Source organism: Sipha flava, unplaced genomic scaffold, assembly GCF_003268045.1.
Source record: "Sipha flava isolate LNK unplaced genomic scaffold, YSA_version1 174_pilon_pilon, whole genome shotgun sequence".
Lineage (NCBI taxonomy): Eukaryota > Metazoa > Arthropoda > Insecta > Hemiptera > Aphididae > Sipha > Sipha flava.
In genome coordinates, this window is record NW_020272000.1 from 680,645 (window position 1) to 752,733 (window position 72,089).

Below are 72,089 nucleotides of genomic sequence, written 5' to 3' on the forward strand. Positions count from 1 at the left end.
TAATATTTTTAGTTTGCAATTTTTTCACTGATTTTGTTTTATTGAGAAACCCAGTATACAAACTTCTTGTTTATTCCATTGTTGGTCATTATTTTTATTATACAATTTGGAAGAATTATCATGTCTTAAGTACATTTTGAAGTATTTTAATGTCTCAAACATCAATCTGTTTACACTTACAATCTCTTCAGTTACTCATGTTTTTTCCATGCACTGTTCATAATAATATAATTTATATAATTATATACATACTTACATGGTATTATAAAATTATACTTTTTAATACATATAAAAGAGGAAAATGGTTTCTATGATTATGAATAAAAAGTAAAAATCTTGTTAAAATATTTAATTAAAAAGTGTTTATTGTCGTAAAAAATTAAATATATATACAAACAATTAGTACATGATTTTTATACTTATATAATTTTTTATTAAATAATTGAAGCAAATATATCTTGATTATTAATATTTTTGCTTTGACATTCTGAATTCAGCGGTTTATTTATTATTTTCCTATCTAAACACAACCAGTTTTGTTTATCAACCTGTTTCCAAAGTGTTACAAAATAATTATCCATTGAAACAGCCAATATGTTTCCAAAACATGACCAACTTATTTTCTGTTTTTGTTTTTCAGTAGCATCAATCTCAGTTTGTGTCCAATCGCAACAATCATCACTTCCCCATATTACTACTCTACCGTCAGATGTACAGCTGGCAATTATATATTTTTGCAACCCAGGAGTTGGACACCAACTTACATCTTTAATAGTGGCCAACTGATTGTCTGTTTTATGTAGAACATTCCACGTACACTTTTGATACTGCCATATTTTAATCTTGCAATCATTTCCTCCACTGACTAATGACAAATGATTATTTATTAATTGAGATGACCAACTGATACTATTAACACCATTTATATGTGCGTTAGGAATTTTTGATACAGACCAATCTTCATTATTTTGAGTATGTATTGAAATAGTACCATCAGCACTAGAACAGGCAATTATAGCACCAGATTTATGGGGCGCCCAATCTATAGACGTAGTAGATGATTTATGTCCATCATATTTATAAACAATTTCCCATTCGTTAATTTTGTTAGTTTTATGTAGGATTAATTTACTATCAGATCCACATGAAGCTAAAAATCCATACTTCGGGTGGGAAAACTTAACTTGCCATACAGGGCCAACATGTTCTCGCAATTCTTTCGAAGAGCTTTGATTTGATTTAACAGTATCAATGATTTGAATAACTCCATCAGCAGAACTAGTACATACATATCTATCATAGTAATCAATGTCAGATGAAAGAATTTGTCGCTTATGCACACTCTCAAACGTAGTTTTTATGGATAACATGATATTGACACTGAATTAATTCTTTGATCGTATAATTATTCAAATTAATCAAAAAGCAATATTACACATCGACTTTAACGGTAAAATATTACATATTACAATTTCAGTACTTTTTATCTCTGTTATTAAGAAACTACGAATCGCACGATAATAAATTCTTAGGTTATACCATAGAGTAATAAAATAATGGATTTGTTAAAATATTGTCATATTCTGTGGTATAACCATCGAGGTATATAAACTATAGTTTATATACCTCAATGGGTATAACTAGGACCCTGTAAAAATAACCTCTACAGTGCTCATCGAACTCTATATGATAACTGCAATGCTCACCAGCAGTGTTGCCCGAGAGAGAATGTTAGAACACATACTAATGGAGTTACTTTGTCTTGCACATGGCGCTAATATATTTTACCCCGATATTATTTTAGTTTTGTTCTTAAAACTTTTAAGTTAAAAGTTAGGGTTTTAATTCATAACTCAAGCATATGAATTAACAACTTCATTTATAGTAAAATAATATTTATTAAAATAAAAACAAAGTGTTTATAATATTATTCATAATTAAAATAAAAGTGTACTGACGCAACTTACCTGAAGCGATTTCTACAACTTACCTTAGATTGTACTTACTATTTTCCTAACTTAAGTTTATATTTTAGATTTATAATTTAAAAAATATTAATACTCTAAACAAAACAACAGTAAAAAAAATGTTCAATAAATTTTTGTTATACTTGATCGCCAAAATGTCCTAAAATAAATATTTTTTTTAAAGATACTATGAGACATTGTAGATGCTGTAACTATATTCATAACCTTGGAGTTATATGATCTGTTATTTTAACTAATGTAACTTATGTTGGGTTGACTTCAGTCAGATATTTTTCCTTTAATAACAATAAATTTTTTTTATTATTTTTATTTTTTAAGAGATAATATACAATCTATACAAATATGCACAATAAGTATATGTGAAAAGAGAAGTTATACATGAATAGACTTGATTTAGAAATCACCCTATGGTAACCCTATAAACTTGAAAAGATTGGAGGGTGGGAGTAAGAAGGCAGGAAATTTATTAAGCGGTAGATAAGGTGCACATTTTTTTTTTTTAATTTAAGAGGTCTCTGCACCATCTTCTTTTTAGTCTCCTACGAGGATTTTCCGGGAGCGTTAAGGAATTTAGGCTTTGAATCAGTGGATTTTCGTGATTGTTTAGGCGTGAGAAGAATCGTTTGTAAAAGATTACAGATTCTTCTTCTATAGATTTCATACGAAGATCGTTATGAAGGGTAAGATTAGATATGTAGGGTTGGGCGTTTGTGATTTTTCTTAGTGTTATATTTTGATAGGCTTGAATTTTGTTTAGGTTCGTTTTTTTGGCTGTACCCCAAAACTGTAGTCCGTATGAGCAAATTGGATTTATCAGTGATTTGTATATTAATAATTCAGTTTTTAAACTTGAACATTTATTATTTGTAATTAAATTTTTAAGTGAACGGGAGCGAGAGTTTAAAATTAATAAATAATAATAAAAATAATTAATTAAATAAAGTAAATCTAAAAATTAAAAAAAAAATTAAGAAGCTCAATTAAGATTTAAAGATAATTTTTAAACAAATATCAAAAATCGATTTCCACATTAACCTAGAAAAAAGGTTGATCCACTCAAATCTTTTTACAGAATTTAATTATGATGATTTTAAGTATGCGTAATGTTGTCAGGCTTTTAGGTCTACAATGTGAAATAAATACGCTGCTTCCAACCGCCTTAATAATGTTATTTATATTATCTCATCTTTAGTGAAGTATACGGAGCATATACGGAGAAACTATTACTGATTACGAGTGATTAGGTATATTGAATAACGCACGAATGTAAAAAAAAAATAAAGTTAACCTTTAAAATAAATGTACTTAACATAAAAAAAAACTGCGTAAATATGCTATAAATAACAATTAAACTGCCAACATTTGTCAAATATGCATTTTGCACAGAAAACGGAAAAATATACGAAAATATGCAATTAAAATGTTTGTATTTCAATTTGTTATGACTTAAACCCATCGAGATGAAGAATACACTGGATCGCGTACTTGTAAACAGAAATTTTGCGGCGCTGATAATAATCATCTCCACCACCGTACGGCAAAAACTTTAATTTTATACATTTTGTAGTAACGTTTTATTGACTTTTTTTCGGTTTAATTAGTGATTTTTAATGTTATACGACCATATTTAAAATAGCGAATCAACTGTTTATTTCATTAGACTTGTTGATCATTTATTTGATATACTTAACTCCCGAATTCCTTTTTCCAAAGGGTTTAAAAGTCCAATAAGTTCTGGAAACATCAACACAATCAAAGTTATATTCGACGAAACGTCAAGTTATTTTAAAAGTTTAAAAATACAAGATGTTCCAATTATTTTAGGTGGTAGAAAAATGTATGTACTTGGTTTTATTATTACTATGGAAAGTACTTTAAATGTAGTATATAATTTACTAAATAAATATCAAAGCCCATTAAAATTTGTATTGATTTATAAAATGTCCCAAAATCATTTAGAACTTTTTTTTAGTTGCATATGTGCAAGAGGTGGCTCAAATAACAATCCAAATTTCAGTAAAATTCAAAAATAATCTTAGGCAGTTATTATTCACAAACAATATAACTGTTGAATCTGGAAATTTTTCAAACTTCAATTACTCTGAAGGTGTTTATTTCAATATCTTGTCATGTACTTTGTAGTTTTTTACTTGATCTTAATAAATAAATATAAAAATATGATTTATTTTATTGTTATTTCAATTTCCATTAAATAAGTACAAAAAAAATCATCTTTAAAACAATAAAAAAAGTGAAATATTTGTACATTTCCCGTGTACGGCATACGCACCAATATGTTTCTTGCCGTACGGTGGTGGGGATAGACGGACCGACCCGATCAACAAATTACGTTGAAGACGAGTCACGCGTCTGGCGCATGACAATATTTTACCCATGGAAGTCGAATTTTGAAAAATCGATATAAAATTAGATTATGAAACCTTTGTTTTTATATGATTATGAAACCTTTGTTTTTATATAAAAACTAATCGATACTAAATATCGTAACAATTATTTACGCAAAAAAAAAAAAAAAATTGCTCCACGTGGAGCTCCATGGATGATGAATTTTGTAGTTCCTATTGGCTGTAATTAATAGACAGATTATTATCTCTAACAATAACTATTTTAGATTTTATCATAGTTTATTTGTTATTTTCTTGGATATATGTATATAATATATTTATTTATAGATCAATGCTTTGAAAAATATCACACTATAAATAACTATTGGTTATAAATTATATATCACAATAGTTACTTTAGTATTATTTAAAATTGTAATAAATAAATTAATTTGTAAACTTTATTATTTATTTTTAATAAAGAAAATAAATATGAAGGTAAGATAATATTAAGTTTTAATTTTTACGTAAAAAATAGTGATCGGCTTTGTTTTTTGGTATTTTTGGTCATGTTTTGACGAGTGAAAAAAGTATCAAAAATAAAATAACGAAAATATTTTTTTTTTTTAAACAAAATTTAAGATTTAAAATATTTTATTTTCAAAAAATTATAAAAGTTTACTTGAACGTGGAAATGTAATAATTTAGTGAAAAGTGGTAAAAACTGCTCGTCCTTAGGGAAAAAATTGACCGTACATATTCCGTCTGCGTTGTATAAAGATACATCACGCGTCTCACGCGTGATTCGTCTCGATGTGTTAAATCGACGCCGCCCAACGGCTTGTTTTATTTATGTGTGTGAATATTAGGAGTACGTGCTCCAGTATATTCTTTATCTCGATGCTTAAAAAAAATATATATTTTTAATCTTATCTTTTTATTCTGCAACCATTATTAAGCAATACGCAAATGCAACATCCCAAACGTCCCAAACCCTAATTATAACACATAATATAACTTTTTAAACAAAGGTTACAAATAACTACAAAAATTCACCATAGTCTCACCATAAGTTTTAACTCTACAGTGCACACTATTTTAATTTTTTTTAGAACTTTGAAAACATATAACAAAACATTAATGGAAGCATGTTAATAAATTTTGTATACATATACATGTACATTATTTAGGTTATATTTGTATGTTATCAAATTTAAATATAATAATTAATATATTGAATTATATTATTTAGCATGTATTTAATATTCAAAGCAATATTATTAATATAAATAGTATTTATACTTAGGAAATTTGAATCGTATTAATTGAATAGTGTTACTGATAGTAATTCTGCATTTAACGGTAAAAAGCAACTTGAGACATTCTATAGAAACTTTGGAATTTATCCTCATTGATGGTTAATTAAAAACTGGTACAAGCCCGAGTGTGAAGGTTAGGTTAGGTTTACACGTTACCAGTCAGCGTACAAGTCAAAATCACCAGTAATTGAGTGCCAGAGACTGGCAACGTCTAAACATAATCTGCCAGCAACTGGAAAAAGCCAGTTGGCACTAACGTGCCAGCAAAACAAATATTTCTGTTTTGCTGGCGTGAAAGCTTCTCCCTCCACTACATCGCCACAACGAAAGCAGTTAACTGGCATAGTGTAAACACAACAGTCACGCGCCGACTACTGGATTATAACAGTAATATAATATTTTATTTATCAATGATAACAGTACATCGTACACGTATGTACGTGAAACTACTGAAACTGTGAAAAGTGAACTTCATAACTATATTAAAATATTATAAAACAATGTTTATAATTTATACAAGACGTGATAAGGTGTACACTACACCTCGGTACTCGAATTGATAAAACACTACAACCACTGGTTAGCACGGGCGTAACACGTTTCCACCAAAAGTAGATCTTTTCCTTTTCTACCAATACACGTTTGCACCAAAAGTGTATCTTTATCTTTTCCACCAATATCCGTTTCCACAAAATATTATAAAATACCTATACTTTTCATGAGTTTTACGGATTGATGTAAAATATATATATATAAATATGCACACAATATAATCAATGCATATTTTACATTTATTGTATTTAATTATATATTAAACCGTTGTCGTACTTTGCATGTACTTTTATGTCCATTAACCATTATAATATCTAAATAAATGAAAATACTTTTACAAATGTTTTGACTAATTCAACTTTATCTGAATTAAGACACGAAAATGAAAGTAATGTTTTGACTAATAATCTTGAAAGTAATGAGAATATTTTTGAAGAGCTTCATAAATGGAGTATTGAATATAAAATTAATCATAATGCTCTGAAAAGTCTATTAACTACTCTCAAAAAAACTGATACATTTAAAAATCTACCCAAAGATCCTAGAACATTTTTAATGACACCCAAAATTACATTAATGCGCACTGTAATTCCAGGGCTATATCATCATTTTGGGATATTAAATAGTTTAAACAATGTATTTAAAAATCAAGTCTCTATTCCTTTGGTAATTAAGGTGGCGATTAATATTGATGGACTTTCTTTAAGTAAATCTTCTAGCAGTCAACTTTATCCAATCTTGGCCACTGTTAAAAATTGTAAGGAATTAAATAATATTGTTTTCCCAATTGGTATTTACCATGGCAATGAAAAGCCATCTTGTTTTTACAATTTCTTAGAGGATTTTGTATCTGAAGCTATTGACTTATATGGAAAAGACATTAATGTATGTGGTAAAACAACCCGTTTTGAAATTCAAATGCTATTATTTGATGCAGTGGCTAAAGCTAATGTATTACAGATAAAAGGTCATTCTGGTTATTACTCATGTTTTAAGTGCAAAGCTGAAAGTGAATATTTAAATGGTAAAATGTGTTTCCCGGATGTTAATTTTACTGAAAGGACTGATGATGATTTTATAAATCAAACTGATGAAAACCACCATATTGATATTGGTCAATCTGTTCTTACTAGAATCCCTGGCTTAAATTTAGTATCAGTTGTTCCTCTAGATTATATGCATCTTATTCTATTTGGTGTAATGAAAAAATTGTTGGTGGGGACCTGAATTTTTGGAAAACCCCTCATAAATTACCTTCTAGATATATTAATGAAATGTCTATACAATTAATATCGTTTAGATAATATATACCATGTGAGTTTTCTAGAAAGCCTCGATCATTAAAGGATGCAAAACGCTTTAAAACAACTGAATTTCGAATAATCATTTTATATTTAGGACCAATAGTTCTTAAAGGTGCACTAGATACAGTTAAATATGATCACTTTATTACCCTTCACTATGCTATTTCTATTTTATTAAGTAATAAAGCATTTGATTGTCAATATGTTGATTATGCTGAACAATTGTTGAAACATTTTGTTGATAGTTGTCGTTTAATTTATAATGAAGAATTTATGATACACAATATCCATAATCTTTTACATATTAGTAATGATGTTAGAAAATTTGGGCCATTAGACATGTTTAGTAATTTTCCATTTGAAAATTTCATTGGTCAATTGAACAAACTTTTTAGAAAGTCTTCAGATGTACTACCACAAATAGTACGTAGACTTTCTGATACATAAAGTGTATCTTATGATTGTTTAAATAAGAATAACATACAATTTTTAACTACATCAGACTTTCAATTATCCAAAATAAAACAAAAAGATGAAATTTTGACTCAATGCTGTTATGGTTCTCAATATGAAGAGTTGATATTTCCTACATACAAATAAGGACTAAAAATAAATAATCGATGTTGCAAATTGAAGTGTAATACAATCATAGAAATATTTAATTTTAGTTACCATTCTCAATCTAAACTACTTATTGTCATTGGAAAAAAAGTACCTAAATGTCACGGATTTTTATGAAAAGCCTAATTTTTCATCTTTAATTGGAGTACATTTTGTGTCTGAATTAAACCAAGAGAATGAATTCTGGCCTATTACTGATATTTTAACTAAACTAGTTAGATTACCATTTAATAAAAATGGAAATGTAGTATTTCCTTTGCTACACATTTAAGTTATAATTATCTGTCATACCTATTGTAAATATTTTCTATTATATTCTTGTTTCATAGATTGTATATAATTTGTTGTGGATACTCTTGGTTGGTATGTTGTTAAATTTTTGGAAGAAAACAGTGTAGAAGCAGTTCCATGTAATTGATTCAAAGATAATAATAATTGTTTTTGGCCTTCATACAGCAAAGCAAGAACAGCTGAAGTTATTAAACAAAGAGAAACTCCATCAAAATTGTGGAAATTATATAAATTAAAAATTCTATCAAAAAAAAAAGAAAATTGGTGATTATTTTGTAGCTATGAATAAAGCTAATCATGCTCAATATGAATCTGACCTTTCATCAGGAACTGAAAACATTTCAAAAAATACTTCATTGCCTTTTAAACGAATCAGAAAACCAAATGTTAAGTTTGATGATGAAGTTAGTTCCAATGATAGCTCAGAAGAATGTGAAAATAAAAAAATTAGATTATCATCATTTCCAACATTTTCTCAATTTGGTATTTCAAATTATATTTTTTTTAAAACCAAGTAATAATAATTTACTAATAATTATATTTACTATTTTAGGTAATTTCTCAAATAATAATAACTGCATACTTGACAAAGACTTAGATAATTTATCTGTATTAAGCGAACAAAATGTAGTAGATGTAAATATATTTAGTAAAATTTTTGATGTTAGTTTGTCAGATGATAATTTAAATGTTGGTAATCAAAGAATAATTGATACAATGGAAGAACTTCAAAAGTACATTGATTCAAGTAATAAAATTATTATTAAAACATAATGATTTAAACATTATATGATATATATATATAATTTTTATTATTTAATTCAGTAAATTTATCATCAATACATTTTAGTTTTATTTTATTTAAAAAAAATTATTAATTTTACAATATTATTATAAGGAACAGCTTATCTGGTATTGCAGTTTATAATTGATTCAATTATATTGTTAACACTCATGTGTCTTTAGTGTTTCCAATTAAAAATACCTCTTAAATCGTATTTTTCTGATTTTTAAATGGATTTTTTTAAAAATATTTAAATTATAAATACTTTTATTTCTTATTACTTAATGTTTCTATAATTGGCTTTTACCATTTTAAAATCAAAATTTGATACCTTTTACTCTTAAAATAAGAAAGGGTTTATTTTGAAAAGTTAAGATACACTAATGTCTAATACTCATCTTAGAGTCCATAAAGTCAAAAATTATTATTAGACAGAAAAACTGCTCGATTTTAAACTTATTGAACACTAAATAATAAATTTATGATGACATTATGATCTACAATAAATTTCACTTTTTTCCAAAGTTAAAATAATTCTATACTAGCTATTATGCATTTATACATATTTTAGTAATTATAATTAATGTACTAATGTTTTACAGAATTTGAAAATTAAATAATTCTTTATTGAATCAGCAAAATTACATGCAACAATCGTTACTTCGAAGTATCATTTTTTTTTTGTATATTTTTAGTACACTTATGTTATGCAGGAATTCAACATTTGTAGTGTATAACAATTTTCTTAGGAAAGTATAGGACTGAGAATTAACACGGAAAAAACAAAGTACATGACAATGACTAGAAAAGTAGGAACTCTAAGAGACATAACTATAGATAATAGCCAAATAGAGCAGATAAAAGATTTTAAATATATAGGAGTGACATTAGACAAGCAAAATAACATGCATGGAGAAATAAACATAAGACTGGCCACGGCAAACAGATGCTACTTTGCACTAGCAAACCTATTTAGATCAAAATTAATATAAAAAAAAAAACAAAAGAAAAACTATATATCAGCTATGTGAGACCAGTCCTTTCGTATGCATGTGCCACTTGGGCAACAACGAAAGGTGATGAAGAGAAGCTGCTAAGATTCGAAAGAAAGATACTAAGGAAAATACATGGCCCAATATATAGTTAGGAAGAACAAAAATCGAAAATAAGATCAAACAATGAATTAAGGGCACTGTTTAAAAGAGAAAACGTAGTTCAGTTCGTTAAGAGCACGAGACTAGAATGGATGGGGCATGTTTGGCGAGCAGATGGGAGACTATTGAAGAGTCTTAAGCGAAGAAATGGAAGGAACGAGACCACGAGGGAGACCACGTCGAAGATGGATGGACAGTGTACGGGAGACAATGATGGAACTTATGCAATCGAGAGAAATAAACTGGGATATGGCAAAGGACAGAGGGAAATGGAAAGATTTAGTTTCAGCAGCAAAAAGCCTAAATGGCTTGTAAAGCTAAAAAAAAAAACATTTTTCTTTGAAATAAAACTAACTTTTCTGTTATAGTGGTTGTGAAATTTGCTTTTTTAGTTAAATATGACTTTAAATAATTTTACACATAATATGTCATATTATGATACAACTACAAGAGTCAAGAATAAACACTAATATGCACTTGCTAACTTAACCTTATCTTGTTTTAATATAAATTATTTGTTTTTTTTTATTAGTGCTTGAAAAATGGCTGACTGATACATCAAGATTACTTATAACAATGGGTCTGCACCAGAAAGTACAATTACAATATTTAGAAAATATTCAAAGTATGGTCAATAACATAAACACAGTACCAATTAATTCTTATGACAACACTAATAGATATAAAGAAGAAGATATTGCAATATACTATAGATTCCCAGCAACTTCTTTAGACATTTTAAATAAACTTGATGATGAAGTAAAAATTCTTAAATCAACTAAAATTTATGCATATAATGCGTTGGTAAGTTAAACATCCAAATTAAGTTTATTCATTATATATTTAAAAATTGAGTAACTAAATATGTGTATAGTGTGGTTAACCTAACTTAATTAATTTAAATACCTTTAAATATAAATTAAACTGTATAAGGCTTATTTAGGTTTTATTGAAGTACAATTAAATTTTGTATGCATTAATTATATATTATATTAGGTACTGAAATTCTAAATAAAGTGTTTAATCATATTGAAATGTACAAATTTCATATAAGCATAATAAAGTTTATTATTATAGGTTAAAACATATCACTTATTGGTGGATTGTCTCTGGGTGAACTTTTAAGGCGCATACTTAAAATAATTTTAACTGATGAAGTAGCGGAGCAATTTAGTTGGTTTGACAGACAAAAAAAATAAGTTTCGCAATTACAGGACTAGCTGATTTGATAGACAGTAATTTATTAACACTGTTGTAATAATTGATCTATTAAGTTCAAATTTATAAGTTCATAACACATTTTTCTGAGAATTTTAAATTAATGCTTTCCAAGTTATAAATTCAATTACTACAACGGCAAATTTTAGTTGAATTTACTAAATTTGTTAAGTTTTTGAGACGATTCTAGATTCTGAGATTAGCATAAATAGAAGTTTCATAATTTTTTTTTATCACTTTTGAGTAGAATTACTCGTCTTTATGTTTTGACTATAGAGACCTTATTTCATATTGTTATGAGATTGTATTTGAGTGTTGAAATATATACAATGGCCTTATTGGGCATTTGATAGTTTGCATTTTATTTTAAAATTGAATTATTTTTATTTAAGGTGCTGTTAAATTGAAATACAAAGATCAATCTGATAAAGACATTGAAATTATTGCTGGAACATGGATAGCAAAAGCTAAAGAACGTCAAAATAAACCTTCACAAACAGATCATCACGAATAATATATAATTCAAAATTTGTATGTAATGTAGTATACCTTCTTCAATGTAAAAGCAATTACATGTTTTTATACATTATTATTATACTATGTAAACTTATTGTTATTTTTACATATCTAAACTTGAGTTTATAAAAGTAATAACAAGCTTTTATATTTGTCTTTTTTTTATTATATGTGTATCTATTGTTATTTCTCACTTTAAAATGTAAAAGTTATTATAAATATATTTTTTTTTTTATATAATTATATTAATATGTGGGTAAGTATATACATATGTTTATACTTACTAGGATGATAATTTATGTGTTAAAAACAATGTTTCTTGAAAACTATAGATATTACATGAATAGTTTTCTATTTCCTATTGGATATTTAGTAAATTAATTTAATACATTCCATGAATATCTTGCGAACATTTCTTTAGATACCGTAAAATGGGGCAACTTTGATAATTTTTGTTTGTTTTTTTTTTTTTTTAAATTATTGTTAAAAGGGATAAACATTGCCTATCATAATCAATTCAGCTCAATTATAAGTTTTCCCACAATATACTAAAAAAGGAAAAAAAATTTGTTATTTTTATCACATACATTTTAAGTATTGAATGTACCTATCAATGTTCCACTTATTTTGGGGTAACATTGTTACCCATTATTTTTATACATTATATCAAATGGTTAGATGGTCAAACTATCAATGTTACCCGCAAAAAATTTTTCTGACTTATACTTTTTGAGTTATTCACAATTTACTTAGATTGGGTAACATTGATATAGGTTATTAAGCCATGCCTAGTAAATGAAAAGTAATATGGTTGATTTCATGATTCCAAGGGGGTGCTGGGCTAATATCAAGGTTACTGACCCCCCCCATGGACTGTGTTACTTATCTATTGAGCTAATGACTCAAGCAAAAAAATAATTTAACCAGGATATCCAAAATAAATAACCAATTATCTAGTACAAATAATTGTTTATTAACAAATAAATCATAACTTTTTAAATTACATTTCATAACACAAATTATATTATATTTTAATACTAATCAAGTCTTATCGTTCCTGTCAGACTTATTTATCATAATAGATTATTAACAAAAATATTTTATTAAAATAATATAACAATAACAAATTATAAAATTATTATAACAATAAAAAATAAAAAAAACTTATATTTGATAACTATTATTCAGTCTTGTTTTTTTTGTCAGACTAAATATTACCCACACAACATATATATATTTAATTAACTTTTATTTAACATTTTATATTAAACATTTAATATTTAATCAACATTGTTTTTTCATTCATAAATATTTAATAAACATTGAAAGTTGATTTTTTGAACCCATTTCTAATATTTATCTGATGTTGACAATAAACTTTCTTTTAAATTTAAATTCCAATATTTAATAAATATAAAAATTAAATATTTAAAAATATAATAGGATTTGTTTAACCACTATATAAAATACTTGAAATGTTATTAATACTAAAAGTAGGATTAGGTAAGTTTTAGAATTAAAATAACATATTAATAGAAACACCTTTATTTATTAGAATCTATTATAATAAATAAAAATTATATTGAATATACAGCTTAATAAACATACAAACTTGTATAATAAAAACAAATTTTAAACATAACAAATTATATTTTTAGAGCAGGATTTGATAAAAAAAAAAAATAATAATACTTTTTAATTTTTTTTTTTTTTGTCTGAAAAATGAATGTATGTGTTAATTTCAGAAAATTAAAAATAAAATAAATGGCAATAATTGACAATTTTAGTCTGCAGCTGCAGCATTTATGCCAAGTTTATCATTTTTTTTAATGTTAAATGGTGCTTGTGCTAAATGGTACTTGATTCTACTTTCCAATTCGTTTTGTGAAACATTCATAAATTTAGATTGACATTTTACAGCATCTGTAAAATAATAATAAATAAACTATAATACATGTATTTAAATGCGAAGATATAGCATTCAATTAATAATCTTACCAAAAATAACAGGACAAATAATAAGATCACAAAATTTATTTTTTCCTTTTTTCCCATTATAAGAAAATAGAGACAGTAAATTGTCAGTAAATAATTTCATCAGTATTCTTTTCATAGTACAATTAATATTATTACCGCCCAAATATGATAAATATTGAATCTATAAAAATGAAAGGAATACATGTTATAATATATATTAAATATTGTATAACTACTTTAAAAAATAGTTTAAAGTGAAAATAAGTTGATAACCACAATAATTTAATTAATTACTACAGTGAATTGATAATATTTCTTAAAATTTAAACCATATAATATATTATGTACCTAAAATGGGAGGGATATCAACAATAAGTTTCATGTTCTAGTATAAAGTTAAACCATTTGTAATTTAAATAATAATTTATAATTTTACAATAATATTTTAATTAAAAATAATGATATATTTTACCACTAAATACATACCAAACATTTTTTAAAATTAAAATTTGTTTTTATTCGATCTTCTATAATATTTAAATTATATAAGTCATCTATAGGAAAATTGCACTCTTCTAATTCATTAACATCATTTGTATCATCCTGTTTCTTAAAATTTCCATAATTTGATTCAATAGATTCCAATTTATTTAATATTTCATTTTGCTTTATTTCAATATGTTTTATATCAGTTTGTAAGTATATAATATTTCTCAATACGGCTTTTAGCATTTTTTGTGAACCTATAATAACAAATTAAAAGTTAGTTATTAGTTATTACTTATTATGTATAGTGATATAAACCAATTAAAACAATACAACATTTTTTTGTGACATTAGATGATGGTAGTTTATCATTATATAGAAATTAGAGGATTGCCCTTTTTGATCGTAAAATATTGATTTAATGTTTGTGTTTTACATGAAAAAAAAGTTGATGACAATTTAGATAAAAATTGAATCATAAAAACAATAACATTTAAATTTGATTAATGAATTAAGTTAAAATTGTCTAAACAAAATATTAAATTTAAATAATTTTTTTTCAAAAATGTGATTTGTCACATTTATCCAGTTCAATTTTATTTATTTTTATTCCAGTAATAAAATATATATTATATGAGTATTACACTTTTTAGAAATATACATACTTTTATCTTGACTCATATGAGTCACTGAAGAGTTAATAATTTCTGCTTTTGATGATGAAATAGGAGTATTTATTTTTGCCATATAACCATCTGCGCCATCTACAGTCATGTTCTCGTCTCCATCTGATAATAGTTTATCGAAAATTGTCAATTGTTTTACTGCCAAGTATAATAATAAAATTTACATTTATTGAATGGGTAATAAGTAAATATATATAATACATAAACCTATATATATATATATATATATATATGGGCTATATATCTAACCTGTTTTTTTAATAGATGTTGGCTTAGGACTTTTATCATAATAAGACAGTTTTCTTACTACTTCTGGAAAATGAAATTAAATGATAATATAAATACTTATATTTATAATATGTTTAATAAAATATCACCATATTATAATTTATGAATTTGAATTATTATTAAAATATATTGCCAATGTCATTTAATTTATTAAGGAAAACATTGTTTATAATACTATATTTTTTAAGATCACTGACATGAAAATATATATAGTTAAAATTTTTAAATATTTAATACATAATTTGTATTACTATTATAGTACATATAATTACTTGAAGCTGATGCTTTATGGGGAGATGGAGACCAACCATTAGGTTTGCTTTCAATAATTTGCTTACATTTTTTTGGAGAAGGTGACTGATATTGTGCATCAAGATTAATCATTTTAGTGTTTGGTTTGGTTAAGGTATTAATTGTTGTATTATTTTCAATAATTTCAGAACCTATAAATGTTTATAAATGTACAGATAATATACTGATACAAAAACCTTATCACAATATATTGAATAGGAAGGTATAAATAAATGAGTACATATATTACCTAAATAAATTGGACATGAACTTTCGATTAGCTTTATCATCATCATCAGAAAAGTCAGAAACAAACATTGCTTTTTTTGCTTTCTCTCTAGCTTTTATCAGGGATTCTAAATAATGAAGAATTATTCAAAATTACATTAAAATATGTTTACCAATTTACATTATTTATTATTAACATAAATTACCTATTCCTGAACACATCTCTCGAGCTTCTAGGAAATTATACTCCATTTCATTTGGTATACAGTGTTTTTCAACAAGTTTATGAAAATTTTTTGTATTTTTAGGCCATGCACATGTACTATTGTTTTTGCGAAACCAAAATTTAGGTACAGCCTCGACTGTGTTATCATCATAAAAATGCACAACTGAATATTTTGTTACATTCATTATTTATATTTATTAAAAGTATCTAAATCAAAACAAACCAAAATGTTAAATAGTATAGGTACCTACAAAATAACTTAACCTACTAATAATGTATCAAAAAATTAATGAACTTCTGACTAATATAATATACATCATAATATTAATATACATAGGTGTATACAAGGGTACATATTATATATTATATTGAAATTTGTAGGGAATTATTAATTTATACATACCAATATACTTATGTTTGGTAAATTAATTAATATTTAAAAATATTAATTAAGTAATAACATTTATCGGCAGGTAATTTCATTTTAATTTACAAAAATTACACCAAACTACTATCATTATTTTTTAATTAATAAAAACTTTTTCTTGGCAATCTTAATATTAGAACCTATACCTATCTACTTAGTAATCTCCTAACCTAACCTAACTTGTACAATGTACATAATATATATGATTAACTACTTAGAATATAAAGAAATAACAGCTAAAATTAATTAGTATCAGAATGCAGAATTGGAAAAGCAACTTTACCGGCCACCAGAGAATTATTTAAAATTAAATATTTTGAATACTCATTTTTCTCTATATCAATAGTAATAAGTGGTTCATAGAATTCATTCACAGTACCTATACCTAACTTTAAACTAATCACTTTTTTTTAAACAGACATTGACAATTTTAAAAATACTAAGACTACCATTAAAAGTAAATCCAATGTAACAATCTGATAGAGATTTAATATTTATTTTAATATTATTTTTAATAACAATTTTAAATTGAGGTCCAGTACATTCTTCAAGCAATGGGCCACTATTATGTTGCTTTAAATATTCAATAGAATTCACAGAAATATTAAGAATATTAGATTTACAGAAAGTCTGAAATTCATTATAACGATTCATAACCTGCTCCAGTGGTTTTTCATGTTTCCGTATCATTTTTTTTAAGGTTTTCATAAAATTTTCGAACGGAAAACATGAACAATTATCTAGAGGCCCATATTTGTAATAATCTTCAACAATATGTAGTAAACCATGTATATTAAGGGACACAATTCCCTACCATATAATTCTTCAAATTCATTAACAAAATATATAAGTAATTGTTCTACAAATTTAATAAGGTCTGGACTGCTATTTTGAGTTAAAAGAATCCGAAAACTAATATGTAAACAAACAAAATGTAAGTAACAATTATCATTAATAATACTTTTTAAAACTACTGGACCTGTATATAATAAAAACTGACGAAACTCTGTCGCCTTCCATCTAAGAACTTCATTGATACCCCTTGGAAGTCGAGAAAAATCACTGCATATTGAATGTTTTAAAAATAACATTTGTTTATTAATATCTATAACCTTTTTACTTTGAATTCTTACAGAAGTAGGAGCATTTTTTATGATACCAAGCCATAGTAAAATTAATTTTTTTTGTTACTCCCAAGCATACAAGATGCATGTAGTCAAGGCTAAAACTGTCAACGAGGTTTATTTCAGGTATTTCAGTAATAACGGGAATGTTATCTGTCATATGATATTCTTTATCTATTCTGTTAATAAAATCTAAGTGAGTTCTTTTGGTAAAATCAACACCAGGAAAACATACTCTATGTTCAGAATAAATGCCTTCAATTGTACATCGTGTGCACGAAAAAAAACCTGTATGACCTTTGGTCTTCAGAACAAAACTTTTAGCTGGTAAATCACAACAAAAAGTATCTACAATCACACGTTTTACATCATTTTTTGTTTGAAAACCATTTTTGTATAAATATTTCAGTTCATTAACCAAATCTAACAAGAAATCATTGCAGTTTAGAGGTTTATCTTTGCCCCGTATCTTTATCTTTTGCCGCGTATCGACTACGCCACGCAACAGAGGACGACCTTTGTCCGCGAGATAAACATGCGGAAATCGCCAAAGGTACAAACTAATAATACAAATAATAGTATTACTATCAGCAAAAACAAAACTAATATACAGGATGCTTGCCAAAACAGTCCTTCAAATAAGCCCGATTCAAACAGCATGAATAATGCTAGCCATTCAGCACAAACGAATAAACGTAATCTTTCCAGCTCCTCCAATTCAGCTTCCGAACCATCAACACCGAATCTAAATAAGAATATTATTTTAACAAAACATAAAAAAAAGATTTTTGTTACACGTAACAGATTCGAAGTATTTGCCCAAGACGATTCGTTTGAAACTAATACTAACGAAAATATACCTAACTCTCATCAAACTAATACTAATACTGATGCTGAAACTTTCACTAAACCTCCTCCACCTATATTTGTCAAAGGTGTCGAAGATTATCCCGAACTTTGTACGACCTTAATTGAACTAATTGGTGTAGACAATTTCATGTGCAAGTCTACAACTAACTCATTGAAAATTCAAACCACGGACCCTAGTGCGTACAGGGCATTAATACAATTCCTCAAAACAGAAAAAGCTGAATATCATACTTATCAATTGAATGAGGACAAACCACTACGGGTAGTTATTCGTAACCTTCACTCATCCACGCCTCTAACACTAATAAAAGAGGAGTTAGAAGTTCGGTGTTTTGAGGTAAGGCAAGTTACTAATGTTTTACACAAAGTCAATAAGAACCCCCTTCCACTATTCTTCATCGATCTTGAGCCAACACTGCAGTCTAAAGAAATTTTCCAACTTTCATCACTACTTCACTGTAAAATTAAAGTTGAAGAACCATATAAACCAAAACAAATCAGCCAATGTTTCAACTGCCAACAATACGGACACACCAGAGGATACTGTGGATACCATCCTCGTTGTGTTCGTTGTGGAGCGGATCACCAGTCATCTGCATGCCCGAATTCACGAGATGTCCCTCCGAAATGCGTCCACTGTTCCCAAAACCACCCAGCCAACTACAAAGGCTGCTCAATCTACAAAGAACTTCAACGTCGAAAGATACCCAGCGCACCAAGTAATCGAATAGATAATAATTATAAAACTAAGTCCACTAATGTACAAGGTAGCCACCCACCTATTCACGCTCACTCTAATCCACAAACGCAAACTTACGCTCAGGTTACGTCCAACATTCCTGCTAACGACACTTCACCTCCTATCAATGCAACTCATCCTCCTGATTTAAACAAATTAATGTCCAGTTTTCTAGATGAATTTAAAACATTAATTAATCCACTTATAGCTCTATTAACTAAAGTAATTTCCAAGCTCCTCGACAAATAATGGCCAATAATTATAATAATTCCGTCACTGACAACTCGCTCCTAATATTACAATTTAACGCTAATGGTCTCAAAAACCATGTCCATGAATTCGAATCTGTTCTTATCAACAAACGCATTGATATTGCCCTCATTTCCGAGACTCACTTCACAAAATACTCGTATATCCATATTCCTGGTTATACTTTAATTAAAACAAATCACCCGGATAACACGGCGCACGGTGGTGCTGCTATTTTTGTTAAATCCACTATAGAATTTTATCCCTTGCCTAGTTTTCCCCAAGATTTCCTCCAATCTTGTGCTATCAATTTAAAAATAAATAATACTCCAATCACTATTGCTGCTATATACTCACCCCCTAAACATATTGTTACGGACATAAAATTCTCTGACTACTTTAGCACATTCAATAACTACTTTATAATAGGCGGCGATTTTAATGCCAAACACCAGTCGTGGGGGTGCCGAGCGAATAACCCGCGAGGTGTCACCTTGTACAATTTTACCAATCTAAAAAAATTTAAAGTTCTAGCTCCTCCTGATCCAACGTATTGGCCTTCGTCTTCCCGGAAAAACCCTGACATTCTAGATATTTTTGTGACCAAAATTCCAAATAACTTATTTAGCACTACTAAAAATTTACTTGATTTAAATTCCGATCACTCATCAGTGCTCTTAACTCTCAATACTTCCCCTACTTATAAAGAATCTAATAAACTATTTAATAAATTCACAGACCATTCCAAGTTTACTGAACTAGTCGATAAAGAAATACATTTAAACATTAAACTAAAAACTCCCGACGATATAGATTTAGCGATCCACAACCTTACCAATGTTATACAAACTGCAGCCTGGTCAGCTACAAGTACTTTTCTAGCACCTCCCACATCAGATCCATTACCTGTGACAATACGTAACAAAATAGTTGAAAAACGGAGAGCTAGAGCTCTCTTCCAGCGCACTCGGCTCCCTTCCCATAAACTAAATTATAATAACCTGGCCAATTCCTTGAAAAAAATGCTAGCAAAAATTAAGGCAAATGTTTGGCAAAATCACTTAATGAAGCTTACTCCCAAAGATGGTAGTCTCTGGAGGGAAACCAAACAAATTCTTCGTTATAAATCACCAAATCTCCCTATTAAGAAATCAGATGGCAGCCTTGCCATTTCTGACTTCGAAAAAGCAGAACTCTTTAAGGAGCATTTTTCTCAAACTTTTCAACCTCACGCTGAGATAATTGACAATGAAAATATGAATACGGTAGAAACGTTTCTGAATGCTTCCCTTCCTCTAACTCTCCCTGTCAAGTCATTTACACCAAACGATGTTAAATATGCCATACTAAAATACTCACTAAACAAATCACCGGGCTATGATCGCATTACTGCGGAAGTAGCCAGATCCCTTCCAACTAGAGCTATCGTTCATATCACTCACATATTTAATGCTTCACTTAGACTTTCTTATTTTCCTCTACTTTGGAAATTCTCCACTATAATCTTGTTCCCTAAACCAAATAAACCGCAACATTCCATCGTCACATCGACCAATTAGCCTTCTCCCATTTTTCGCTAAAATACTTGAACGATTAATTCTGAAACGTATTATACCTATCATTACTCAAAAGAATATCCTTCCAAATACTCAATTCGGCTTTCGGGCGTCTCACTCAACCACACACCAAGTGCACAGAGTCGTAGATGCTATTTCGTATTCCCTGGAAAAAAAACTTTATTGCAACTGTGTGTTCCTAGACATCGCACAAGCCTTCGATAGGGTGTGGCACGATGGCCTTTTATATAAACTTAAGAAATTCCTTCCACCCACTTACTATTTACTTATCAAATCCTATCTAACGGATCGATTTTTTCAAGTTCGCCACGGTTCCGCTCTATCTGATCTAGCTTCTATAAATGCTGGTGTGCCTCAAGGTGGAATCCTATCTCCAATTCTCTATAACATCTTTGCATCTGATCAACCTATTACCCCCAACACATCTGTAGCTGACTTTGCTGATGACAAAGCACTAATATCCATTAACAAAAATCCAATCTTAGCGTCAATAAATCTTCAAACTCACCTTAATGCTATGGAAAAATGGTTTACAAAATGGCGGTTTAAAGTTAACCAGAATAAATCCGCCCACACAACCTTTACCCTAAGACATACTCCTTGTCCTGGTGTTGTCCTATATGGAATTCCAATTCCCTACTCTCCAAAAATCAAATACCTCGGCCTTACGTTAGATCAAAGATTAACGTGGGCTCATCATATCAGAACCAAAAGATTAGCATTGAATCATCGTCTTCGATTACTTAAACCATTATTATCCAATAATAATCACACCTCTCTTAGAACTAAACTGCTTATATATAAAACACTATTGAAACCACTTTGGACCTACGGCCTTCAGCTTTGGGGCAATGCGAAAAAGACAAATATTTTGAAAATCCAAACCTTTCAAAATATCGTGCTTAGAAAACTAACGAATGCTCCACCTTACGTGTCAAATCATACACTACACACCGACTTGAAACTTAATAAAATAAATGATGAAGCTAAAATCTTTTACAAAAGATTCTATTACCGTCTAAATAATCACCCTAATCAATTAATAAAAAACTTGGCCACTCCCACAATACCTGGAAATCCTCCGAGACGTCTGAAGCGTAAGTGGTGTAGAGATCTCTTAAATTAAATAAATTATATATTATATATTAAATTAAATTAAAAATAATTAAAAAAAAAAAAATAAATAAATAAATAAAAATAAATAATTATCAAGTTAGTAGATAGTGCTATCAATGGGTGGCTTCTTTCAATAAAACCTCATGATATGTTAACCTTTATCATATTTTCTTATTGTGTCTAGTATGGATACAGATTGTTAATTACTTTTGAATATATTAAAAAAAAATCTTTGCCCCAATACAACCCAATAAGAAAAACATATGGTTTATAACAAGGGTTACGAATATATCCGAGAATTGGCCAAAAACAGCTTGAGGAACTTTTACTTAAAGGGAGTCCATCCACCCCAATCACTATTTTAATGATATCATCAGAAAAGTATTCACTGTTAGAGTTATAAATTATATTTAAGCTATTTTGAATTTTGAAATAATGAAAAATTCCAGGAGATACAGTTTGTACCTGAAAATTATTTTTAAATGATTTATTTTTTAAAATAGTTCTTGCATCAATAGGGAAATAACTATGACAGTTATGAGTTTTTAAAATTTTTAATAAGGCACTCAAAGCAACATTGGTAACATTATATAATACAGCCCACTCACTTAATTTATTTAAAATTGATGAATTACTATTAAAAAAACTATATTCTTGGCTAAATTCACTGTTGTACAATTCCTCAATATCAGAATCAGATGTAAAACTAAAATTATCACTTTTATCACTACATGCATCATTGTTGTAATCAAAATCCTGTGACAAGTTAAGTCCTGGAGAAGTAATACTTAACTCACTATAAGTGTAATTATTACAACTAGTACTACTACAAGGAGTATTTTGAGGTAATATAGTTGTTTGAGGTTCAACTAATTGGTCTGTTTCAATATAGTCTAACATTTTTAATTCCTCTAAAAATCGCCTACGTTTAGTTGATTTACTTTTATGAAATGCCATTCTAATACCTAATTAAATGTTTATGAACTATTATAACAATACTACATATATATTATAGATATAAATCTTAAGTTTAAATAATAAAGAAAACCAATATACTAATGCTCTATTTTAGAAACAAAAACAAATAAATAAATAAAATGTACCCTGGATTTATCTATACACCTATATAATAATAATTTTAAAATATATATAACTAGTCATATTGTATCATATTATATTATATGGTCTCATGGTTATCGATGAAGATCTAGTGACTATAAAATACTTTACAACTGGTCACTAGCACAACACATTCCGCGCGCTTGTGGCAAAAGGAAGACGAACTCACTTGTACAAACAGCAATGACGTAAATCACAACTATAGTCAAGTAAATTCATGTGCCACGTGGTGACGCGGGTGGCGACGTATGCCTATAACGGCAAAAAAGGGAACACAACAGCAACCCGTACAATAAAAGTTAAAACCAAACTACACGTGTACGTTCTTAGTGGACAAAAAACCAAGGCACGCACACAACTTTAAATTTAAATGTATTAATACAATATAAGTGGACAACAACGATACTACGACGATATAGAAACATTCAAACATAATACATTAAGACAAGATTAAAGTTAACCTTATTACCTTAACAACCGATAAGTTCAAGATTTTCTTCGACAATCTTCGAACTTCGCAGAGCAATATGATCAATAACGAATAACGACACAAACGTATGGTAACAAATAATAATACCAGCAGGCAACAATAGTCGGCGTCTCGGCGAACCGCCCGGCAGTGTTGCCAGGTTAAAATATTAGAAAGTTCAGATAATTATCTCAAAATGTTTATTTTTGTTCGTATTGTAGAAAATGTTCGTACCTTAAGAGGACGCTATACCCAAAGCGAAACGGATAAAACGACCGATAGGAAGCGTTATTAGGTGTTTTTACACAGCGCAAGCACACGACGTACGCACACTGAGTCATAGTTGTTATCGCGCGATTAACAAAAGGGTCTAAAAATAATCAACATGCGGGCGAGTATTTTATTGTTTTATGAACTGTCTTAGAATGCGGATAATGAAAAAATAATATATTGGTGATTATAGTAATATTACCACAATAGTCAATATTCGTATGATTTTCGCGCCCGCTTATGAACTAATTGATTAAGATTACTATTTCTTATTATGTGTACACATATTATGTGTACATCAGTATCTTGTTATGTGGCTAAGTAATATACTGCAATGATAATTCTGTTTTTAGGATTGTGCACCCCCAGCTAAAATATTCTGCGCACGCCTATGGTAGTGAGTACTGAGTACTAAGTACCAACCATAGATAATACATGTGTATACTGTAGAATGTAGATTACCCTACCAATACAAGTACTCACTGGTTTTGTACTTTTGTCACGTATAATGAGTAATGACATGTAGACTGTAGTAGGTACGCCGCGCCGTTGTATTTTTGGATGGATTAAACCTCAGGCTTTGGGTTTTTTATCATATTTCTAATAATTTTCTTATCTTATTAGCTTATTGGTGTAATTGTATGTTTGAAAATATAAACCGAATCCGATTTCCGGGTGAGTAGAGACACAGAATAGATTAAATGGTAGAGACAAGTCAGTATAATATATAGACATAGTGCCTATAGATAGTGATTACCACTCATAGAGTATAAATAATAAATATTAGTATTACTCTATGGCACCACTAGCTGTATACCTGGCGTATATTAATGGCCTTACTCGGCATTCTGCAATGCCTATAGGCATTTATAGGTACTAGGTAGTACACTAGTACTACTTTAACGAGTTTAAGTGTTCAACGCTTAAATCATAATGCATACAGCATACCGCGTGATTACTGATTCGTGATATTTGATATTACATATTCATAATTTATTTATATATTTATAATTGAATCGTAATTAATGACTACGTCATGTATAAAATGGAGAACGATAGAATTGATTATTGTCTAATTACATATTATTATCACTGGATAATCATAATTATGTATTATAATTTACATGTTACTGCTGAATTATGTACTTATATATATATATATATATATATATGCTATTATATATAAATAAATAATAATATATATTATATATTATTAAAAATTTTAATTAAATAATTAATTATAAACAATTATTTAATATTTAATAAGTTATATTTAAAAATATTTAATCTGATAAATTTAATAAATATTTATTCATTTTTAAAAATATATATTATATATTATACATTTATTAAATATTTATATATTCTTAAAAATATATATGAATTATTATATATTTATTAAATGTATTAAAAATATTTTACTTTAAATATTGACAATTAAACGAAAAACAAATATTTATTCAATGAGTTATATTGAAAAATGTTGTGTGGGTACACTGTACACTGTCTATGCTTCTCTCACATCAACGGAATGTGGAAATTTGTACTTTATATTGTCTCCAATACCATCTATTATTGGAAATTTCAATACTGCTTGGATGTTATTTAGAGAAACATCAAACACATCACTTTTTACAAGTTTAAATGTTTGCTTTGTTTTCATGGATTTTAATCCTGTTACTTTAATAATGTTGTCACTAATATTATTTTGTAATGTTGTATGTTTTAATTTTTGTATGGCCAACTGCCCAACTTCCTTTTTGGATTGCGAGCCACTATAATAAAATAAAAAAAATTTAAAGTATCAAAGTTACCCCAAGTCAAACAAATACACGTATTTCATTAAATTCGAAGCAAAACATAATTTCTAACAACGTATTTTAATGTTCATGGTATCACCATTCTTAAGGAATATGTAAAATAATTGTTCTCTCAAATGTACTTACTTTGCGCAGGACTTAGTTCTTGAAAAGAATAATTTCGTTTTTGAAAGCATGTGAAACAACAAAAGATAACAAACAATTTCTGGATATTCCTGATAAATTTTAGATAGGTCTCTGTAGCATTGAATTTAATCAAATTAATTTTGGTTTTGCTATTTATATAAAAATAGTATTTATTTTATAACAAAAAAAAAAAATAAAGAAAGTGTACTATAAAATAAATGGTAACACCAATGTCCCATATATTAGGACTTTTTTTTTAAAAAAGTCGGGGGTGTCCAGACATGTAGAACACTCCCTCAAAAATACGTCATTGAGTGAAAAGATGGCACAGATTAAATAATGCATTACAATTGCGTGTGAATTGAAATAAAACGTAAATTTTAAAATTTATAATTCTATGATGGCTAAAGTTATCGAAAGTAAACGTGGAAATAAAACACTAGTACTAAACAACTTTAAATTTCTTATTGGATCAGTTAACAAATATCAACTAATTATATATATATAGTTATAATTTACATAACTAAGGTATCGTATATCATAATATATTATTTTTTCATCTTTTTATATTTGACCATTTTTTTTAAATAAAATTTAACATTTTCTAACATATATTGTACTCGCATATATTATATAATGCCTTTACATTTATTGAATTAATAGTATATGTTAAATAAAGTTATTTTTGTGCTATAGCTTTTAATTTAAGCGTAGTATACAATTGTTTTGGTAAAAAAGTGATCAATATCTCATTTGGTGGAAAAGGGAATGATACACTTTTGGTGGAAACGGGTATTGGTGGAAAAGAGAAAGGTCTACTATAGGTGCTAAAGGGCATCGCCCGTTAGCACCTATACTAGAAGCCAGTGGCATATTTTGGAGGGTATTGGGGGTTTCCCCCTTCTAAATATTTGAAAACGTCAAATTTTAAACATATTAGTAATATAATAATTTTAGTTTGTTTATTCAATTAAGTATTAAAGTATAATGAAAAAAAAATGTATATATAAAAAAAAATATTAATATCACACTAATAATTAAATTGCAATCGGATTAATAATAAAAATCGACCGCACTGCACTCACACACACTTAGTACATAAATAATCTGAAGTGGGGAAATTATCGGTCGATAAGAATATCAATATCTTAGTTCGTGACCAGAGGTGGATAGGCCCATAGGGAAAAAGGGATTTTTCCCTGCGGGCTCTCGCCCTATATTATGTCAGTGACCCCTCGATACCATAAATTTTTTCATGGAAATTTTTTTTTTTTTTATAGTTAAATTATTTAAATTAAATTAAGATGAGTAAATATAATACATTTTTTAAAAGCAAAATTTTTTTTTCATTTCAGTGGCCCCATTAAAATATTTCCCTGTAACAAAAAAACTACCTATCCACCACTATTCATGACTATCATGTCTTGTCAGTTGACAGTATATATTATGCATATATGCGCAACATAAAGTAATAAAAAATACGATTAATACAATCATATGTTTAATTTAGTTCGATTTCATTAATTTATTTTCATTTAATTGTTGAGTTGGTATTGAAAGAGTACTGAAATGGAACCAGTAAAACAAAAAAATTAAAAACATTGGATTCTTATTTTAAATCAATTGAAGTTAATAGTTTGATTTCAATGAGTTAATAAAAAACCTAACAGTAAGTTGATAAAAAACATTTTATACTAATTTATAAAATTATTTCACTATTAGGTATGACACCCTTCCCAAAATAAGTTTCTAAATACGCCACTGCTAGCGTTGTGTAAGATTAGCCTATCAACTGCCACATGCCAGTGACCTTTCAGCTAGCATGCCAGTACTAACTGGTAACGTGTAAATCAGCCTTAAAGCTCAATATCATACATATCAACTCAAATAAAGAAAGAGCGTTCAGAGTTGTTGTCAGGATCCTACATCACTCTTATTCTTCATAAAATTTGATTTTCAATAGCAAGAATATGCACAATAGTTATAAATTTATAAATAATTGACAAAATGCTTCATTTTTAGTGTGGTTTATTTGAAAATTATTAATTTTATACAATATAGCAGTTATCAATAATTATATAATATAAAAAATAATTACTATATTTTCAACGGAAATAAATATCGACTTTACTTTTCACTAAATGTATTTGAGGCAATATAAATTTTTTACATGGACACTTCATACCACTGACAAAATCAAAAGATCCAACTCTTAAATTGCAATTTGGGCAAATTAATTTACCTTTTTGCCAATCACCCTGAAACAAAAATTACAATTATTATAAAAATGTTTAATAGTTATAAAGAAAATGTACTTCCAAATAATTACTTTTTTGATTAAACATAGAAATTATAAACAGTTGTAAGTTTTTATTTTATAAAATAAATGTACAATTTTAAAACAAGTATAAAGTGGATAGTAAAAATATTTAATATTAAGTAGAAAGGTAAATAAAAATTATTATATTTCTAATAATTGAAATCAGTGACGTGGTGAACATCTTTCAAACCCTAAGCAAATTATTTATACAATGATACACCTACTATCTCCTCCCACACCATCACCACACCAAACTATATATAATTTTCTGTATGCTAATTTTGAATTTTTGTTATAAGAAGCCTTGCTTATATGTATATGTACTATTAGAAATTACATTTTATAATGCATTAATTATAATTAAAATTTAATACATAAAAAATAATATAGGTTTATAGTAATATCATTATTTATTTACAGTATCATATAAATATAAATTTATTTATTTATTTATTTTAATAAAAGAGTTCTTTCTAGCAGTTGAGAAGATTTATTCATTCTAGCTAATGCTTCTTCTAAATTAAGTAAAATATCTTTGCAAGATAAAAGCATTAATGATTTCAATCTGTTTTGACCGATGGTTGTTCTTAATCTATTCTTTATTATCTTTACCTGAGTAAATAAAAAAAAATGAGAGCCATTTATGAAGTTCTAAAAATGTATTTGGAGGAAGAAATGAGTCTTTTGAGTCATTTTTAATACGAGCATATGATAGTCAACTGAAATCTGTTAATATACCTCGACTGGATTGAAAATGACTGTCTAATGTACCAATTATTTTATCCAGAATATAGAAATATATATTTATCTTAAATTTGTTAATAACATTAGGGGGGCTTCATTAGGGGGGCAATTTTCATTAGGCAATTTTGTTTTCCTTCTCAATCGTTCTTCTTTTAAACTAGTTTCTTCTAACTTATGCAATGTAGAAAATAATTTGGCTTCATCCATTATATTATTAAACATCTTCAGTTCTTAATTTTTTCATTCAATCTTGTACACTATCAACTAAATGTAATGCTTCTACAAAGTCCAAGGTTGATGATTGTAGGTAATTTGAGAGTGGAGTGGTAATATCAATTATTTTTTTCATAAGGATCATTATAGCAATGTTTGGATAAAGACCCTTTGCTTGGCATACTGTGCTAGTATCAGGTGACTTAGTGAGATTTTCTTAAGTTTCTAAAACAACTAAGTATTTATGATAAACTACATTAACTGCATGATCGTGTAAGGTCCAACGAGTGGTGGACAAATTTTTCTTATACTTACTGTACTTACTGTACTTACTTATGTACTTCTTATATTTGAGTACAAAAATAGCTGAACTTCAACAGTCTTCTGCTCATTTCCTTGCCAACATGAATGTAATCAAAGCTTGGATATTAGAAATAACAATTTTAATATCAACGTTAGATTCACAAACATCGACTACAACTAGATTTAATATACACGCAAAACACCAAATATATATAGCCTGTGGATTTTGTGATTGAATGTGAGATCTTAAACCTTAGTATTCCCCTTGCATTGTACTTGCCCCATCATATGCTTGAGTGATGAGTTTTTTTTTCCATTCTAATTGGTATTTTGCACATATCTCAGAAAATAAATTAAATAAATCTTTGCCTGAAGCATCTCTAGCTACTTCTAATGCAACTAAATGCTCTTGAATAATTCCTTTATAAGTTACAAATCTAACAACAAATGCCAATTGCTCTAGCTTAGACAAACTAACTACAACTGTGGCACTATATAGTTATAGTACTCAATAGCAAGCCACCACTGCAGTCAACAGAGTAAGGACATAAATAAAGGTACAATTTCAAAGAGCCAAGGGGTACCTACTCACCTCCCCCAGAAAATTTCTAGGGCTAAGCAATTGCATTAGGTAAACGTCGTTCACCACGCCACTGGATGAAATGATGAACTTGGCAACAAAGTTGATGATAATCTTTTATTATTTACACACCAATGCACATGTTTCATGTCACTAAAGTTTTTTCTTAATTTTTAAATGAATAAATCAATATAATATTTATTTACTATTATAATAGTCATAAACGACAAATAATGTAGTAAAATATAGAATAATATTGTGAAAAACCAAAAGACATTTTAAACCAAGAAAATTAAGTACAATAATAATACCAAGTATCCAAAAATACAGTGAGAATTATAAACTAATGAATTATCTTTTTTTTTTTTTTACTATGATTAAACCGTCATAGTTAAAATGAAACATAGGCTGAAAGAAGACATTTAAAACCAAGAAAATTAAGTACAATAATAATACCAAGTATCCAAAAATACAGAGAGAATTATAAACTAATGAATTATCTTTTCTTTTTTTTTACTATGATTAAACCGTCATAGTTAAAATGAAACATAGGCTGAAAAAGTAATATAAGAATAATTGACAGTAAGAAATTAAAATTTATAGAAAATTAAAATATTTAAATTATAAACCCATTTTTATCATCATATTTTCTCCATGAAAAAGAAAGTATATATACATAAAAAAGGCAACTAAGCAATTAACTTCCTGTGTAACATACATTTACTAGTTTTTATAAAAATTTAAATCATATTTTAAACATTAATAATGATAATTATTAGTATCTAGCCATTAGCTTATAATTTTCTTCTCATATTCACTAAAGCTAATGGCCAGTCATTAATTAATGTTGCATCAATTATACCTATCACAAGCAACTTATTTTTATTATTTAAACATTATTTAAATTTTAATGTAACCTAACCCTATCAACTTTAAAACTGATTGTCAATTTAGAAAAGAAAATACATTAAAAGCGAATTTCTTAAATAAAATAAAAAGTTTAATTTTAAAATTAAACACGTGTTAAAAAGGTTATTTATTTGTTTAAATAGTAGTAGTATAAAATTTAATAATTATCTTAACCACTTACTTCTTCTATTGAAGAATTTATCCAATCAGGTAAAGTATTAGATGAAAGGTACCAATTATTTTCCATAAAATTATCATTACAACTGTAAGTAACTCTAGCTGCATTTTGAATTAGCTTTTCATGACAGTCGAGTATGGAAGAACTCTCACTGGATACTAGTTCAAATCTACATTTTTGGCATTTGATACTTATAACAGTCATTTTTTTTAAGAAAAAATCAATAAGGGATAAAATTAAAAACTTTATATTATTGAAATTAATGTTTCTCGTAAAATAGATAACTGTATAATGTATAATTTCATAACATTTTAAAAATTTAAAAATAAAATAATAAAAACGTGACAAAATACGCTGATTAGATTTAGTGATTTAATTTTAAACACATTTCTATACTTGCATGTGTTATGTCTTACAAAATTGTATAATAAATTGGAAGTCTTTGGTTTTTGTTTACAAATGTAATAAATAAGGTGATAAGGTGATTGATAACGATTTATTGTTACCAAATTGGTAAACTCTAACGGCTATGTTATCGAACCCTGGTCTATTTTGAAGAAAGTTCATGGTTGGCATTTATATCATTAAAGTATATTCTGAGTCAAATAAAAATTCCATTCTAAGGAATAAGTACTTATTATCTGTATTTATTTGGTAATAAAAATGTTTTGTCATGTTTTTTACTAATTTCGCTTTATCAATTTATATACAAAAGATGTTTTGAGTTTAAAATGTATATTTTGGTTTGTGAAATATAAGTTTTTAATTCAATCAGTTACTTATAGTGAAGCATTAAGATTTTTGATAATGTAATTTTATTGTTTGCAATGCATCCTGTTCGAAGACGTAAAAAACGACCTAACTATGGTGTACGTATGGTGGAAGTTAACAGGGGTAAAAATGGCTTTGGATTCACTATTTCTGGACAGCAACCGTGTATACTTAGTTGCATTGTTCCTGGAAGTCCTGCTGATCAAGCAGGTCTTAGAGCAGGTGACTATTTGGTAGCTGTTAGCAACCATAATGTTAGTAAGCTATTACATGATGATGTTGTACAATTGATTGGTGGATGTCAATCAGCATTACGTTTACAAATAGCAGAGAATTATTATTCAGATAGCTCTGATGAAGAGTTTAAAAATGAATTAGGCAGACAGCGACCAAAATATCCACACAAATCTAGACCAGCCTTAACACCTATTAATGTTAATAAAATAAGAAATGATGAAGATTATGGCATGGAGTTTCCTCATATATCAAAGCCTTGTATTCGTAATAATAATTGTTCATCATATGATAAAGAAGAAATAACCAATTATAACTTCCAAATAGTTGTGAGGTATTTAGGATCAATAGAAATGCCATGTATTCCTGCTGGATCTCGACTTCAAGTTAGTAATATTTTTTTTAAATGTTTCGTATGGTTGTTATAGTTTTATATTTAAAATATTATAATACTTTTTATATGGTTAGTTTATAATTCCTATTTATTTTTATAATATTTAAGTACAACCAAGCTTGTATTAAAATGTTGGTATTCATTTAGTATGATTTAAGTTTTCTTTAATTTATTAACATAATATTTATTTTAGATCATATTTATATTTTCATATTATTTAATAGTACTAAATACTAAATTCATTTTTAATTTCGGCAATAATAAATCAATATTCTAATTTTAATTCTAATTTTAATTCTAATTATAAATCTCTATTATAATATTTATTATAAAATCCAATATTTCAAGAATCAAAACAAATAATAGAGAAAAATGAATTAATAAATAATTAATAATTTTGCACTACATTTATGTAGAATTGGAAGTAAATTTTTGAAATGAAGTTTTGTTTTAAATAAAAGTTATACATATATATCAGGGACGGCCAAACGGTGGATCGCGATCGACCGGTCGATCGCGGATGATTTCAGAGTCGATCATGTTAGAATTTATTTTTAGGCCACATGCACAAAATTAATCATGGTGGTCATGAACAAATTGTCGATAAGTTTTACCTGTAAAGTTTTTATCTTTTATTCTGGTTTATAAAAAAAAATGTCTAAGAAAGTCAATCTTCAAAGGTCAAGTATATTTTCAGTAGATCGTAGCCGAAAAAAGTTTGGCCGCCTTTGATATATATATATATATCAACTGAATTTTATTCAAAAATATTTTGTTTTATTTCAACATTTAATCAAGATGTTAAGAAATTATATTTTTTCATTGTTGTAATTTAAACCCATATTTTAATGAGTTTTATTTTATTTTGAAATTAGGTTGTAAAGAGTTGTATTAAGCGTTTGAAAGCAGAAAAACGTTCACATGCAGCTGTACTGATGACAGGATATAGATCTAATCTTTGTTTACAAAATAATGCTGGAGTGACATTAGCTATGTATCCAGGTAGTCGAGTTATGTTCTGTGCTGCCAGTTCTGATGAAAATAGCAAATACTTTGGTGTAGTTACTATATCATCTATTGATGATGAGCCATCAAATTCTTGTCATGTATTTGCTGTAGACCCAGCTTCACATGAAGAACACTGTACACAAGCTAAAAGTTTTAAAATTACTTGTGTTAAAGATTCTAATGGTTTATGTACTCATTTTCCACCAAACTGTAATCAAGTTGTAATTTCTATTGAAAAATATTATAAAAATGATGTTAATCGTATTTCTATTAATGGTAATTCACCACATCCAAGTCATGATAGTACTACAACAACAAGTAACAGTGACTCAGGTATCGGGTATAAAGATTATTGTGTTATGCAGACCGATAGAATTTTAATGGTTGATGTACAGAATCAATGTTTACACATCCAACAAGTAATTTTTATTTTTATTTTCTTACATATAGTTAAATAATACATGATAATATTATGGCACATTATTAATTAAGGTAGGTGATATGGCAACACATTGTGTTGATTGTTCAGATTCTATCACTCCTAAGGATAATGTAATAGAACGGGGTCCAAGAAGTCGTTCGCCTTTAAGTACTAGCTCTGTTGATCTTGTATTTAGTCAGTTAGGACCTGATTATCCTGTACTGAATAGATCACCTGGACCTCGTAGATCAAAAAGTGAAAGTAGTGTACAGCAAGAAAATAATTCTTGTGAAGGAATGAGTTTGGGAAGCAGTTATCGAAGTCAAGAAATATTATCAGATGTCAAAACCAAATCAAATACAGTATTTGATTGTTTAAGATATCCACTTGTAACTCAAAGCTTAGAAGATTTTAAAACCAATGATGAAGATTGTGTTGCTAACATTTGGGGAAGTTTGCAAAATGTTAAAGAAGGAACAGAAGATTTTGGGCCAGAAACTGATGGTTTTTGTGTAAGTTCATATTTTATTTTATCAAATTAATAAGTTTATTTACCTCAATGTGAATGAATAATAATTATTGTTATATAATAATTAATGTTAAAAACAAAAAAATTATTTTATATTTTTCATACTCTTATAATGTTTTTGCTAACTTTAATTTATTACAACTGAAGTACAATATTTATATACAATTTTGTATGCTATTGAAAGTGTTGAGTTATATATTATAGTTGAAGGCATTTATTCAAAAATTATAGAATAATGTATTTTATACTTGTGCTACAAATTTTATTTTGTAAACATTTCACAATTTTTGTAGGCTTTAATATGTCTATGTGTATCATGAAAAATTAATTTGAATATTTTTATATTTCCTATATTTATTGTTTTAACTTGTTAAAATTATTTTTATTTAATTATTATTTAATTTATTGTTCCTTCTAAAATATATCTTTAGGAGTTGATTTCATTAGTATTCATATGATGTAGTTCTAATTACAATTTTAAATGTGAATATAGGTAGGTTACTACGCTTTGACGTCACTTCAATATCCGTGGCATGTGTTTGTGTTTGTCATACATAATTAAAAATCAAAAAAATAGGCAATGTGCAAATTGATATGATACTGTGACATAAAGATTTTAATTATGTCTAGTGTATTTAATTAAATGGTTTTGGTAAATATTTTTTTCATTAGCAAAGGATATGCTTCCTTTTCGTAAAATTAGTTGTATTACATTTTCTAATAGCTCTTTTGTGCGTGTTCTGAGACGAACAAATTCTTTTGAAGGCAAATTCACGGTATCTATATTTTAACTATAGTTCAAGTATTTTTTGAAAAGCTAAACCACTGAATACTGTTAAATTTTTCATAAATCTCTATTGAGTATGATGTTTCATTACACTTAATTTTAATTTTAATATATTTTACTAAACTGTAATACTTATATACAATATTGTTTTCTTATAACTACAAATAAATTAAATGTTATTATTGCCATATTTGTAGATTGCCAACTGTGTTAATTTAATTGCTTTAATTATTTTTTAATTTTATAAATAAGTTATATATATTATTATAACATAATTTAAAGAATATAGATTTATTACTAGTTAATTTTGCATACCATGAAAAATATGAAAATAACACCACTGATTTAAATTCTAATCTGTATAGTGGGCGGATGTCTCTTGAATTTATCATTTTATTATGAGTCACTGTTGTTAATAATTAGGAATTTTATTTAGAAATTTTTTTGTAATAGCTATCGTTATGTTATCCATGTATTATAATACTATTAAAAGTTTTAAACATAAATGTATTTACTTATTTATCTAGATTTTATATAAAATGCTGAAGTATAGATTTAATACATATTGGTATTACAATTTTATTACATCTGTGATGAAAGTACATAATATTATGTATCATTTTGTTGATGAATTATGTTATTTTCATATTAAGAATTTAAATGTTATAATTTTTAGAATGATTCAAAAACCAGTCAAGCTCAGGATTGGACATTATCATTTGAAAGGGTTTTGCAAGACCCTTTAATTTCACAAAATTTTGCAGTAAGTATATTAATTATATTGTATTTTATTTAAGTGCCAATATTTGATTTTGTATTCTTTATTATTATTATTATTATTATAAGCTTTATATAAGAAGTTAGTATAAGCAAACAATTACATTTAAAACCTTTTTTTTATATGCTTTTAGCTTGTAAAAATTAACATATAAAATATATTTGTAGCATATTAACAAAATAATTTTAAATAGGAATTTTTGAAAAAAGAATTCAGCGCAGAGAATTTATATTTTTGGACAGCCTGTGAACATTATTGTTCTACTGAAGATCAAGAATTACGATGTGCTATTGCTCGAGATATATACACTAAGCATTTAGCTTGTGATGCTATTGAACCAGTTAATGTGGATTCAAAAGCTTCAAATATCACTACTGAACAAATTGAACAAGCTGATCCTCATCTTTTTTTACAGGTATATTCTGTTTATTTTATAACTTGATATCATGATGAGCAAATAAAATAATTCATAAATATATGTTACTTATTTAAGGCACAAAAACAAGTATTTAATTTAATGAAGTTTGATAGCTATCCTCGATTTGTAAAGTCTGATCTTTATAAAATGTATTTAGTTGAACAAATAAGTGATCATATACCATTTAACGAACAAGATACAACTATTTTAAAATCCTTGCAATATCCTAACAAAAAGGTAAACATTTTTTTTTTTTTTAATCAATAATAAATACTAATAAATTGTTAAAACTATTAAAAATTTAAATTTAATAGTCTATAAGTTAAACTCATTATTTTTATTTATAAGGATTCTGATATTGAAGAAACAAATAATATGAGCACTGTTGAACATCGTATTAATACTGGAAGTCGTCGTAAATCATTACTGTCATGGAGACGTCAGTCTTCTGTACAACCTCCATTAACATCTGGTTTGTGTCGAGTGACACTTCCTGACCAGTCATCAACAGTATTGCATGTATCTCCAGATATTACAGTTCGAGTTCTAATTCAGAGATTATTTGATAAACGTGGTTATCCCTATAAAAACTTTAAAGTCAAAGCTCAATCAAATAGTGAACAGGTACAATTGTTTATATTATATTATATTATAATAATATAATATTTAATTTTTATAGTGCTAAACATGATTTATTGTACTTACTTTGGTTCTAGATTTTTAAATTTAATATTACACTGAATTGAAATATTTTTCCCATATATCAAATACAATATTCTTTAACAGTGTATACAATTAGAAATAAATATGTACTCTGTCGATTACTCTTTGATTACTATACATCTAATTGGCAATGTACTGCATTATATTGATTTATAATAATTTTTACCTCTTTTAGTACTTTTAGTTTGGAATTTAAAATTTTTACATTTTAGTTCCAATTATTTGGTTAGATCATTTTGTGAATTTATATGATGTGTCAACAAAACTTGTAAAATGTGGATTGTGTGAACTGCATTTTTATTATTAATCTTATTTTTGAACTACTTATATTGGTATTTATTTTAAAATAATTGGTGAATATCTATAGATGTTATCATTTTCTAAACTACTTTTACTGTTAATACATAGCTATTGTATAGTTATTGTTAATTGTAATTTCTACATTTTGATGTACTGTATATGAGGTGTGAAATTATAAGACTACATTCTAGGTAATTTGATACAATTCTAACTATGTTATAAAATTTTAAATGTTTTGTTACTGTTTAAATAATAGTACAGTATAATGTTTCAAAACTAACATTATTAAAAAATAAAAAATATAATGATGTAGTTTTGTTATTTGTTTAACTGCATTAATAAATTTCAAGATATAGAATATGATTTTTTTGATTTTTTGAAATTTGTACTTATTTTATCATATTAATTGTCTAATTTTAAATAAATTCAAAGTGAATGATTATTTCTTTTGTTTTAATTTATAGATCATTGATTCAAATGGTAATTCTTGCTTACTAGATGGTTTAGATGTTAAAGTTGAACCTAGAATATCGTTCAGACTGGATCTACCTGATAGAAAAACTATACATGTTGATTGTAAAATAGACTCAACAATTGGTCAAGAAATAGGGCCTATATTGTCATCTTATGGTTATAAAATTGAATTGGTAACATTATGTTCTGTGAGTATTTTTGATATTAAAAAAAATATAAATATTACAATATTTATTTTAATTTGCTATTCTAGATTAGTGAAAATGAAGTTATTGATCCAGATATTGATGTTTCAATGGTAGAAGATAGACGAATCCAAGTTTTGACTCGTAATCATATGACATCATTTGCTCAAAGTTTTACAATAAAAAATGGACAAAATCCTACTAATTTAGATGATTTAACCAATCAAGTATTTGAAGATTTATTGCAAAATAAAAATCCAGAGTCAATGAAACTTCCATCAGATCAAGGATCTTTAAAAGTGAATAAATATATTAAATTTTTATCTAATTTTTTTTTTTTGTCATTTTTATAATTATAATTACCATGAAGTCAATATGAAACACATAATTATATGTTATATATTCGCATATATTTTATATATATATATATATATTTGTATTATTTTTTTTATTATATATTTTATATATATATATATATATATTATTATGTTTTATTTTGAAATAGGAAACTTTATGGTTCTAAAATTAATTTTATTTGTTTAAATTATAATATCATGGTTATTTTTCTGATTATAATTACCTAATATAAATTGAGTTATTTAGTTAATGTAAATAATTTATTCATAATAACATACCAATATTTTTCTTTATTTTTTTATTTAGTCTGAAGAATGGGGATCAGAACAGTCTTCTAGTTTGATTAGTAGATTTTTAAGAAGAGATTCAATATTTCATGAAAAACAAAGAGTAAGAATATTATTATTAAAATATATCACATTAAATTATTTTATGTTTTTATCTTAGAAAATCAAAAAGACATGTAAATCACAATGTGTTATTCAAGATCAAAAAATTAATAGTTCTGAAAAAAAACAAACATTAAGCAAACTTCCACCAATTATAGCTAAATTTAAGCCAATTACAAAAATACAAAATGATCGACAGTCTGAAAGTGATGGTAATTACTCTTTTTTTTTACTATTAATAAATATATTTATGGTTAATATAATAGAACAGAATTGAATGAGTGGGGCTCTAAGGCGTACGCCTACTCCGCCTAATGGGTAATTCAGCACTGGCTATAATGCAGTGGCTACCTTTTTGGACTCTTGAGCCAAATTTACAAATTAAAAAAGCCAGACAATACAAAAAATTGATATAATATTCAATGAAATTTCTTAGTTTTGGAATTTAATGCGGGCCATGTAAAAGAGACTTGTGGGCCAAATGCGATCTGCACGTCACTGGTTGCCGACCACTATTATAGTGTATATATATTTTACTAACTTTTGACCAGAATTATTTTTAACCCTATGATTTCAATTTTTTTTCAAACTTGTACTGTTGATCAAAATTTTACATACAAGCTATTAATGACAACAATCTTATTACTTAATATAATAATAAAATAAGTGCTCCTGGTTAATTCAATAAATATTATGTTATTGTTCAGAGGTGTATATAGAATTTTCTCGAGGAGGAAGATATTAAATCATTTTTAAAATATTTTTTAATTCAACATTTAGATTATAACGTATTTATCAACTACTCCACAATATCTATGATAACTAGAGTGCGGATTTGTATGCATTTGCATATTTATTCTGGTTGATCATATGATATGCACATTATATACTATTTCATCATCATAAATGCATTTTTGGTTGGTTTTTAATGTTTATAAATCTGTGTTCTAATGATAACTATCCTTAATTATAAATTATTACTAACTTCAATACTACAACTAAACTAATATCAATTTTTAGCATTATATGAAGGATTAAAACGTGCTCAAAGAAGTAGATTAGAAGATCAACGTGGTACCGAGATCAATTTTGAAATGCCAGACTTCTTAAAGGTATTGGAAATAATATTCCGTTTTCTTTTATTTTAATAATTATTTCTGTATTGTTTAGGATAAAGAAAATAAAACTGTAGATACTAATAAAAAACACCGAAAATCAATTAGATTAACAGAGCGTAATAGTTTAAACAGAGAGTCAGCACGATTTTACAAATCTGTTAATGATGGAGAATTTAAAAGGCCAAATCCAATTGCTGAAAATAGTACTAAAGTGATGAGACATCTTCCACCTCCTCTACCACCTAAACCTAAGAACTTAACTAACGATCAGCAAATAAAAAAAAAAATTGATATTAAAACTAAAAATCCTGTATATATTGATAAACCAACGAGTAGTTTTGTTTAAATAATTTATTTAAAAATTATAAAACTAAATTGTTAATATTAATAATATACAGCAAAACATTTATTTTACGTTACTATAAGAATATTTTTTAAATGTATTTTTTTATGTTCAGTATTATTACGGAGAGGGTATTTATATTATGTAGATCATATATTTTTATATTTTGAATTTGAGTGGTTTTTGTACAAACATATTTTACTTAAAAAATAAATTTAATAAAATAACAAGTATCTAAATTTTTATTTGTTGTTTTTTACATTGATAAACTGTGGCTATGCATCAGGAAGTATAATTTTAGATTTTGCTTCATCTGGTATAGCTTCTAAAGCCGTTTCTGTTTCATGTTCAAGATTTATTAAATTTGTAATTTTAACTGGTTCTTTAGGAGGCATCCAATCAGGAATGATTTTTCCATGTATCCGCCATATTCCATATTGATTTACAATGTGTTTTTCATATACTACATATTCTAAAACATCTTTAGCAACTACATCACTGCCAAAAATGATGCGTCCAAAACGATCAAAAACTGATAACGTCTAAAAACATATATTAATTAATAAAACAACTAACGTAAAACCTGTAATTTAAATTTATCTAAAAATATATATATATACTTGTTGTGTATGAAAACGCACAGTAATTTGTGCAAACAAATTATCTTTGGTTATAATATCCGTCACTCTTGCATGAACAACACGAGGTGGTTCAACCGATTTTATAAATGACCAATGTAATGTCTTATTGTCTATATTATGAACCATTTCCTAAAATATAAACAATATGAAATTATATTAAAACAAGTATATTCATTTAAAGTAATCCCATTAAATGAGTCATCTACTTACAACATAAGCTTTTTCGGTAACATATTGAAGTAAATTTTTTTTGTCTTTGCTAATGAAATAAAATCATTCAAATTGAATATTAATAAAAATAATTATGAGAAGAGGAAATTAATTATATTAATTTATACACACTTGGCTAAAAGTGAATGAGCCTTAATATAAATATCTTGTGCTTTTGTTATGAATTCTGGATATAATTCAAATTCTTCTTCATTTTGTCTTATCTGACGAATAGCTTGCCAAGTGTCTTTTTTTTTTTTTAATAATTCGATTTTTTGTTTGGCTCCCTAAATAAGGTAAATAATAATATCTAATTATATTTAAAATATAGTTATGATATAATTAAGAAAATTAATTTGAACTTTACAGCAGTACTAATAGGTGAAATTTTGCCATCTCCTTCTGGTGGAACATAAGGCTCAATAATAGAGCCTGTATTATTGATAAAGGTTGATCGTTCCACCCAGGGTCTTGTGGGTTGTATACCTTTTTCTTTGTATCTAGTACGTAATTTTTCAGGACTAAAATCATCAGAATCTTTTGCATCATCTTCAAAATCAGGTAAAGTCACTTTGAGAACCTATATAACATTTAAATTGGTTTTCATTTATAATTATATTTCAAAAACAATTATTTTAAATATTCATCATGATTGAAAACTATTTTAAACAAAATTAATTATACCCAAATTTAGGTCTAGGTTTTTATAAATAAGACTAATTTCAATGAATATGAAACATACTCATCTTAGCAAATAAGTGACAAAAAGACTTTAAAGATAAATACATCAAATAAATATAAGACATGACAATAAAAAAAATAATTAAATTCACTATTGACAATTTTTAAATTTAAATTTAATTTAGTTGGGTTTATAGAGATAAAATTAATAGTTTAAGAAATGTATATATCACGATGGAATAAAATTATTTTCAAAAATCCAAAACAGACAAAGATAGAAAGTTAATGCTTCCAATTCCCTTAAGTAATAACAAAACTAGAGAGTATAATTTCTATTTAAATAATTAGTTTATACAATTTAACCTTTATAAATTGAAACTTAAATAGGATAAGAAATATTTAAGTTATCTTGATAAATTTAAATAAAAATAAATTTGAAAGAATGTACAATTGAATTAGAATTATTCAAAATTCCTAGTTATTAAGACTCAGTTGTGTGTTTAATATATAAAATTATTTAACAACTCTAAATATTTACTTACCTTTTGACTCCTCAACTTCTTGAACTCAGGTTTATAATGTTTGTTACTTCTCCATCTCATTTGGTCCATAAAACCAATAGTTAGTATATTTTTTACAGTATCATTCAAACGATGGAACTATAAAAGTTTAAAAAAATGTTTTTCAAATGTGCTTGCAACATATAGTTTCCAAATAAAATAAAAGATGTTCACCTTATTCAGCCCTATACAAGCTGTTTGTATGCTTCTGTACATAGTAATTAAAACTACAACTTAAGACTTATCAATTATTAAAAATATATGAACCAAAACAATTCAGTGGTGATTTATTACTAGTAGACAATTGATTTTTAATATTCATATACTATATTAAAATCCAAAAAAAAATGTTTTAAAGATATCTTTAATCAGGAACCTTATTGTATCACATGAATTGAGCCTATATGTTTTTCCAGAGTGATAAGAACAAAAAAAAAAATAAAAAGATTAGTACTCAAATAAATATTATCTATAAACCTTGATTAGTACCAACTGTTTGGGATTCAAATCATTACTGGTAGCACACATAGACCTATTATAGTTAACCTATAATAGTTTATAGGTCTATGGTTGCACCAGTGGCGGTTCTGGCATTAAAATTTTGAGGAGGCAACAATTTTGTTCCTACCCATCTAGACTTATTAAAGCGAATCGCACAGTCCTAAAAACTCATTTATTTTGTTTAAATACAATTTTTTTCTTTAAAAATCTGTCAGAGAACGGTTTCATTTTCACTATGACACACAATTAAATGCTAACTACTAAGTTACAATTTGGCATTACTGGTAGGTATATTGTATATAAATTATAATTATAATATCAAAATACTATATACATCTATAATTTATACAAAACTGAGACATAAACCCTAAAAAGTGTCTCTTTAGTTTTGAGTTACAAATAGTTGAATATTTACAAAATTGACGCAAAAGAAAATTTCAAAAAAATTTATTGACCTAAATAATAACAATTTTTAGTTTCTAAATTGACTAGTGTCTTCCTAGTAAAAATCAGCATAGCCTAATGTAATCCAAACAGAATTTGACCGACTTAATAAAATGCATGGCCAACAGAATAACCTCTGTAAATAAAAACTTCCACATATCCAAGAATGTTTAGTATAAACGTTGGAATTGAAAGACCTACAAAATACTTTTGAGCCAATTTTGTCTGCAGATAAATACGTCAGAGAAAGAGTTGGTTTGCTAACCTTGCCTAAGTAAATCGTTTTTGTCACATGTACTCCAACGTCTGTAAGGATGTTCTAAAAGCAATACAATCGCATCATAAATTGGATTCATTTTTAAAAAATATGAAAAAACAATTTGAAACAAAAACATACTAATCACTTTAATAACTTTAATTTGAAATTAGAATACTTTATTTTGTTCTCAGAAGTCACAACTCACAGTACGAACTACCTAATCGTCTACCTAAACAAATACAACAGAAAATAAAACAATTGAATAATTATTCTAATCTTTTATATTACAAAACGTTATAATACAAAATAATAAACGTATTACAATTGCTATTGATATTTGATAATAACTCATTTAGTGATAACGTGGAATAAAGTAGGGATAAATAATCATAATATGATTTAAAGAATAATAATATAACTTGTACACACAAAACATGGAGAACGCCTAAAATCTGTTTGTACCCAAAAGTTAGAATAATAATTATCGGCCAGCCGCTGTGAGTCACAGCCTGTGACGTTTTCTGACGGAGGCAACGGTAGTGTGCAGTCTCCGCGGAGAATCGCGCATGCGCTATTAGCATATTTTATGTGCGTTTGTGTGTGTAAATTTGTATATGCAACGTATCGATAACTATGACAGCGATTGCCTTCTGAGAAAGTGGGAACCGCCGACACGGAATGTATGGAGGGGCAGCCGTAGCCTAGTTTATTGTATAGTAATACAGTATGTCAAATTATTAGTATACTACTATACACAATATTATATTCGCCTGTTGTGCACTCTGCACTCGGCAGTGCGGCACGCCGCACAGACACTTGGGCATTCTCTTACCCATGAGTTGATGAGTACCACGGACTTGAAAGATCGAGACCGTGCACGGTATACTCCATAGTCCGTTCAATACATAATTTAAATTTATATTTATATTTATCTTTATTAATTTCCCTTTTATTAACGTGTCTATGCTTGAAATTATAAGCAAAACATATTTAATAATTTAAATAACATTAACCGTGTAGTTTCTTGTACTTTCAAGAGAGGCACTGCCTCCCTTGCTTCCCCGGGAATACCGCCACTGGGTTGCACAGAATTAAACAAAATAACGCGTTTCGCGTGCAGAGACGGACAATCAAAGAGAAGCTGAGATAGATCTCAATCACTTTCGTTGGAATGTAGAGTGGAGAGTCGTTTAGTCCTAATTTGTACGTGTGGGCAGCATAGGCTTGCGTAGGGGGTATGCAGGATATGCAACTGCATACCCTAAACATAGAGCCTTCTTTTTAAAATTACAAAAAATAAATTAAAATTATGACATATTTGGTCTTATGTATATTATGTTATTTTGTATTGCATTAAGATTTTTATTATATTTTTATATTCAGTCCCAGACAGTTTAATTTATTTTTGAAATACAAATCATATGCTAACCAAAATTTCGAACGCTTAAATTAACTTTCAGTTTAGGGGGGGGGGGCAGTGATAGCCTTTTACATATCCTGAAAAAGAGGTCTGTGCACGCCTATGGTGGACAGATAGTAATGTTTGACCTGTACGTAGACAATTAAATGGTATGATACTTGATCTCGATAAATTGAGGTTGTTAAACCATGTTTTGTTAAGAACATTTGGTACGATGTTTTTGTATCTGGTAGCAAAATCAGCTGAGAGGTTAGATCCGTATATAAACCAAAGGTTGGATATATGACGCCGTAAAATTGAAATGAAATCGGTATGAGGAAGTTAGATGAGAGCGGGACATATTAAATTGGACGTTGATTTCGCCAGATTGTCGGCGACCTCGTTCCCATGTATCCCGATATGGCTTGGAGCCTAAATAAATTGGATGGTATAATTGGATTAATGGAGTTTTAAGATAATTGATTTGATGATAAGGACTAGGGAAAACAGGTGAGAGTCAAAAGGATTACATATTAATGATTGTAGACATGACATTGAATCGGAAGAAATTAAGTATTTATTAGAGATAAGGCTTGAAATAAGAGATAAAGCTTCAATAATCGTATACTACTCTGCAGTGAAAGATGAAGAAGAAGGAGGTAGATTGTTTATAAAAGAAATATGTAGTTCAGGAACATAAAAAGAATAGCCGACAAAATGAGGTGAAACTGAGCCATTAATATACACCACAATGAAATCATGAAAATTCAACTTAAAAAATTCAGAAAAGATTTTATTGACCATAGGATAAGACATTTTTTTAGTTCCCGAGAAGATAAAAATAAGAATTGGTTTTCTAATCCAACGAGGGAAGAGAATAGAAGATATTCCATTGATTGTTCGTAAATATGTAGTTTGGATGATTTACAAATGTATTGGTGAAAATGAGCCAAAGCATTAGCTGAGATAGATAGTATAGGCATAGATTTAGATACATAAAGCCAAGAAAGAAATAAGGAATATAACATATCAAAAATAAAATAATTTGAGTAAGCTAGAGATTTAAGAAGGAATTTGCCGGTTAATCATTGGCATCTAATGTTAAAAGGTGCACAGTTTGTTTCGATCTCAATGGTAAAACAAGGAATGGATTGAACAAATCCCATAATATTCCTCAAACAGGAAATTTGAAGTTTGTTAATTTTTTTCCAATTCAAGAAAGAAGCAGAGCTACAAAAGAAACAACCGTAATCAAGTTTGGATCGAATGAGAGCGCGATAGATTGTTAATAGGCAAGAGAGATGAGAGCCCCACCAGGTATTGGACACTGTTTTGAGGAATTTGGATCATCGAGAAATAGTAGCTGGAGGTAAAGTTATGTATAGTTTCCAACGTAGTTTTGCATCTAGTATGATGTTCAGATAAGTGACATTGGGAACAAAGGAAATGGCTTTGTTATTGTAATAGACGTTAGGAGGGTCTATATATATATCTCAGTATTGTCAGATTGGGTGGTTTCTCGCCAAATGGGCTACCTCATGGGTCCTAATATCACCCAAAATTATTAATCAACGTGTACACGCCAATTGGACTATTATTAAAATATAAATGGGTGGTTTTGGCGTCTTTTTTTAAACCTAATATTGTTGTGGTGATCGAATATTCTAGAATATACGGCCGCCCAAGCATCGGGGAAATTCCTTATCAAACGCACGGAAATATACGGACGGTCAAACGTTCTAGAATGTTCGACCGTCCCAACAACAAGAATATTCGAGATACAACCCGGAAAAGTATATAAGACTTAAGCGGTTTTGCCATCGACACAGTACAGTTTCTGGATATCATCGCGACACACCGATTCAGTTTCTAACTCGTTATACGCCCACCTTTACATATATATATATATATATATATATATTTTCCTTTTCTATTATACAGTTTATTTTTGTATAACTGTTTGTTATTAAGTATAATAAACGTCGTTACTTAGTTGGTAATTTATCTGTTTAAGTGCCACATCGTTGACGGGAGACTATTTTAAAATAGGCTCCCGAAACCACTACCACAGAATAACTATATTATATACGTTCTGTGCCAGTCACGTATGCATATTTGGTGGTGGGGGATTTAGAAGTTAACCCCCTCATTTTCCTAAAAAAACCTTTTCTTTGTCCCTCTCACATTCCCCACTTATAGAAATACTCCATAATGATTATGATACTCAAACCTAGGGTTACCATACGTTCGGATTTCGTCCGGACAGTCCGGATTTCAAACATCTGTCCAGATTTTAAAAAGAATCGTTTAAAGGTACGCGTCCATACATACGCATCGTACGGATCGTATGAAACGGATTTTAGAATTATTAGTATAGTAAGTTATACATATGCGTCCACTGACCGGCAGGGGACGGATCGCACGTATCGGTAATGCCGACGAAATTGATCGAAGGGGCAATTTTTCCGACTGGTGCGGATGACGTCATGCGGTTTGCTGATAAGTGGACGCGTGTCACAAACTGGTCGTCACTGTTCGCCTCACTGATCATTTGAATTTTGTTGCATTTTGACACTCAGCACAAACGTGATTTAATTATAATATATTTATTATTTTAATTATAATTATTATTACGCATATCATGGACATCGCAAGGCTTATAACAATTGTACAAGAGTACGAAGAATTGTATAATTTAAAACACCCTCATTATTCCGATCGTCCACTCGCAACGAAAATACGAATTTCCCCCCCCCTCCAATGACATGATTTCCCAAACAAAAATCACACGTTACCTCGGAGTCTACCTTGACAACAAACTCACATGGGCCAATCATATAAAAATAAAGAGAAAATTCCTCAACATAAAACTTCACAAAATTAGACACCTTCTTAAATCAAATCTTTCACTAAATAACAAACTCCTAATATATAAACAAATTATCCGCCCTACATTGACCTATGGAACACAATTATAGGGAACGGCTAAAAAATCGAACATTCAAATATTTCAATCCTTTCAACAGATTGTAAATATTTTCGTTGAATAAAAGAAAAAAAAAAGGATGGCTCCTTTAACAATTTAAGTACACTCCTGGTTCGCAACAAAAATTCTCTTTCACAACGAAATATTTCGTTATGAATAATATTACGGTTTTTGAAATTCGTCTTAAGTAAATTATTTTTTACCTGGTCATTATTGAATAAAAGTTTATTTCCTGTCTATATAATCAAGGAATATAATTGTATTTCTAATCAATACTTGTTTATACCTACTTATTATTTGAATTATAATTTATGCAAGACAGACTTCCACTATAATAAATAATTTGCATAAAATAATATTAGATTTGAAAACTTATCCGATTACAGCGCTGGATAATTAAAATTAAAATAAGATTTTTTGTCCTATTTGGTTGACCATGTGCTGTGATCAGATATTGTTTGCTATGATCAATAATTCGATTCTTATCACAGAGTATTGGAATAACTGGTATCATAAAACCTACTGATATCACATTATAGTTACTATAAACTTTAATGTTTCTAAAAATGGATTTAAATATTTTATATTTTATTTTATTTCTTTAAAATAATTCAACTCTATGTTTATGATGAGTTACCTATGTTATCTCAATCTAGTTTTGTATTACTGAAATAATCATTTAACATTCAATTTTCTTTGAGTGTTTTTCATTATGGAAAGCGACAGTGTTTTGAGTACTAATGGGTAAGTTTTTTAAATGATCTGCTGATTTGTAATTCACAAATATCCTAATTATATTATTTTGTTTAGAGGAGGGTTGTTGTTGAGATACGCAAGCCAGAATTCATTGGATGAGAGTTCTCAAAAACAATTACCAAGATCAGGAAGACGAGAGCGAACACCATATAGAAATAGTTCTCACACAGTTCGTGCATTTGAAGCTTTACAATCTTTACGCAAGTATATTATGTGTAATCTATAATACTAGAGTAACTGAAATTGTTAACTAACTTTTGTTTTAGAGATGAAGTTCTATGTGACATTAAATTAGAAACAGATGATGGTACAATTGTTTATGGTCATAAAGTTGTTTTAGTGTCATGTAGTCCATATTTTCATGCAATGTTCACTAGTTTTGAAGAAAGCAATAAAGATCATGTTATAATAAGAGAATTAGATTCTACTGCTTTAAAACTTTTAGTAGATTTTATTTATACTGCTCAAATTATGGTTACAGAAGAAAATGTTCAGGTATGAACAGTTTTTTGATTTGTGAATTACTTTTTTTTAATGAAATTAAATATTTTAAGGTCTTATTGCCTGCTGCAAATCTCTTACAGTTGCAAGATGTACAAGATGCTTGTTGTGACTTTTTACAAACTCAATTACATCCAACAAATTGTCTTGGTATCAAAGCATTTGCTGATTTACATGGTTGTATGGAATTGTTGTCAAGCTCTGAATCATATATTCAACAACATTTTTCGTGAGATATTATTTATTCCAATTACAAAAAAAAAAAAAAAAAAAACGTTAATATAATAATAATTATTGTTTATTAATTATTTTATTTTATTATAGAGAAGTGGTTGAGGGTGACGAGTTCCTATCTTTAACATCTGAGCAAGTAGTTAAGTTGATCTCTAGTGATGAACTTACTGTACCGTCTGAAGAGAAAGTAAGATAAATACTAACATATACAGTGCCCTCCCTCCCATGTTACCCTAATGAAAATATCCATCCATAGATATTATTTTTATTATATATTTTTTAATACAGTTTAATAAAAATTGGTCATAATATAAAAAACCTATTGTTAAATTTGTATTTTCATTCCTTTAGTAGCTAGAAATTTCTATTAAATTACAAAATAGTTATTTATAGGTGAAAGTTATTATGACAATTTTACATTATTATAGTTAAAAATTTGGTTATTATAGCTTATGTTAGCTTATTGGAATAATCATATCACTAGCTTTAATGGTCATTAATTAGTATAATTAGATAAGTTGTATATTTTTTGTGATATTCATATGGCTGCACTAAATGCACTATCCCGGTAATGAATATTAACTTTTATTTTTATTGACATTGAAAAGATTATCTAATTTTTATTAATTTATTGATTAAAAGTAACGGATAAAACAAGAAAATTAAAATATTTATATAATTATCATTTTGTATATATTAAATACTTTGTTTTCAGCTCTTGTATGCACACCCATAACTAATTACAAATAACTGCTTTAACTCCACCATTAATGAACTGTATCACTGCTGCCTCATATGATACATAGCTTTATCTTCTTATTCTGAATAGAGTGTTTTATTTGTAATAATTTCTTGCTTTCATTTAATCTAAACCATATATTATTAATATTTCATGTCTATTTTATAATATAATTGATTAGCAATATACATTAACAACACTTAAATATGCATAGTTAATTAATAACTATATATATTAATCAAGTTTTAAAATATTAATTGTTAAATTTAAATGTGTTTCATTAAATTAATTCATTATATACTATATAGAGTTGATTTTATATTATACAATTTAACTTTGTTGTTTTTTAAATTAGGTATTTGAATGTGTTGTTTGTTGGGTGAATCATGAGTCTAGTTGTAGAAAAGAAATTTTACCAAAACTAATGGAACATGTGCGTTTGCCACTAGCATCAAAAGAATATTTATTAAAAAGAGTAGAAGAGGAACCTCTTCTTAAAAATAGTCTGGAGTGTATGTCCTTAGTTATCTTTATTGTAGAATTGATAAAATGTAATAGTTAACTTATGTTTATAGGTAAAGATTATATAATTGAAGCATTAAATTTTCATTTACTTAAGTCTGAGCAGCCTGGAACTATTCCAAAAACGATTCGTACTAAGCCTAGGCAACCTGTTGGCTTACCTAAAGTAATGATTAGTAATTAGCCTTATTTTTATAATTAATTCATACATTTCTTTATTAATAGATAATTCTGGTTGTTGGTGGGCAAGCTCCTAAAGCAATTCGTAGTGTAGAATGGTATGATCCAGCAACTAATCGATGGCAGTCTGGACCAGAAATGAGTACTCGTCGTTGTAGAGCTGGTCTTGCAGTATTAAAAGATTGTCGTGTATTTGCTGTGGGTGGTTTTAATGGATCATTAAGAGTTCGTACAGTTGATATGCTTGATTTATCTTCGCCATCACCATGTTGGGTACCAACAGTTGCTATGTTAGCCAGACGAGGGACTTTAGGAGTTGCTGTGTTAGATAATTGTGTTTATGCTGTAAGTTATACAGAAATATGATTTGAAAAAATAAATTAAAGATATTTTATATTACATAAAATAATGTATATTTATATATATACATATTATATTAAAGGTTGGTGGATTTGATGGTACTAGTGGTTTAAATAGTGCTGAAGTTTTTAATTGTAGTACCCAAGAATGGCGAATGATTTCAAATATGTCTACCAGGAGGAGTAGTGTTGGTGTAGGAGTACTCAATAATCTTCTATATGCAGTAATTTGAAATTTAAATAAATAATAAATGCATTTAATTTTTTTTTTTTTTAATGTTATACAATTAAACTGAATAGGTTGGTGGTTATGATGGATTATCAAGACAATGTTTAAAATCTGTTGAATGTTATCATCCGAGTACCGATACTTGGACTCCAATTGCAGAAATGAGTGTACGTCGAAGTGGTGCCGGCGTAGGAATCTTGGATGGTGTAATGTATGCTGTTGGTGGTCATGATGGACCAGAAGTTCGAAATAGTGTTGAAGCTTATAGACCAAGTGCTGGAGTTTGGACTTCAATAGCTGATATGCATATGTGTCGAAGAAATGCTGGTAATTTTTATTTTATTTTTATATTTTGAAAATTGTAGGCATATGTTCATGAGAAGTAATTAAGAAAAGGCACACATTGGTACAAATTATATGAAAAAATAAAAATTGGAGTTGATTCAGGTTTGTAGAGGGCAGAGATAGATAGCTGATGTGTTGGGTATGAAGAGGTGTGAGTTAAGAAGAAAAATATTTTGAAAATTATTTTAATTTTAATATATTTTATTTATTTTAGGAGTTGTTGCATTAGATGGATTATTGTATGTAGTGGGTGGTGATGATGGGGCTTCTAATTTGGCTTCTGTAGAAATCTACAACCCTAACACTAATACTTGGTCTATGTTAACAACATCAATGAATATTGGACGAAGTTATGCTGGAGTGGTAGTAATTGATAAGCCTCCACATTTTGATACTTAATTGTAATACAGGTTTATTATTGTTATATATTATAAACTATTTAGATTAAGTATTGTAAAAACTTTATTAAATCGACTATACGTAATTAAAATGAAGTATTGTAGTACAAAAAAGTATACAATGAATTAACTTATTGTCCAAATAAATGATCAAAAAATTTAAATTACTAAAGTATAATATAGAGTTAATTTGTTATTCATCATAACTTGATGATATTGAACTCCTAACTTTATGAGTTATTACTGTTTTTAGTTATATTTATGATTATATAACCATTAACACATTATTTATAGCAAAAACATTGTTTCGCCTAAAAAGTATAAATTTTAACATATTGATTCATTTTATTGTTTTATTTTATTTTTTACTTCTTAATCATTTTTTAGTTCACACAATTTTTAATAAACTACTACTATATTGCCTAATACTGAGATTCAACACGAGATCCGAATTTGTGGCCGAGGCCTTATCGTCCACACACCTTCTATTAATGCGAGGTGTTACTCAAGAGGCACGGTCGAAACGAACCTCAAGGTATGACCTAGGGGACCGGGTCGTCGTATGGACCACCAGCACCGAGCCTAGGCCCGTACCCTTCCAATCTGCGAACACGAGAACTGTGTTGGAACCCGCGGTTTCCACTGGGTGTTGTGGTTTTATTACTATCTCGCGCTGTGCCACAACCACCACATTTCAGCCGAAGTAGGCTTCTCAACTTTGGGGGCACCGAGTCTGGAGTGGCTAGGTCCGTCCGACATGCGGTGGGGCTCCCCCTCCCGTGGTACCGATTAGGTTTTCAGTTGATGTCAGTTGGTCAACCCAGGGGTTTTTTGGCCCTTACCACTATTTTTATTTTCCAGGCCAGCTAGAGGTGGGCCTTTAACTGAGATTCAACAATCATAAATCATAATATTCTGTCTGTTAGGTAGAATTAGTATAGTATTAATTTTTAATGATTGAATTATCTAAATTATTTTGTATAAATAAATATTGTCCAATATTAAAGTATTCATCTATTTATTATCAATTTAAATTAATCAATTGGATTTAAGAACAATTTTTTTATTCTTTATAAGCCATTTAGGCTTTTAATTGCTGAAACTAGTTTTTCCCATTATTATTTTTTTTTTTTTTTTTATATCTTCCGATTTATTTCTGTTGATTGTGTAAGTTATCCTATTTACTGTCTATCCATTTTCCAAACAATCTCCATTGTCTTGTTTTTTGCTCTCTATACATGTCCCATCTATTCTTGTCTTGTGGTTCTAACAAACTGAACCATAATTTATCTTTTATAAAGTGCTTTTGATTGTTGGTTAAATCTTATTTCCAATTTCTGATTTGATTATATTTTAGGTCATGTATTTTTCTTAGCATATTCAATCAATATCAATCAATCAATCAAGTTCAAGAATATTTAAATAATATGAATTTTAATAAAATTTAACTCTCCAATAATGGTTCTTAATTAGCACTATAGACATATTAATGACCAATAACCCTACAATAGTGATTTATCATTATAATATACGAGTATAGTATGCAAACTATTATTTACAGTATACATGTATAATTTTCTACTTTTCATTTTAATATTGTAGAAATTTAAATTATGATTACTTTATCATTCATTTTTCTGTCCATTATTTATTTTAAGTTGTTATATTCTTTTTTTATTTTCCATTTATAATTTAAACATTGGTTTTTATTACCTCTTTGATAATAATAATAATAATAATATATATTACACTCGTAGATATTTAATTTTGTACTATGTGATACTAGTATTATGATTATAACATCAAATGTACTTCTTTTAAGCTATTTTCGATGTATGATTTTCAATGGTAGTTGTAAAGACTTTTTTAAATACTTTTTAGATTTTGTATATATATTTGTTAAAAAATATTGTAATCATTTGATCAGGTATTATAGCGTGTACTTCATTAAATTTACTTAATAATTATAAGTTATAAATGTTTAATTGCAGTATTATCAGTTAATATTTTATTAATTCATTATAAAATTTATTATAAACACCAACATGTTACAAACTACTACAACTACAGAATTAATTCACAATTGAAATAAAATGTGTATGTTTTCATTAGCAAAAGTTTTATCATTAAGACTAGTATTTTTCTAAGAATATTAATACTTAAATAATATACTAATATAGGGTGACCATATTAAGAAAATAAAAAAACAGGACAGCTGTTACTTCCCCTCAGGCACGTAAACAGAAAAATATTCACTAGGTGGGCCCCCTCCTTTCCGACTTTTTTATATTATAAAAAGGTTATCAGTTAAAAGTTATCAGCGTAACATTACTACAAATATATAAGTATACAACCTAATAATACCATATTTTATCATTTTGCTTTTCTCTTTGTAATTTCAGTTTTCTTTTGGCACATCCACTGAGAGGTGCCATTTTAAAATTAATTTAAATATTAACGCAGATGACGTTAGCATAAGTGCGGCGTGCACTGAATGTAAGTGTCCAAACGGCAACCATAATATAATTCTATATTTCTATGTGAATCAATATAATGACAACACCCTCGCTCAAAGTATTTTAAAAATAGACATACAAGTATACAGTAATCACTGTCTAGATAAGATATGAACAACGTGACATTATAGTATAGTACCGGTATTTAACTACAAATAGCAATTATTTCCTAATTGATCGTTTAAATTTAGTTAGAATAACCTAAGGCCGGACACATATTAGGGTGGGCCAGGCGCACCCCGGCCCTCCCTCAGCTATGTGCTAGCTTCCCCCCGCCCAAATAACAAACCTCATACATATACATTTACACATATGCACACAAATCTCAAGAGTTAAAGTCCAAATCTCTGTCATATTATAAATAATTATTTTCTTTTTACTTTACCCTTTTTATTAAAATAATCTAAAAAATAAAATATTTTCTTTTAATTATTATTAAATCATTAAATCGGTAATATAGTTTATCGGCATCGGAACTTGACGCTCGTTCCACGAAAACTTTTACGAAAACTTTTATCTGTTATTTCTAACTTTGGTTTCACATTTTAAATACACGAGTAAAATTGTTTTATATTTTTTTCATACATATATATTTTATTTACAAGCATTATAATAACTTATATAATAAATAATATGACAATAACAGGATTAAAATGGGACAATCTTCTAAAAACGGGATAAAAATCGTCCCATTTGAAGTTTGTCGGGACAACGGGATGAGATGATCAAAAAAAGGACAATTCCGTTTTAAACGGGACGTCTGGTCACCCTGGACTAATATTTTATTTAAACTTTATTTCATAAATAATTTAATAGAATGCATTTAAATATTATATATATATATATATATATTTGACTAGAGCAAAAGTATTATTTAATCATATATTGAATTAATTACAAACAAAACTTAATAATATGTATATAGCAAATTTCACAAAATAAAATATCACAATAATGATTGAAAAAAAAAACGAAAAATATAATTTGATCAATTATGCTTTTACATAATAGCTTGTATCGGTATAACTATTAACAAACAAGAAAGATCATTTATTTTAAAATTTAAAACATTAAACCGATTATTTCACAACCGCTGTCTTAAAATTAAAATTTATTAAACATTTTTTAAAAAGCAATCAGTGTTTTGGCAGTATACATACTTAAAGCCCAATATTTTAATGGCACATTACTAAATGGTATATATCGATAAACGATAGTGCTATAATGTGACAAAAATGAACGTTTTAGGACATTTAAAAACAAATGAACATATAGATATTGTATGTATATTAGATTTTTGATATTTATTGGTGTGTGTCAATTGGATTAGACACAAATGCAGGTTTTTGATTTTGTCCGTTGGGCATTATTTGCCGTGAAGTTTTTGACCTATAAACATTTCAAATGAATAATATGTACTTAAGTAGTCATATTATTTTATAACAACATACCGAATCTGACCAGCCAAAAGAGGATTTATAGCATACAACCATTCATATACTTCTTTATCTAGTAGTGTTTGCATTAAGTAACCTCTATGTTTAGTTACAACACTGAAAATAAAACAAAAAATATATGTTTATTTTTTTTTACATCACATAAGTTTCTTTCTCTTCTAATCTTATTTTTTCGTGTGATAAATTAAGTCTGGCGTAAGGAAAGTGGCGCTCCCATCGCTCAGGACTAGTTGCTGCAATAGCAACCTCCCTGGCCTTAGTTGACTGGGGAGGTCTGGTCCTCCAGGTTAGGGGTTAAGTGTAAGACTAACAACCCTACCTAATTAAAACTAATTTTATGATATCACAAATATCGAAGCCTCGGACAAGAGATCAAATAAAAGTGGCAGGATATTGTAGTGACGGCTAAAACTCTTAGGGAGTAGAATGGCCAGACAAAGAAGAAGAAGAAGAAGAATTTTATGAACTTTAAATTCTATTGTAAATTCAACAAATAACATGGCTATGGTTTCAGGTAATATTTTATAGGCTATCTTCCAATATGCGGTCTACCAATGTAATGTGTTCTACCTATAGCTGGGAATCCCCAGTCATTATTATTTACTATTACTATTATTAACTATTATTTACTCAAAATCGTTAAAAAAATGTGTGATACTAATGAAGACCTCAATCGTGACCTATCTCTTGTCGTTAACGGTCGTTTTATCGCTAGTTAACCGCATTAAAGTCACGTTCTTTTATCGTATTCTATTAAAGTATTTTAATTATGCCGTTGCCGGCTAGCGGCAACGACCGCCTTCTCGGGCAAAAACCTGGGCAGAATAAAATCAAATCTACTCTTGCTTCTTCTCATCACGCTGACTCTAATTTCAAGAATGTCACATACAAAAAGAACCATAATTCCTCAAACTCGAAACTCTTCAAGCACGCTCAACGATCAATTCTCACCGAATTTACAACATATTATTACTAATCATCCTGTTCTTAACATAATCAACATTTTAAACTTCCTACCCAAAAGAACTTTTCCCTTCCCAATGGCTCATTTTTGGAATATGTCCATAAAAGCCACTCGGTTAAAAAACTTCCAAACCAAAATAATGACCTCACATGGATAAATACCCTTTCAACCAATTTAACACAATCATTAATTAATGCTCTTCTTAATTCTCAAACACCTAGCTCTCTTCAAAATTTAATCGAATCTTCTCTTCTCGCTCTTTAAGCAATACCCGATTTCCCTACTATATCTCTACCCTAACTAATCTCAGTGTCAACTCATTCCATTTCCTTTCGTAGATTTTTACAACCAAATTCCAATTCCAAAATTAAACCTATGGACTTAATCAATTTTTTACAATGGAATGTCCGCAGTCTCCCAGCTCGATCTCCCTCTATTCAGAATCTCTTATCTGACTCAAAATGCTCCATAGCATTATTATCCGAGACCTGGCTTCTTCCTACCAGGAATTTTCAAATTCTACACTTCAATCTTTTTAGATCCGACGTCCTGACGGTTATGGTGGCTCTGCAATTGCAACACATGTCTCCTTAAATGTCTGCGAAATGTCAAACAATCTTTTCATAATCATAAAATAGATATTATTGGTATCGAAGTTTTGAACCTTAAAAATCTCCCCATCATCTCTTTCTGGTCATGCTACATCCCCAATGATTCCAATATACCCTTAACATTGTGGGAATCCTTATTCCAACTAACCAGCAACAACTGTTTCATCGTAGGCGATTTTAACGCCCACAATCCCGCGTGGGGTTCATCCTTCGCTTCTAGACGCGGGAACATGATCTACAATACCATCAATTCCTTAGGTCTTAATATTCTTAACACCGGTACTGCCACCCACTTAGGTAGGCCCAACTGCCCCAATTCTTCTATAGACATTTCTTTCTGTTCTCCTAACATAATGTGGTCCTCGTCCTGGTCGACCCTGTCTGAGCCACATGGTAGTGACCACTTCCCTATATTAATCTCACTATCTACAAACACCACCACTAATATTCCTAGAAATCTCACTCCAAATGACGTAACTTTCCCATCTGAACCCCAAGAATTCAATCTTAATAGAGCCGATTGGAATTTATTTTCCGACTTAATTAACCACAACATTACGCATTTTGATAACACACCGAGCCCAATCGAAGCTTACAATCAATTTACCCAAATAGTTATAGACTCTGCCAAACAATCCATCCAGCGTAAACACAAAAATAACAAACTCTATCCCCCCTCGCCTCCATGGTGGGACTCCACATGCACCCAATCTGTTAAAAGTCGTAATAAGCTATTCCAAACATACCGCCGCTCTGGTTCCATTCATGACTTTTACAGATATAGTAACTCTTGTTCGCATACAACTCGTTTACTTAAATTAAAGAAATCGAATTCCTGGAAAATATTTTGTAACAATCTCAAACCTTCCTCGTCCATCACTTCACTTTGGAGTACTGCCAAACGTTTTCGGAATAGCATTCACCCACTCTCCCGTCCACATAACGATGTATGGTTTAATGATTTTTGCACTAAAGTTGCACCCTATTATGTTCCCTCGGAATCTGAAATTGCCCCCAATCCTTCAACTATTTACACTTACCTTCTTCTCACTGTCTAAGTTTACCACTAACCCTCAATGAACTTAACACTGAAATTTCTTCGCGAAAATCCGCTGCCTCGGGCATCGACTGTATATCCCCTCTTATGTTAAAACACCTACCCACTAACGCATTAGAACTTTTACTCAAAATACTCAATAATTTAATCGTTTTTAACCTAATCCCCTTATCCTGGACCGAATACAAAGGTAATCCTCATTCCAAAAGCTCACTCGAATAATTAATTTCGCCCGATCACTTTATCTTTTTCACTTTGTAAAGTTGTCGAACATATTTTTAAAAATAGACTTGATTGGTGGTTAGAGTCTAACTCAATTCTTCCCAATAATCTGTACGCTTTCAGACGAGGTAGGGGCACCACAGACTGCCTTGCCAACTTTATTGGTGATATTTATCAGTCATTCAATAATAAAGAGTACCTCGTTGCCACCTTTATTGATGTTCGCGGCGCCTTTGACACCGTGAATATCCCTCTTTTAATCTCCCACTTAAATGCGCTAAATCTCCCACTCTCCTTCACCAATTATATCTTTCATCTTTTTTCTCATAGAACTTTACATTTTCTCTCCCCCTTCGGTGCTACCAATACACGTACGACTTCAACCGGTCTTCCACAAGGCAGCTGTCTGAGCTCAATTCTTTTTAATATTTACATGTGTTTTATTGCTAATCGTCTTATTTCTCCTGGTCACAGTTGTCTTATGTATGCTGATGATATAGTTATTTACTCCCACAATAGACAAATCAACTTTGCAATCGCCTCCCTTAACGACGCATTATATTCTTTACACAATGTTCTATCTTCTTCCTTCTTCTCAATAGCTCCCGAAAAATGCAAGTCCTTAATTTTCTCCAGACGACACTACCATCAGTTTGATGCCACAACAATAGATGGTTACACAATCCCCTACGCTCCAAACCATACATACTTAGGTCTAAATATGTACCCTAAGCTTCGATGGTCTCCTCATCTTCACGACTTAACTATATTTGCAACCCGCTGGTCTAACTTTCTAAGATCCGTGGCCAATACATGGTGGGGTTCACACCCCTCTACCTTAATACGTATTTACCAATCCGTCATACGCGCCAAGTTTGATTACTGTTGTTTCTTTTCTGGATCTTCTGCCCTCGCTCACCTTAATAAACTTAATAGATTACAAATCTCTTGTCTTAGATCCATTATAGGTGCCTTAAGATCCACTCCTTCTCCCGCTATTGAAGTCGAAACATCTTGCCAACCACTCCATATAAGAACCAAATGACTTGCCAGCAAATTCTTACTCAAACAGTTAGCAAACAAAGAACCCTATATCTTCAATACCTTCCTTGACGTCTATTACTCTTGGCGATATGTCCAAAAGACACTTCCAGTTCTCGCCTTAATAGCGCATTCTCTTACAGACACATGCAATTATATTATCCAAACTAACAAATTTCCATTATATGAAACTAATTTCCAATCCTTACTTTTTTCCCCTATCACTCATCAAAATAAAAACTTTCTAAATCACTCGCGAACCTTTCTGATTTCCGCACCACCCAATTATGTGAACAATATCTTTCTCGATTTCATTCATAACACCTTCCCGCTCTTCATCCTAATTTTCACAGACGGTTCTGTCTCTCCCCTATCAGCTGGATATTCTTTTTACATCCCGGAGTTCCACATTTCCTTCTCTAACAATCTACCTCCCACGGCATCTTCTTTCACAGTTGAATGTTTCGCTATTATTGAAGCACTCAACACAATTTCATCCTTACCTTCAAACAAATATCTCATCGCCACTGACTCTCTGTCCTGTCTTCAAGCCCTCTCCTCTAACGTTTTTAAATCACATCTCTCTCCTCTCATAATCACTATCAGACATTTTTTATTTTCCTTTACAGAATCTGGCTCGGACATTCAATTTATATGGGTACCAGGCCATACTGGAATTGCGTGAAACGAATTCGTTGACAAGCTAGCTAAATCTTCTGCTTCCCTCAGATGCCCTCCAAGTACGAAAATTCCATGGTCTGATTTTATCCCCATCCTTAGGTCTTGTACTTCTAATCTTTGGCTTAGATACTGGGTCTCACTCCCCCTTTACTTCGCCACCTGGTACAGAAAGATATCTCCAACCATTCCAACACTACCATGGTTTGGTCGCCTCCGGTTTGGTCATACACGACTTCCTTCTCATTCCTTTAAACTGTCATTGAACGATTTTCCTCTCTGTACACTACACAATGACCCTATGGTCTGTGATATTAACCATCTACTCTTCATCTGTCCCAGCTTATCAACACATCGTGACCACCTATTATCTATTTTGAATACCTCCAACATCACTTTCGACCTTATAGGTATACTTTCAAACAACAAAAAAACATCATAATAAATATAATATCTTTCTTTAACCACTCAGGCTTTTAATCTAATCTTATACTGTACTGTTTCTACGGTAATTGTAACTGTAAACTGTAATTGTATTTTGTAATTTGTAATTGTTGAAACTAATTGTACCCACAAAGTTTAAATAAAAAAAAAAAAAAAAAATGAAGACCTCTTAAGCTCGAATTTTACAAGTGGTCTTAGTTCGGTCCAGTCACGGTCAAGTATTATGATGTACAGTTCTCACTACCGGTCAAAATCAGTCAAGTTCTATCTGCACGTTGCCACAAAGTATACAAAAGTGTATAAAAAATATAATAAAATATAAATATTGCCTTGAGTATTATTAAATTAAAAGCAAAATAATACAACAGGTTTTGATTTGAAAATCCTTGTCAGTTGTATAAAGTGCACTGAATATAAAATAAAATAAACTGAAATAATACAAATTAAAATAATTTTTACATAAAGAAAACTTTTTTTTCTAGATTTATAAAAATAAAAGTTTAATTAAAAGATATTGTATTTTTAATTAGTGATATTAAACTACTTCTCCATTTAATATGACAAATATTATAATATACTACAATAAGTAGCAGTGGCATGCACAGCTTTTTTGAATGGGAGGGGATATTCATTTTTGACTTGATTTGATTTGATTTTATTTGCTTATATTTTATAAATAATATTTTAATTGAAAACTTCCAGATTTAATTTAGTATAATATTTAATACATGATAGTCAATAAAATATGTTATAAAATTAATAGTAATAATTTATTATATAACAGAACCGAATTTCCTAATATAGAAATCAGAGGTTATTTTTTACATTTTTTGCAAAATATGAAAAAACAAGTTGCAGCTGTAGGATTAATGGTGTAAGTTAAATGTTTTATTTAATTTAAATGGAATATATTATGATTAGAGTACGGATTTTAAACCAATAAAAAATTAAAAAAGCACTAAAAAAGAAAACAATAAAGCTGTCTAAATCTTCTAAAAAAGCATTAAAAATAGGTTTTTAAAAAAATATTTATCACAAAGAATTAAAATTATTTATTAGTTTATTAAATTATTTAAAAAAAAAAAAAAAAAGGTATAATAAATGTATTTACAAGCCTCCGAGTTTTCCTTCTTCCACGATTATTAATTTGTAAATTAAATTTATTCTATTAAGATAATTTATAAAAAATAAATTAAATAATAGTTATAAAATGATTTTTTTTACCTATATCATCGGAGTTTCATTAGACAATTAAAACTTTTTTCAAGTTTTAAAATAAAAATCGTTTACGGTGATTGAACAATATATGCTTGTATTTTAAAAAACTACGTTCGACGTCAACAGAAGAGTTTTTTTTCGCCTTTTAGAATATTTGATATTATGGTAAGAATTTTAAATCCCGAATTTTTGTTTAGTACATCGTCAAATTTTTTTGTAACTGTTTCTCCTGTTTTTCCCAAAGCTTATTTAATTTGCTGTTTCACCTTTTCTTTACAACACACGGATTCTGATAATAGCATCCCAGATGTTTCTAAACGTGTAATTTCAGCAGCCAAAAATCCGATATTACTTTTTATGTATATTAAATTTGCTTCAATTTCTGGGTTTTCGACTAATTGTTTAGCTTTTTTAATAGCCAGAGCATCATCTGAGTCCAATTGAAGTATAAAATTTTTAATGTGTAGAATATGTTCACAATAATAGTTGACGGCATCGGTAAGAATAACGAAGTATACAACGAAAACTAAATTGTAATTCTGAGTAGAATTGTGTTTATTGTCGTTTCAAGATAAAATAATCTACCATATACCATTGATTATAGAATAGTTGACATAAAAAAATCTTATGAGTTAGACATAAAAAAAATCATAAAAGTAGGTCTCTCATTAAAATAACAGATGCTCATATTTATCCAAATTCTTTTCAAAAAATGCGTGTTAAATTAGCCACACTGAAAATTAACACAACCACTCTGTTTTAAAGGTTTTAAGCAGACCATTAATGGTGTATTGCAATTTTTAGAAGAAGAAAAATCTAATGATATAGTATTTTTAATGACCAACCGTTTGAATCAGGATGTATTAGAAAATCTTTTTAGTATTTTACGACAAAAGGGTGGTTATAACAAGAATCCAACAGCCAGAACGATTAGGACTTCGATAAGAAGTAATTGTATTTTTTCTTTATGCACATCTACTAGAACAAATTGTGAGAAACTGTTGAAAAACTGAGTAATTTCGGTAAAATCTGTAAAATTCCGCCGTAAACGGATTTAATCATATTTAATTATCAATTTAATCATATCATTTAAAATAGTAAATCATTAGGTACGAGTGCTAGGAATTAAATATCAATAAAATGTATAAATAACTCTGACCACAATGGCGCAATGCAATACTGAGTTATGAGCACCCGTGGCCCGCCCCGCCCAGTACGGCAGCGTTCGACACTCGTTCTGTATTTATCTATACAGATTATAAAATAATTATTTTTTCTATTATACAACGCATTCTATCGGCAGCTAGAACAAACATAATTTTAGTAGCCTAATATCTCTATACCATGGACTATAATATCTATTCTATAATCAATGCATATACGTACCTATCTAAATTACATTGATAAATAAATTCATAAATCAAATATAACGAGATAAAATCGATTGAGCCAGCCATTACCATGGAAAACATTATTTAATACGAAAATTTACATTTCAAATACGTTTATTTAGAATACATTTTGAAAAAATGTACCAAAAAATGCTCAAAAAAGCATAAATATACGAAAAACGCAAAAAAAGCAAAATAAAATGTTGTGCATAGAAGTATAGTAGTATAAATCGAATTTGTAGCTGATATAGCTTGGTTTTAGAGCAATAGAAAAAAAAGGCAAATGCCTTCAAAATCCGTACTTATAATTATGATAAATCTATGTTGGGGTTTACAATATTTATTGATCAGAATGATGCTTTTAAATCACAAAATTTGATTCATATGTAATAAAATTTTAAAAGTTAAATAAATTAAATATTAAAAATAAGTATGAAATTTTGATTTTTGTTGACATACCTACCTACCGAATGAATATATAAATCATTTTTGAATAATTAAATTAAAAAATGAGGTATGTTTAATAGTTCAATATACAATAATTGTATTATAATATTACTCCATTTAGAGACTACAGAAATGATGCAAACTTAAATTTACATGCTCGGATGATAACAGCGTTGGCATTTGTCCCGCCAGAAGATGTTGCTGCTTATTTTGAAACGCTGAGTATGGAAATAGAAGCAGTTTATTCATCATTATAGCCAATCCTTGATTGGCTTGAAACATATTGTATTGGAATGTTGAGAAGGGAAGTTGTTAGGAGAATACCAGCTTTTCCTATTCCTACTTGGAATTTATATAAGAGAGTTTTAGCTGAACAAATGGTATGTCACATTGTCGAATCCTTTTTTCATTTTACTCCATAAGCATTTAGATATAATAAGATTTTTTCTACAAAAATAAAAGCATATTCATCCCTCATCATACAACAATATTATAAGTATATTTATTTTAACATTTATTTTAATTTTTATTTATGAACATAAACTGTGAATGGTTCAATTAATTAAAAATATTAAACTGTAAAGTTAGATGTGTACATGTATTTTTGCAAAGGTATACACTTTTATCTCAATACATTTATTATATAATTTATTCACAGTCTTTTAACAATTTGAAATAAAAATTGTAATCCAACGTTATAAAAATATGTTAAATTTTTATAATTTTCACCAAATTATATAAGTAAGTATTAAATAAACAAAACAACTATTATAGTATTTATTTAAAACTATAAGATGCCTAACTAATAACTTAACCATATTATAATAACTAATATTATAAATATATATATAATATTATTATTATTATTATTAATATTATATATGTTAAATTTTAATATTACTAACAAATAATTGTTATTATTCTTTTTTATAATTCGGTTATCTGTTTAAACAGAAAACAAATAATATTGCTGAAGCATCTCACAGGAAACTCCAGGCGCAGCTGAGCATGTCGAACCCAACAATTTGGAAATTTATAATTGAACTTAGAAAAGTGCAAGCAGAGAGGGACATTTATTATGAATTCCTTGTTGCGGGAAATCAACCACCTCCTTCAAAAAGGAAATTTTTTGATGCAGGAAACTGCATTTTGCACATGGTACAAAATTATAGAAATCGACAAGCCATCGAGTACCTAAGAGGACTAGCACATAATTTTATAACTGATCACTAATAAAAATAAATTAATTAATATATTTTTTTCTTTTTTTTCTCCCTCACCTTTCTCCCAACTATTTGGGATCGGCCACCTTTGTCTTAAACCTCCAATAACCATTGGCGCACACACGGGGATGCCTGGGGGTCCTTAATACAGTGGCGGATCTACGGGGGTGGATATGGGTGATAGATGCCTCCCACTCGTGGGCCCAAAGTTAAAAAAATTTTTTTGCAACCAATTCAATTTTTACATGCACAATTCAAATAATAACTATTTTTTTATTATTTCGTTTTCATTATTTCGTAACCAAGATACACTAATATATATTGGTATTTAACTTCATATCAGATTACAGATATACACCTCGTACTTATATCATGACCCGGGATACAACCATAGAGTAATGGCACAGTTATCAAGAAAATTAAATTTTATTTTGTAAATTTAGTAGAATAAAACTTATAATACCTACACATATTATGTACGAAAATATTTTATATCTCCACTCCATGATAAAATCCTAGATCCGCCACTGGCTTAACACCTCTGAGTTCTAAATTAGTAGCCCCAGTTTATTTTGAGATAAAATTATTGTTTAAAGAGGATTATTTTACATTTATAAGAATGGATAAACACCAGTTTGCATTGATATTGCACTAATAACACGATCGTACTAATACTATGTAAATACAAATGATATTGGGTATTTTTTGTTTATGTTACCTATGCATGTGATACTGTGATTACTGTTCGTACAAGTTTATGCTGGAATACCATTTAGGATTTTGATTTTGTTTACCGTCTACAGGTTTGATTGCTTATTGATAAAAAATAGTGATGTTTATTAATAATAGTTATAATACGAAAAATTGCTACAATTGCTATATAGTTAAATGGTAAAAATAAAACATTTTATGCCAAGTAATTGTAGGCAGGGACGGCGCGAAGGGGTGGGAAATAGGGGCAGTTGCCCAGGGCCCCGCGTTTTAAATTATAATTAAGGCCCCGTGGTTCTGATTAACTAAACTTAAAATATTTTATTAATATATAATTATAAGACCCAACATTTATTTTGCCCAGGTCCTCGCAAACTCTAGCACCGTCACTGATTGTAGGGCAGTGGTTTCCAAGTGGGAGTATAATTTTGGATGAGTAAGGAGAGGAATATGGTGATTATAAAATTACAAAAATAATTATGATATATTACATTTATATTGTGTAAAATTGAAATTACTATATATTTTCAGATTATTCCGCATCGATAACAATCATATTTTATAATGATATTAGATACACCTTTTTGCTTTTAATCTAATATTGATAGGTACAAAGTTTGATTAGCACGACTAAAAAAAATCGCCTAAACTCTGATTTTAGTGGGAGGGGGAATAAGACTTTTTAAAATTTACCATGGGGCATGGTATAGGATGAAAAAGATTGGGAACTACTGTTGTAAGGGGTTTGTGGGGGGGCTTTGCCTTGGGGCGGATAATTTTAGCACTCACAAGTTAGGGAATGTGCGCCTATACCAATAACCCCTTATTATAATTTAATAAAATGTATTATTTTATTCACCCTAATAGTTATTAAAATAATTTATTTAACTTCATAAAATACCTTTCAACATTTTTTTATTGTTGGGTCTCATACTTCGTACTCACCAGTCAGAGTAAAAATAAACATATTAATATATGTTTATTTATATATATTTATATACATACATATATATATCACAAATTATGACATTTATATAGGTAGTATGTACCAAGTACCATAGTGCAAAAATTTGATTTTATATTATAACGAATATTGTCTGTGAATCATAATTAACAAGGGTACAGATTTCATATTATGGAAAAGTACTGTAATGCGCACTATAATATGACCGAAAAATCTTAAAATATGCTTAAAAAAAAATTATCTTCTGTTAATAATGTGGGAATTTTTCTTATAATACATAAATAAATACTATTTTTCAGTCGGTATAAATGATATTTATGATAAATTCTTAATAAAGCATTATATTATCATGTTTATTGGCAAATAATAGCACCAAAACTTCAAAAATGATACTTAAAATCTTAAATACTTTAAATATGCAAAAAGTAACAAAATTATTAATTATTATTATTACAATATAATACAAATATATATAATATATATATATGTGTGTGTGTGTGTATATTATGTAATAATCAATTCATTATCAATTTTACACATTTCTAATAAAAAATTAGTTCAAATGAATTCGAATAATTCAGTTGATTCACGATTTTGGATTTTATCTTGGAAACAATAGATTTTATCAAAATATAATTTTCTAATGCTTATTACATTTTTTTGCGCTGCTCCGGTAAATTTTTTTGGTTCGCTGGAAAGAGCAACTTCTCTAGTACATTATATTACATTTTTAAATCTTAAATTAGTATACATATTGGAATGTTTATTAACTTTTAACCAGTGATGTAGTCGTAATTTTTATAGTAAGTATACGCTTAAATACGATCGATAATTAAACGTGGGGGCCTCCCCCCCTAGATAGTTATTATACGTTGTTAAAAATTTCATATTTATATATACACTAACCTGTCACAATTAAACCCATGGGCGTATTTTAGGTAGGGGGGCGAAAGGGGCGATCCCCCCGAAATCTGTATTTAAGGAATTAATTATATGTGAGATACACATTTCAAATTTTTTTAATGTCGATCATTTTATAACGAAATCAAATTACGCGTGACTGTGAATACTGAATTAGGCTTTTTATCGAGTCCATACTTACATGTCCATACAAATAGATTTGTTACAAAATAAGCGTAACTTTCAAAACATAGCCAGGTGTAAAAAAAAGAACTACATAAAAGTCGATATGTCCATGTTCATTCGGCATTATATTAGAAAAAAAAAAACCACGAATATTAAGGATTTACCTGATTTAAATATTACCAAAAATTTGACATGTAAATTTTGAGCCTGGATTTAAGAAAAAGTTTGAGTCATCCCCCCCCTCCCCTAGAAGTAAGTCTAAATACGCCCCTGATTAAACCTCATATAACATGTTTTCAGAAGTTTGTTTATCCAATTCCACTTAATCCAGAAAAATAAATATTGGATCTTCTTGAGAAATCGACGCTTTAATGAATATAATCATACATGATTTTGAGCTAACTGTTGTTGATTCATCAATTAAAACAGAAATCTTAGACTCAGAATCGATTATTTTTTTTTATAACAACTTCTCTCATTTTGCATGCAATATGACTTACAATAGAAGTACACGAATACCTAGAATGCAAAATTGAACCTAAGTACACACCGTTACATTTTTGCAATTCTACAAGCTTTGAACGGTTTTCAAAAGGCCTATTGTGATTTGGTATATAGTATGCAGTGCAAAAAACACATTCAATTGAATCTTCATTTCTATTAAGTTGATCTTCAAAGCTCTTGGTTATCGCTTCTGACTCTTTATCTTTTTTAATACTACAGGCAAAAGTATGAGCACTAGATTCAGCATGTCTCTTAATCTTATTTCAAAGAGTGGCTAATCGTGTTTTCTTATTTAGATGATAACCACTATCAACCAAACAAGACATTTTTTTTGAAAGTTCTACACCTTGTTTTTTATAAGTTTTCAAATAACCAGCTTCTTAACAAAAAATACAATCCAACTTTTCTTTCAAATAAATTAACCAGGGATGTTTTGTTTTCTTTCAAGCCATTGCTCAAGTGACCACACAGGCCATTGTACTTTTTTCTAAAATTATAAATGAAATTATTATATGTGGCGTATTGGCGTGATCAATAGAAATAATATTTTGATTTTAGAGTTCAGTAGTTTATTTTTGTTCACTATCATTGTATTTCTCTTGTCATCGTTTGTGTCCGAATATTTAAATTAATTTAGGATGGGAAAAGAAAAATTATCTACGTAAGCTACTCTAAAAATATACGATTTGTATGATGTATTCAAGTTCTTTTTTTAGCGCTTATTTTGATGATTTTAAAGGCTATAAGTCCCGAGCTCTGATTATTACTATCTAATACTTACCTAAACGGCTATACATTAAATTTAAAAAAAAGTATAATTTTCATTATTTTATAACTAATAGCAGTCCCTAAAATTGTGTGTAGTACGAAATTTAAAAGTGTGCTATTCAAATTAAACCTTTATAATAATATTATAGCTTAACATGTTTTTAATGTTTTAATGGATTTTTTCCAAACTTCATTTTAATTATTATCTACATTCTACATAAACACACAGTAAATAATATTTTGTGTTGTTACATATTGTAATCTTATTATTATAACACATTCTTATTGATAGTAGATATTTTTATTTTTATCAGTTTTATATTTTAGGGACTGACTTATAGCTACTATTTAAATTGTAGACACCTACAACAAAGGTTGTTTTTTCAAAAGTCAGTGCAATACTCAGTTATATTATTTTTACTAAAATGTACATAACGCCATTATGAATATTTGTCATCATAAAAAACGGCAAATTTGGTAATTAGTTGAAACATTGTCTTGACTATTTAAAAAATGCTAATTTTATTTATCATATTAAATTGTATTGATTCCAAATAAATATACTACCACTTTTACATTTCCTAATAGTTTATCAAAAAAAAAAGTAGGAAGCTTTTTTGTCACCCAAAAAATTGTAAATTTGGATATAACTGGCTTTTGTACTGGTGTCTAGTGCCTTTATACTTAAATATTAAAACACAAATTTAGAATAAACAAATATGTTAAGTTATAACCAATAAAATAGATACTTACAAAGTTCATATAGAATTATTATTAATTTGTTAAGTACCTACTAAGATTGTGTAAAATATAATATCAAATACTGATATTCAAATAGTCAAATATTCGAATAATTTATGGTAAAGTTATCTGAATTCGAATGTACATTACATCTCTATTACAGACATTATGTATACATATTAATTAATTAAAATTAAAGTTTTAGTACGTACGTATTATATATAATATTTAATAATTATAATTAACACCCCTCTTCAGAAAATCCTAGCTACGCCACTGATCGTACGTAAATATATATCATATTACATATATTTATTTATAAAGAATAATAAATTTACAATAAAATACAATTTCGATTATCAAAATGTTAAGATGAACTTTACTTTTTTTTTTTAACGGTAAAATAAAATTTACAATTCTTTAATATTATATAATAAATTTTATCATCAATTTTAAAAATTATCATACATAAAATAAAAATAAAAACGATCCTTCACTTTAAATAACAATAAAAAAATTTTTTCAAACTCCAATAAAATATTTAAATCTTTTAATTATTATTATTATTAAATTGTATAAAAGTACACATACCCCCCCTTTAAGTCCGCACCAGCGGTATCGGTATATTATAATATATAATATAAAATTAAATAAATAATTATGTAGATGGTAACAACTCATGTAAACAACATTACTCACATTTTATTTTTTTGTTGGTGGACTGTCTACGGACGATTTGTCTGAATCCATATCAATGGGTTTAAAAAACTTTAAAATTTAACTCATTTTTGATTTTATTCAATATATGTCAATTAAAATTTAAGTGAATAGTGTACAAGCCTACAGATATAAATATCGTGTATTCGTTGGCACAGTGTTGTTTTATATTAACAATGAACTCCAAAATGATCTATAATTATAGATGTTAGATAATATGGGTCGTTGGGAATTCCGTAATATGTCGGTGAGCACGACAATAAATTACACTCTTCGTTAACATTATCATCGTGGTGTCGATCAGTTATTTTTAACATATTTACTGTATTATCAACAATATTATCAATTTAATGATAATTTTATTGTATACGTCAATTTATTAATTATCATATATTTAATAAAAAAAATTATTAATATGTAACAGAATAACAGAGAAGTGCGTATACGCCGTATACCCGCGTATCAGATAGCTTCCTATAAGTATACGCACCAACAGATAAACAAAGAAGTGGGTATACGCCGTTTACCCCTCTACACCATTGCTTTTAACTACCAAAAATAGGCAGATTTCGTGATTTTTATCAACCTTCCAAATTCAAACGCTTATTAATATTTAAAAATTGTGACTGCGGATTTTTGAAATTTTTTCACACGAACCTAAACAATGTGTGACAAATATTGTATCAAAATTTCAAAGGCAACCAATTTTTTTTATTGATGTTATACGGA

At 28.3% G+C, this 72,089-nt stretch overlaps 7 protein-coding genes and 1 long non-coding RNA gene across 9 annotated transcripts; 2 read left to right on the forward strand and 6 right to left on the reverse strand.

Moving 5' to 3' along the window:
• Positions 1–434: 434 nt before the first annotated feature.
• On the reverse strand, positions 435–1,530 carry LOC112680156 (protein SEC13 homolog). The gene has a single exon (XM_025550172.1). The coding sequence runs from the start codon at positions 1,368–1,370 to the stop codon at positions 435–437; it is 936 nt and encodes a 311-aa protein (XP_025405957.1). The 5' UTR covers positions 1,371–1,530.
• Positions 1,531–13,790: 12,260 nt separating this feature from the next.
• LOC112680179 lies at positions 13,791–24,291 on the reverse strand. 2 transcript variants are annotated; one of them, XM_025550202.1, is made up of 9 exons: positions 23,965–24,291; positions 16,255–16,481; positions 16,071–16,176; positions 15,802–15,972; positions 15,491–15,553; positions 15,221–15,379; positions 14,556–14,812; positions 14,091–14,250; positions 13,791–14,015 (listed from the first exon to the last, which is right to left on the reverse strand). In XM_025550202.1, the coding sequence occupies exons 3-9, from the start codon at positions 16,114–16,116 to the stop codon at positions 13,876–13,878; spliced, it is 996 nt and encodes a 331-aa protein (XP_025405987.1). In that variant the 5' UTR covers positions 16,117–16,176; positions 16,255–16,481; positions 23,965–24,291; the 3' UTR covers positions 13,791–13,875. The 2 variants fall into 2 exon arrangements, with proteins under 2 accessions (XP_025405987.1, XP_025405988.1); XM_025550203.1 differs by lacking the exon at positions 23,965–24,291 and adding an exon at positions 22,331–22,419.
• A 1,435-nt stretch (positions 24,292–25,726) lies between these two features.
• LOC112680193 lies at positions 25,727–26,360 on the reverse strand. The gene is made up of 2 exons (XM_025550220.1): positions 26,181–26,360; positions 25,727–26,009 (listed from the first exon to the last, which is right to left on the reverse strand). The coding sequence occupies exons 1-2, from the start codon at positions 26,228–26,230 to the stop codon at positions 25,742–25,744; spliced, it is 318 nt and encodes a 105-aa protein (XP_025406005.1). The 5' UTR covers positions 26,231–26,360; the 3' UTR covers positions 25,727–25,741.
• Positions 26,361–28,213: 1,853 nt separating this feature from the next.
• LOC112680134 (E3 ubiquitin-protein ligase RNF180-like) lies at positions 28,214–31,701 on the reverse strand. The gene is made up of 2 exons (XM_025550139.1): positions 31,431–31,701; positions 28,214–28,438 (listed from the first exon to the last, which is right to left on the reverse strand). The coding sequence occupies exons 1-2, from the start codon at positions 31,629–31,631 to the stop codon at positions 28,286–28,288; spliced, it is 354 nt and encodes a 117-aa protein (XP_025405924.1). The 5' UTR covers positions 31,632–31,701; the 3' UTR covers positions 28,214–28,285.
• A 340-nt stretch (positions 31,702–32,041) lies between these two features.
• LOC112680133 (regulator of G-protein signaling loco) lies at positions 32,042–40,723 on the forward strand. Its single transcript, XM_025550138.1, has 13 exons — positions 32,042–32,818; positions 33,702–34,253; positions 34,327–34,767; positions 36,248–36,334; positions 36,543–36,764; positions 36,843–37,004; positions 37,116–37,391; positions 38,255–38,452; positions 38,518–38,748; positions 39,113–39,196; positions 39,254–39,407; positions 40,216–40,307; positions 40,366–40,723. Exons 1-13 carry the CDS (start codon positions 32,255–32,257, stop codon positions 40,657–40,659), a joined length of 3,357 nt encoding a protein of 1,118 aa, XP_025405923.1. The 5' UTR covers positions 32,042–32,254; the 3' UTR covers positions 40,660–40,723.
• A 152-nt stretch (positions 40,724–40,875) lies between these two features.
• Positions 40,876–44,183, reverse strand: LOC112680154 (probable 39S ribosomal protein L45, mitochondrial). The gene is made up of 8 exons (XM_025550166.1): positions 43,959–44,183; positions 42,923–43,148; positions 42,731–42,847; positions 41,875–42,087; positions 41,640–41,794; positions 41,508–41,556; positions 41,277–41,426; positions 40,876–41,198 (listed from the first exon to the last, which is right to left on the reverse strand). Exons 2-8 carry the CDS (start codon positions 42,962–42,964, stop codon positions 40,932–40,934), a joined length of 993 nt encoding a protein of 330 aa, XP_025405951.1. The 5' UTR covers positions 42,965–43,148; positions 43,959–44,183; the 3' UTR covers positions 40,876–40,931.
• A 4,693-nt stretch (positions 44,184–48,876) lies between these two features.
• On the forward strand, positions 48,877–52,601 carry LOC112680162 (ring canal kelch homolog). Its single transcript, XM_025550181.1, has 11 exons — positions 48,877–49,081; positions 49,148–49,297; positions 49,360–49,588; positions 49,648–49,823; positions 49,919–50,015; positions 50,923–51,079; positions 51,143–51,255; positions 51,315–51,614; positions 51,712–51,852; positions 51,929–52,184; positions 52,417–52,601. The coding sequence occupies exons 1-11, from the start codon at positions 49,050–49,052 to the stop codon at positions 52,599–52,601; spliced, it is 1,836 nt and encodes a 611-aa protein (XP_025405966.1). The 5' UTR covers positions 48,877–49,049.
• A 3,870-nt stretch (positions 52,602–56,471) lies between these two features.
• LOC112680174 lies at positions 56,472–57,231 on the reverse strand. The gene is made up of 2 exons (XR_003148286.1): positions 56,568–57,231; positions 56,472–56,505 (listed from the first exon to the last, which is right to left on the reverse strand). It is a non-coding gene; the product is annotated as an uncharacterized LOC112680174 (long non-coding RNA).
• Positions 57,232–72,089: the final 14,858 nt, after the last annotated feature.

Bases quoted from the DNA above. Each gene is read 5' to 3' on its own strand.
- LOC112680156 (XM_025550172.1), bottom strand. From the start codon at position 1,370: ATGTTATCCATAAAAACTACGTTTGAGAGTGTGCATAAGCGACAAATT.
- LOC112680179 (XM_025550202.1), bottom strand. From the start codon at position 16,116: ATGATGATGATAAAGCTAATCGAAAGTTCATGTCCAATTTATTTAG. The intron at 15,380-15,490 runs GTTAGATATATA...TATACTTGGCAG, and splicing joins AACATCTATTAAAAAAACAG to TAAAACAATTGACAATTTTC. The intron at 14,813-15,220 runs GTATGTATATTT...TTGTTATTATAG, and splicing joins TCATATGAGTCAAGATAAAA to GTTCACAAAAAATGCTAAAA.
- LOC112680193 (XM_025550220.1), bottom strand. From the start codon at position 26,230: ATGCTTTCAAAAACGAAATTATTCTTTTCAAGAACTAAGTCCTGCGCA. The intron at 26,010-26,180 runs GTAAGTACATTT...ATTTTATTATAG, and splicing joins AGAACTAAGTCCTGCGCAAA to TGGCTCGCAATCCAAAAAGG.
- LOC112680134 (XM_025550139.1), bottom strand. From the start codon at position 31,631: ATGACTGTTATAAGTATCAAATGCCAAAAATGTAGATTTGAACTAGTA. The intron at 28,439-31,430 runs GTAAGTGGTTAA...TTTTTGTTTCAG, and splicing joins TAAATTCTTCAATAGAAGAA to GGTGATTGGCAAAAAGGTAA.
- LOC112680133 (XM_025550138.1), top strand. From the start codon at position 32,255: ATGCATCCTGTTCGAAGACGTAAAAAACGACCTAACTATGGTGTACGT. The intron at 37,005-37,115 runs GTAAACATTTTT...TTTATTTATAAG, and splicing joins TGCAATATCCTAACAAAAAG to GATTCTGATATTGAAGAAAC. The intron at 38,749-39,112 runs GTGAATAAATAT...TTTTTTATTTAG, and splicing joins CAGATCAAGGATCTTTAAAA to TCTGAAGAATGGGGATCAGA.
- LOC112680154 (XM_025550166.1), bottom strand. From the start codon at position 42,964: ATGTACAGAAGCATACAAACAGCTTGTATAGGGCTGAATAAG. The intron at 42,088-42,730 runs GTAAGTAAATAT...AATGTTATATAG, and splicing joins AGAAGTTGAGGAGTCAAAAG to GTTCTCAAAGTGACTTTACC. The intron at 41,795-41,874 runs GTAAAGTTCAAA...TACCTTATTTAG, and splicing joins TTTCACCTATTAGTACTGCT to GGAGCCAAACAAAAAATCGA.
- LOC112680162 (XM_025550181.1), top strand. From the start codon at position 49,050: ATGGAAAGCGACAGTGTTTTGAGTACTAATGG. The intron at 49,589-49,647 runs GTATGAACAGTT...AAATATTTTAAG, and splicing joins TTACAGAAGAAAATGTTCAG to GTCTTATTGCCTGCTGCAAA. The intron at 52,185-52,416 runs GTAATTTTTATT...TATTTATTTTAG, and splicing joins TATGTGTCGAAGAAATGCTG to GAGTTGTTGCATTAGATGGA.